We start from the raw sequence: 72,089 nt of genomic DNA, 5'->3' as shown, positions 1-72,089 counted from the left end.
ACGTGCATATATCAGACATCACGTGTCTAATATATCCCTGACTTCTCGGACACGCAGCATGAACGTGCGTATTCAGACGCCCACGACTGGGTTGAGTCGTGCGGCCCATTATCCCCCTTACCTATTGATTAGACCACACTTCATGTGTTAGGTTTTAGGAATTAATCATGAATGTCACAGAAGTGACATGATAGGTAAGAAGGTCACGGGATGACATTCTTACCAACTCCCAGGTGCCCTCTCCTATAAATATGGAGACCCTGGGAGTTGCAAAGGGTTGGATTCTATTGTGTAAAGAAATACCCTGTAAAAGAATACCAGGCATATAGCAATAATATTGGCTGATGGAGTAGAAGGATTTTAACCTTTGAACCACCTAAAAAACGTAATTGTGTCACCAGTCCATTTACAAAGATCATTCATCTATTTCGGTTGATAGTTAAGCACTAATCCCTTCCTCTTATTTTCTTAATTACCTGTTGGTGAAGAACCGCGTCAACAATAACATTGAAAGTTACATCATTGGTGCACAACTTAACCATACCATCACAAGAGTACCCATTTCCCAAAAATATTTTTATATCAAAAAATAAATTAAATTAAAAGACATTAAAAACTATAAGAAAATAAAGTTAAAGAAAATACTATAGGGTGCTTTTTTCATCAACAATTAATTTCAAGACACCAATTGAGATGTGGCTAGCAATCCAGGTAGATATAATCATTTGAAGACTTTTGGGTGTGTTGTTTATGCTCACACATGGCAAGAAAAGTTGGAAGCAAGAGCCAAAAAGTGTATTTTATTGGCTATCCAGAAGGTGTCAAAGGGTACAATATGTGGAGCATAAAGCCTAGAAATCACCATAAATACTTCATAAGTCGAGATGTGGTGTTTGAAGAAGATAAGGTCTATAAGAGAGACTTGTCTCAAACATCTGCAAATAATTCATAGCAAGAAGAAAATGGTAGCTTGTAGTTTGAGGTGGAGACTGAGAGTGAAGGTAGGGGACATGACAAATCAGATACTATCGAATAAACTGGAGAAGATATCTTGAAGATGAAGACACAGCAGGAGGTGTTGATCGAAATGCAGATATTCGGAGTTATCAATTAACAAGAGACATAGAAAGAAGATCTACTAAAGCTCCTGAGAGGTTTGGCTTTATTGATATTGTTCCTTATGCATATTACATGTTGTTGAGTGTGATAATAATGAACCAAGATCTTATGATGAAGCAATGAAGTCAATTGATAAACATAAATTAATGGTATACTACAATGGAATAAGACTTGGATTTTGGTAGATAAGTCTGCTGGTAAAAGGGTAGTTGGCTGCAAGTGGATCTACAAGTATAAAGAAGGGGTTTCTAGTATAGAAAATGCAAGACATAATGCAAGATTAGTAGGAAGAGGTTTTACACAGAAAGAGGAAGTTGATTACAATGAGATTTTCTCACTTGTAGTCAAGCAAACTTCTATTAGAATTTTACTAACTTTAGTGGTTGTTGAAGACTTAGAGCTTGAACAGATGGATATGTCAAAACGACATTTTTACACGGGAAGCTAGATGAAGAGATCCTAATGAAGCAACAAGAGGGTTTTGAAGTTAAGGGAAACGAGGACAAAGTTTGTTTGCTAAAGAGGTCGTTGTATGGATTGAAACAGTCACATCGTCATTGGTACAAAAGATTTGATGATTTTTTCACCAAATCTGATTTCAAGGGAAGTGCTTATGATAACACTAAGGCAATTGTATTATCTACTTTTATGTGTAGATGATATGTAATAGCAAGCAAATAGATGAGTATTTGATTCTATAACTTTGATTCTTGTGTATTTGAGTATTGTGTCCCGCATGGAATAAGTGTAAAAATATTGAGTCATTAATAAGAACACAGGTAACTCCACTAATCACCAATTGGTTTTTAAGATAGAACCCCATGATTCTTGTCACGATATCATGAGCCAATTTCCTAACGGGTATTCGATCCAAAGCATGAGCCAACTTTAAAAATGCTTGAGAGTTGCATAATGCAATAAGACACTTGAGATCCAAATACTGAGCTAAGTCACACGAGATCTGCATAGTGCAAAAAAGATGCTTAGGATAAAAAAAAAAAAAAAAAGCGAGCTGAAAAAATACAACTTGTGATCAAGTGATTCAAGATTAGTAAGCAAAAAATTGTCACCATCTTGAGGGGAAATATTGGAGTATGGTGTCTCACATGTAGTAAGTGTAAAAAATATTGAGTTATTAATAAGAACATGAGTAATTTCACTAATCACCAATTGGTTTTTAAGATGAAGCCGCATAATTCTTGTCATTGTGTGATAAGTCTTGTGTTGGATGATTCCAACATTTTTCAATAAAGAAAATATTACTCCATCATACCTATTTTTGTTTTGATTATATTGCAGTTACTTTTCGGTAACTTAAATATACCTAAACGAGTTTTTAAGAGTCTGATTGGTAGTAAATCCAAATTCAATTTTATGATTGTAGGGTCCACATGAATACTTGAATGGTTGCTTGTTTTCAAATTCTCAATCTAAATATTGATTCTAACTTTAAGCTAGAAAATAGAAAACGTTATTTTCACGTTTTCTCCAAATCCAAATCATTATATCCTAAAGTCCTACAAATCTATCACTTTTTTATATTTTCATATTCTCTACCAATCACATATTCAACTTTTTAAAATTCAAAAACAGTTTACGGATTCTGAACCAATCACATTTTCAAAACATGTTTTAAGATTATAAATCTAGATTTTTATTTTAGAAACACACTTTTTGAAAATACAGTTTTCTAATCATGAATCAATCAGACCCTAAGATACTTGAGCATATTATGCAGAAATTAAAGAATGGGAAATTATTTATTTATTATTTTTAAATTTTTACTTCTTATTAAAAAAAAAAAGAAGATAAGAGAGAATAGAATCCATTCCTATTTTTTATAAGAGTTCTAGAAATCATGATTAATGGGTGATAAACAGTATATAATATATATAAGTAATTATTTATGGGTAATTTTCTGAAGAAAAAAGAAATAGAATAGATTGATGGTTTGGTCTGCATAAGATTATTTATTATTGCATGGCATATTACACCAAATATACATAGTTAATATATATATTCATATATATATATATGAATATGGTTATACAATTAATATAATAGAATGAGATTTGAATATATTATTAATGCTTAGTTTCCCCGGTGTAGATATAATCTGTATGATAAGAAGCTGCCAAAGTCCTTCTGGTCAAGCACTCCTCTTCTCCAACTCCTTCACAGATCACCTCTTCCTTCTCTGCCTCACTTTCCTATATATCAAATTCATTCACATTTTAATATATAAAATGATATTTAATTATATAAATTTTATATAATATAATATTGTATCGTATAATAAATAATTAAATAAACGAAAACCGGCTTACTTTTTGTTGAGATTTGAAAAGTTCAGCCAAGTAGGGGCGAGCAGCAGAGCTGGCCGCCACGAAGCTAAGAAGAAGGGCTATTGTCAGAAACGCCATAAGCTTCGCCATTTTTTTTCTGAAAATTCTCAAATTATTAAACCAAATAAATATTAAAAAAAACACAAGGTTTGATGGTGTATATTGTAATGGATAAGAATGGAGAATGGTGTGAATTTATAGAGAATGAATATTGTAACAAAGTGATAAACAATGGCCAAAAGGATTAGATTGGATGTGATTACATATTTATTTTACTTTTGGACAAAAAATTGTGTTTAATTGACAATAAATCCAATGCTTTTTTTTTTCTTCTATTTTTGGTTCTGTCAAATCCTAAGTGAGAAACTTAAGGATTGATTTTACTAATTATAGCTCTATAAATAGCCTTTTTTATTTATTTAATAAATAAATATGATCCTAAAAATAGTCAATGAAGTCTATATATGATGCAATTTGATTCACTATCTCTTAATAAATAGTCAATGGAATATATATTTTTTAAACAACAATAAATCCCATGATTGTTTATTTTTGGTGATTTTTTTTTAATAAATATCGGATCCTAAAAATAGTCAATGAAATGAAGTATAATATTTAAAAATAATAAAATCAATCATAAACTAAAATCCATCATCCAATAAAGTAAAATCCGAAATATAATAAAATCACCAACAAAACTATATATAATACCCAAGATCACAAATTAAAAAGATTCCAAACTAGGGTCTAAAATCAAAATAATTTAAATATATGTGTATTTTCATGCCACCACATGAGGTGGCATCCTATGATTAGTTGTCATCCTATGATTAGTTAGCGATACCTCATAATACTTATTAAATTCAAATATGTAGGACTCAATATTAGATTGCACCAATAACAGTATGTCACTTCTTTGTAGTGTTGGCATATTGTTATAGATGTGCATTTTCCATTAGCATTAATGGCCTTACTCATTTGGCCATGTGATGCATGAATCACCTTTTAAAGTTCAAACAGTTTGTTGTACGTGTGACTAATTTTTTTATGCATGTGAAATACAATATGTTTGAACGTTATTTCGGCATTATAAATCATTCGGAATTTATTGAAAATTTACATGATGATATAAATAGTTACAATATATACGATCATAAAAAAATCACGTCGAAAACCGTTCCTACCGTTGGGGTCTTTTTCTAACCCCCACCATAAAAACACCCGAGATAAATTATTTTTTTCCAAAAATAAGGTGTAAACCAAAAATATATAAACAACAACAAGAAAATAAATACATAATTTTATTTATAAAATTTTAAATCAAAGAGTTTTTTTTTTTTTTAAATAAGAATAAACCGAATGGAAAGACAGTTCTGACCTCACAAGACAAGACCATCTTCGTCTCCCCAGTGGCGTGACTACTCCAACCTCGACGGCGCCGGCACCGGCGCGACTGCTCTAACTCACCGGACCCAGTCCACTTAGCTCTGGATCTCTCTCTCCTCTTGTGTTCGTTGCCATCACCCAAGGTATCTTTATTGGGTGTATCCTAGTGTATTTATTGGGTTCTTCTTTAATTTGTGATGCAAACCATGTGTTTGTGAAAATGCCTCAATGGACTACTGTTGTGAATTCAGCTCGGGACTTTGTGTTATTCTTCTATATGTTGCTGTGTAGTGCTGCTTGTTCTCTGATAACAATATGTGTCTTGTTTGGGTGCTTTGTTGCTGAATTTATTGAAAAAAGTTTATAATTTTTTTTACTTTCAGTTCCCATAGCATTGGTTACCAAACATCGTGTTACAACCTTCTCTTACCAAAAAACTGTCAAAGACTTGAAGCTCCCTTCTCCATTCAGGCAGGCAAGCTTACTTTTTGTCTTATGGGATTTTTTCAAATATCTATTATTATTACTCACCTTTCCCTTGTTTACTTTTAGGTATTCTTTTTAATTCAATTTTCAATCTCCTCCAATCTAATCTAGTATATACATATAAATGTATATGTATATGTATATGTATGTATGAATTGCTTCAATGAAATGTTAGTGAACATGGAAATGCAAAATTAAGTTGGTTTAGAAAGTGTCCTAATATGTTTGATGAAATGCCTCAACATACATGTATATGAAGTTGCAGAATCATGAGCTTAACTTGACATGTTTGATTAGCCATGTTAATGACATACTCGACGTTAGGCCTCACCAAAATAGTAGCTACCGAAATTCCTTTTTAAGCGGCTTTTTACATTGTCCTCAATTTGTTTGATGAAATGCCTCTTTGAACTGTATGTAAACTATTAGAATTAATAAGTCTGTTGTTAGGTTGTACAGTTCTGTTAGTCTTTCCCTTATGTAAACTTTACTCTCTTCTTTTCCTATATAAGGCCTCCTCTTGTATAGTCTATCGTGAGATATTAAGACCACTGATTTTCCCATTCGATCTCTGTTTTCCTAATATAAACCAGCAAAATGTTGTAGTGCTACTAAATTTGGTGTGGAAAAGACAAAACAAAAAATAAATGCTTACTGAAAAATGATAAATATATATTTCTGTATATGTATGTATATCATCATTTTTTTTGTTTCTCCTGTAATAATTTTCAGGTTTCAATTGATACACCGTACTTAATCGTGAAGTTTACCTGAAAAGCAATCATGGACGGTATGTTAAGAAGACTTATTCTTCTTTCGATATTTATGTTTGTCAAAACAATCAATGGTCATCTATGTAAGCAATCAAACTGTTTCTTTTGTTAGGAATATTCTTGTTGCAAAACTAAAGCTTATAGTGGAAGAGGTGTGTATAAATATATATGTATAAAAAAAAGTTTTCTTGTTCTAGTTTTTTCTCCAAATAATTTAATGCAATTTTCAAATTTAACTATCAGCACTACCTGAAGTTTTACTGCAATGGGAGTCAGATGTCTCTTCTCTGAATGTATGATTGTTGGGTACCTCCCAATCTTCCATTAGGTAATAAATTAAGCTGATTTGACATTGCACTTGCTATGTTTGATGAAATGCCTCAGTAGTGTATACCAACCAGCAAAGTATTGTCCATTGAATTTGGAAAAAAAGAGGCCAGGCAAGGGGAAAACAAAAGCTAGGCTTCTACAATATTTACTGGAAAGCGGTTTTTTTTTTATGTATTTATATAAACATATATGTGTATTTTCATGCCATTTGTTGTATCAAATCTTTATTTTTTTTTTCTAGTACCTAATGGCGTATTAGTTTTCTTGTTTTAGTCTAAATGTGAAGGGAACGCCTTAAATGGCAACACCGATTTCTTATGAATGCTTAAAATTTACTGATGAGTAACTCATTCAACATTTTCAGGCTTCTTGGCACTTTAGTTTAGCTTATTATAAAAGTTTAATTCAAACTTTGTATGATCTTCACATTGTTTTTTCTTAGACTACTATTATCTAGGTGTGATGAAATAGCTTTATATTTTTGGCTTTGTTATTAGCTGTCTTTTCTTCTTGAGATAAATAATTTGATAAAGAAAATTCTGTTCAGTTTGGATTAATTCTCTTTGATTGTTTTGTTTTTCTTTTAACTTTTTTAGTATTTGACAAACACTATCTCTGAATTTCATTAGAATTTAGTTAGGAAACGATAATCTTAGTGTGAGAAAATTTCATGCTTGCTAGGTGTTTGATTATATGCCTCAACAAATATGCCTTCGTTTTATTTATCTGTTTCTGGTACTATTGCTTTTACAGCATTGTGTATGGTTGATTGATCATTGATTAATCAAAAAAAAAATTCACATTTCCCATTAATTTGTTGTGTGTTTTCTAAGTATGACTAATTTTAATATTTCTTACTTTTGTTGTTAATCTTGCTGTTATTGATTCTGCAGTACATTGTCAACAGATGTCTCTACATTCTACTAGCCATGTTGCCTTAAGCATGACTCTTGATTAGTGTTCTACGAAGAAATTTTTTGAGTTTGATATGATCAGTCCACACAGAACAAATGCAATTCAAAAACTCGCTACTCTTGGAACCTTCAAAGTCCAGTCTTCTTTTAGAACATCCTTCAATGCTGACAACTTCACTGATGCCCGTATTATCAAAACCGGATTTGATCCTGACATATGTCGCTCAAACTTCAAGGTTATGGATGCTGTTCGCAGGGGTGATTTATCTCATGCACATGGCCTGTTTGATCAAATGCCTCAAAAGAATACTATCACCACTAATCTTATGCTTTCCAGTTACGTAAAACAAGGAAACATTTCTACTGCTAGACAGTTGTTTGATAGCATGCTTCAACGGACGACCGTAACATGGACAATACTAATTGGTGGATACTCGCAACGTAATGAATTTTCAGAGGCCTTTAAGCTTTTTGCTGAGATGCACAGGAGGGGAACACAACCAGATTATGTGACTTTTGCAACACTCTTATCAGGATGCACTGATCTGGAAATAGCCAGTGAGGTAGCTCAAGTTCATGCCCATATTATCAAACTTGGATTCAATTCGGTCCTCATGGTTAGCAATACATTGATCGACTTGTATTGCAAAACACATTGTCTTGATTTGGCTTATAGAGTGTTCAAGGAAATGCTTGTCAGAGATTCTGTGACGTTCAATGCATTAATAACAGGTTACTCAAAGGATGGCCTTAATGAAGAAGCAATTAAACTCTTTCTGGAAATGCAAAATTTTGGTTACAAGCCTTCAGATTTCACTTTTGCAGCTGTGTTAAGTGCTGGTATTGGTTTGGATGACTTAAAATTTGAGCAACAAGTTCACGGGTTTGTGGTGAAGACTAATTTTGTTTGGAACGTCTTTGTGGGCAATGCATTGCTTGAGTTTTATTCCAAACATGACTATCCAATTGAAGCGAGGAGACTTTTCGATGAAATGCCAGAATTGGATGGTGTTTCATATAACATAATGATCACTGGGTATGCATGGAATGGGCAGTTCAGGGAGTCTCTTGATCTATTCCAAGTGCTGCAATCTACCAAATTTGATAAAAGGCAATTTCCATTCGCAACCATGTTAAGCATAGCAGCAATTACTTCAAACTTGGAAATGGGTCGGCAACTCCATTCCCATACCATTGTGACAACAGCAGTTTCTGAAATTTTGGTTGCGAATGCCTTGGTTGACATGTATGCCAAAATTAACAAGTTTAAGGAGGCCAAAGCAATCTTTTCTAATTTGAGCCATAGAAGTAAAATCCCATGGACTGCCATGATCTCAGCTTACGTTCAGAATGGCCTGCATGTAGAAGGCCTAGAATTGTTTAATGACATGCAAAGAGCAAATGTTAGTGCTGACCAGGCCACTTTTGCTAGTGCCTTACGAGCCTGTGCAAATTTAGCATCTCTCTCTCTTGGAAGACAATTACACTCGTTTTTAATAAGATCAGGCTTCATGTCCAATGTGTTCTCTGGAAGTGCCCTCTTAGATATGTATGCAAAATGTGGATCCATGAAGGATGCACTTCAAACATTTCATGAGATGCCCACGAGGAATCCAGTCTCTTGGAATGCTTTAATATCAGCTTATGCACAAAATGGGGATGGTGAGGGCACTTTCAGATCCTTTGAACAGATGGTCCAGTCAGGTTTTGTACCAGATTCAGTTAGCTTCCTTAGCGTTCTAAGTGCCTGCAGCCACTGTGGGCTTGTAGAAGAAGGATTGAAGTATTTTAACTCCATGACTCACTTGTATGAACTTGTTCCAAAGAGAGAACACTATGCATCGATGATTGATGTGTTGTGTCGAAGTGGACTGTTTGATGAAGCAGAGAAGTTGATGGCTCAAATGCCTTTTGAGCCTGATGAGATCATCTGGTCGTCAATTCTAAATGCATGTCGAATTCATAAGAATCAAGAATTGGCGGCTAAAGCAGCAAACCAGCTTTTCAACATGGAAGAACTAAGAGATGCTGCTCCTTACGTGACCATGTCAAATATTTATGCAGCTGCAGGCGAGTGGGACAGTGTTGGGAAAATGAAAAAAGCCATGAGGGAGAGAGGGGTCAGAAAGATAACAGCACACAGCTGGGTTGAGATTAAACATAAAGTTCATGTATTCACAGCAAATGATAAGAGCCACCCACAAATGGGTGAGATTAAAAGAAAGCTTGATTCAATGGCAATTCTGATGGAAAAGGAAGGATATAAACCTGACACAAGCTGCGCTCTACACAACGAGGAAGAGGAAATCAAGGTAGAGTCCCTAAAGTATCATAGCGAACGGTTAGCGATTGCTTATGCGCTGATTAGTACGCCAGAAGGAACGCCCATTGTGGTGATGAAGAATTTAAGAGCATGCACAGACTGCCATACTGCAATTAAGTTCATCTCTAAGATTGTCCAGAGAGAGATTACAGTCAGAGATTCGAGCAGGTTTCATCATTTTAGAGATGGGTTTTGTTCTTGTGGAGACTATTGGTGATTTATTTTTTCACTTGCTCAGAGAGGTCAGTGGATCAAATTTGCATTACATATTAGAGAGTGCTCCTGTATAATTTGAAAACTTCTATCTTCATACCGAAACAATAATTTAACGTGCTTATTATCAATTTAAAAAGCAGAACAGTGAATTATTTTAAAGGAACAATGCGTTTAGCAGATAAATCTTTGAATCAAATTAAGGGAAAAGGAAGAGAAAAAGGCTACTATAAATTCAGGTCCTTTCTCATATCATTATTATGGTTTATTACATCTGCACTTATCAGTTCTCACTTATAGCAGATGCCATATCTGCACTGGAGGAGGAGCATGTTGGCTCAAGTTGTTTCTGTGAGTCATATCATTGGGATTTTCATTTATACTTATTGCTACCCTGTGCCACACATGCAAACAACTTTTGTAGCTGATCTTTCTATAAATCCATGTAATTTGTCTCAGATTTACTCTGCTGGATTTTTGTCTCCCACCCCAATTCAGAAACAAATTAAGGCAATTGCTAAACTGGTTGTGGAAAAGCATTGGAATAATCTGTTCATTTATTCTTCCGAGCCAATGTTGTAAAAGCCTTTAATTTGTTAGTAATGTTGGTTTTGGCTTCAATACAAGAACACGGTGAGGTCATTTAATCTTAATACCTCTCTTTCCCTTGATCGTTGTTTTTACTCGCATGAAATTGAATGAACTTGTGGGATTTTACTGAAATAAATGTGCTTTGATCCTCTTCATTATTGTAGCCAAGTTTTAGAAGAGAAGGACCAAGGACTTGAGACTTGTTTATATTTGGCGGTTTGAGACTTGAGAGAGACAACTCTTGTAAAATCTGGTAAGTTTTCTATTCAATATTAACTTGATCCTTTTCAAAGGCTGGTATATGAATAAAGCATGAAGTTTTGTCTAACTTTGGAAGTAACTTGCATGCTTACCATTGAAGTCTTCATTTTATGTGTTCTTTGATGCTATACATTCTCAACCATGTCTTGAAAAGGCCTAGAAGAAGAAACAAATCAAGTCTCAAACTTGACTTGATTATCTATATAAAATGTATATAAATCACATAGTCCTTGCTAGCTTTTGGTTTTAGGAACATGTATATTACATATGCAGAAAAGGAAGCTATGATGATTGCATTTTATTTTGTTTGGTATTCAATTTTCATTTTAATTTTTGGGGCTTAGCAGGCCCTTAAAGCCAGGTTCTATTCCTTCTTAACAAGTGTGGAATAGATATATTTGTATTATTCGAAAACTTTATTATTTATTTCTATTTTATTATATTTCTCATGTAGAACATAACATGGTTGAGTATAGATCCTTTTATGATACTAGAATACCATTTTATGGAAACTGTATAGTATATATAAATATATTATATACATTCATCAAACACATCAAGAACAAATTTACATGGTTGGTTCATAAAATAAAATAAATGGATATTTGCAGCATAAATACTCAATGTTTTACACTTGTTACAGTTAAATACCTAATTTTTTATTTTTACGGCAAAAATATTCAATGTTCAATATATGTTAAAGATAAATATCAAATCTTTTTTCTTTCGACAAAAATACCTAAAGTTGTTAAAACATTACTTTTTTCAATACCTCGTCTGTTGGAGCTGTTAAGTGTTGACTCACCAAATATGTATCACTATGTAATTTAGATATTTTTGTTATCAAAATATGTATTTTTTAAATTTGTATTAATTTAAAATGTATTTTTAATTCATTTTTCTAATTTAAAATATTTTTTAAGAAAATAAATATGAAATAGATAGAGGGTTAAATAGCTGCTTAATCAGTATGTTTAACAGTTCCAACACAAGTTCCACGCTTCATTGGCATAGACTCACCTTTTACTTTCACGGCAAGAAAGACCACGACTTCTGCTTGGTCTCAGACTCCAACCTCTACATCAACGCCCACTTCATCGGAAAACGAAACCCTAACATAATCGGAGACTTCACCTGAGTCCAATCCCTCGAAATTCTCTTCGACAACCACAAGCTCTTCATTGGCGCCAAGAAGACCCCAACATGGAGTGGCGCCGTGGACCGCCTCTCCCTCGCCTTCGAAGGCGAGCCCCCTCCTCCTCCATACCGGCGTGGGAGCCACTTAGTAGTGTCGGGAGTCTTCGGTGGTTGTGTCAAGAATCCAGGACTTGAATTCGGTTGAGATCGAAGTGGAAGGGAATTTCAAGATCAAAGCCACGGTGGTGCCGATCACCGAGAATGAGTCGCGGATTCACCGGTATGGGATCAATGAGGAGTGCTTTGCCCATCTTGACGTGAGCTTCAAATTCTATGCATTGAGTGGGGAAGTGAATGAAGTTCTGGGCCAGACTTACTGGAAGAACTACGTGAGCCGAGTGAAGATGGGAGTGGCCATACCAGTGCTCGGCGGCAAGCGAGTCGCTTCAAGCCTTTTCGTGGCGGATTGTGCAGCGGCGAAGTTTGATGGGAAGTTTGGGAAAGGAAAAGGTGGTTTTGAGGAGTTTGTTGGTATGGAGTGTGGTAGTTTAATGGGTGGTCACGGTGTTGTGTGCATAAAGTGATGATATGATCAATAGTGTTTGTGGAATAATTATGGGAAATGTCGTTAATTTCATTATTTGATTAAAAGTTAAAAGTACCGTTCTAAGGGTACTGTGTTTAATAAAGAAAATTATATATTTTTCAATTCTATAATCTATTTTTTAATGTTGAAGTCTATGTTATAACAACTCATTTTATTACCTATCAAGCAAAAGCTTAATAATGCTCTTAATGTGTCGAGTTTAGTAAGACTTATATGTAACTTATTACATTGTCGAGAGCTTTATGAACCCTAATTTTTCACTAAAAAAAATCTAGACAAATTCGTCACACCTATCTCCATTGTCGAGAGCTTTAACATCATTGACAATAAGCTATTTGTACATGATCTCTGTGATGAGCACTACGTAGATAGTGAGTGGTATATCAAAGCCAAAAATAGGAAAAGTTATTATGATTGTGACTGTAATTTGCTTCGATTGTTCTCTACACAGATTGACTCGGAAACCATCATCAACACCTTCTCTTGTGAGTACCCATTACACGTCCACTTTTTTCTTATGGATCATAAAACTTATATGAATTTTCCATTGTATTTTGGGTCCACTTTCCACTGAGAAAGAAACTTAATCTGCATTGTTCAATGAACTGAAACGATGAGAAAGAAACTTATTGTTTATTTCTATTTTATTATATCTAGTATATATATATTGTTCAATGAACTGAAATCACGAGTACTATAGTATAACAATTCAATGAACCCAACCCAAGTTTTCTTAACATGGGCCTCTTCGGCTTAATTCCAAAATATGGAGAGTCAGTGTTTTTATTCAATGATTCGGCTATTTGTTTTGGGAAATTTGAAAAACTATGCTTAAAGCGGCTCTTAATTAAATTCTATATATCTCACTTAATGCCAAGCTTTAAAAAACATGATAATCTTTCATTAACTTACTATTAGAAATATAGGCTTTTACTTCGTTTTTTATACAAATAATAATTAAAAACCGAAGTAAAAGCTTCTAAATAGGTTTTTACTTCGCTTGTGGGAATGGTGTTTAAAAAAAAAAGCTACTAGTTCGCTTTCATAAAAAACGAAGTAAATAGAGCAATAAGATGAGGATCGTGTTTGGTTGGTACACCGAAAGGGGGTTTCCACTTCGGTTTTTATGAAAGAACCGAAGTGGAAAAGTGCACGTACCAAACAGGGCCCTTAGTTATTTTGAGACCCTTTTACTTCAGTTTATATATAAAAACCGAAGTAGAAAGTCCACTTTCCACTTTCTACTTCAGTTTTTACATAATAACCGAATTAGGAAGTCTATATTTCACTTCGGATTTTATATAATTTTTACTTCACCCCGAACTACTGCGGTTGCGAATTTAAGCGAAAAATAGAGTAAATCCAGCATAAAAACTAAAGTAGAAGCCTTTTTTTTTCTTGTAGTGACCTCTCTCTCTCTCTCTCTCTCTCTCTCTCTCTCTCTCTCTCTCTCTCTCTCTCTCTCTCTCTCTCTCTCTCTCTCTCTCTCTCTCTCTCTCTCTCTCTCCTACACGAAAAATACCCCATGATAATTTTTAATGATTGAGAACTTAAAATTTTGGCAAGTATCAATTAAAACACTAAGTTTTGCATTTCCAAAAGTTTTGTGCATGGATTTATGTTCTTTTTTTTAGCAATTTTTTTTCTGAAGTACGTAGTTAATCTGCAGAAAGTCGATGCCACCTCGATGATCCTCTAAAAACTTGTTTTTTAAGAAAATTTCAATGAAATTAAATGTTATCTCGATGCATTTTGTGGCATGGAATGTGTAGATCTTGAAAAAAATTATGAGATTAAAAAAAAAACGGCCTCAAATGTATAATTGAGTGAAAAGTTATGACATTTCAAAGTTTTCATCAAAGTGTATTGAGGTGGCATCGAATTTCATCAAAACTTTATTCAAAAATCAAGTTTGAATGAGTCATCAGCGGCATCGAAATTCATCGATTTTAACTTCAAAAATAAGTATTTATGCAATAGTTCGATGAAATTTGATGTCACTTCTATCGTCCCTCCAAAACTTGATTTTTGAAAAAAAAAAATCTAAAATATGAGGAAATAACACCAAATATGATTTTTTTTTAAAAAACTTTGAAAAATATTGTAGTTTTTTTCTTAAGTTTTTTATGATTTTTTTTTTGTTTATAATTTTATGGGATTTTTTTCGCATATATTTGTAATATTTTGTTTTTTATAATGTTTTTGTAGCTAGTTTTAATATGTTTTGAGGTTATTTTTATAATTTTAATCTATTTGTATTATTTTTTATCATTTATATTTTATAAAATGTTTTTTTACATTATTAAAAAAAAACGGAGGCATTCATCATCATGCTTTTTATTTCTATTTCTTCTTTTTTTCTTCCATTTTTTATCTTCTCCAATCAACATTTTCTCCGCAGTGACCAGTTACCACTATCAAAACAATTTTGATTTTTTTTGTGTGGTAGTCATCGTATGCCACTATCACTTTTTTTTAGTGATGTGTTGTAATTGGTTACAACAATAAAAAAAATCAATTTTATTTTTTAAGTGATGTTGTAGTAGCTGCTACAACTATAAAAATAATTATAATTTTTTTAGTAATGTACCATTATCAAAATACAAGCTGAATTGTAACTGGTTACTTAGTGAGATTTGGAAAGAAAAAAATTGATATGAAAAAAATAAACCAAATAGATCGTGAAGGTAACTGATTACAGCTAGGTCTAACAAAAAAAAAAAGATAACGTAACTGGTTACTTAGCCAGACCTGGAAAAAAAATAGAATCTAAAAAGAAAATCTAAATTGATAATAATCGTAAGTGGTTACAGCTAAGTTTGGAAAAAAAAAAAAAAAAAAACAGATCTAAAAAAAAAAGAATCAATCATCATGGTACCTGATTACTTAGTCAGGTGTGAAAACAAAATCATATCTAAATAAAAAAATCTAAATTAATTGTTATCGTAACTGGTTACACCTAAGTCTAAAAAACGTTAGATATAAATAAAAAAAAAAGCAGGCATCATTGAAAAACAGAAATCAGAACAGATCTTTATAGTAATTGGTTACAGTTAGTTCTGGAAGAAAAAAAATCAATTATGAAATGCAAAATCATATGTGAAAAAGAAGAAGAAGAAGAAGAAGAAGAACAAAAAGAATAAGAATAAAATCAAACCAGAAGAAAGAGGAAGAAGAAGAAGAAGAAGAACCAGAGGGGTTTTGGTACATCGTCGTCAGGGGCGGGGGCGAAGGTGGCATCGATTGTCGGGAGAGGGCTGAGATGAGGGAACCAAATGAGGGAGAAAAGAAAAAGGAGAAATGAGAAAGAGAGAGAGAGAGAGAGAGAGGAGAAAGTAAGAGAGAGTTTCGTGTATTTATGATTATGTTAATCTATTTTTTATATTTTATGGAATTTTCATATTTTAAAAACTTATTATATTTTGTATAATTTTTTTTCCCATAAATATAAAAACTATATTTATTTTTTTCATATTTATGTAAACTCCTCCTAAAATATTCAACCAAGCTTAAATAGACTAAAATATCACTATTGCTCCGATATGTCAAAATTACCACATAATTCTTAATTAGTACATTTACTATGCTTCTTTAAATTACCAATAAAATGAGTAGGTATTTGCCTTGTAATATTAAAGATGAATCGAAAACTTGGGTTATTCTTGTTACAGTAGTAACCCAGTTTAATTACTTTAATGACTTGAGTAATTTCAAACATTACATATATTTGTGGAAGTTTGCAAAAATACCACAATATTGGAATGAATTTTAAAAATATCGTCATGTGTTTTCCATTGTTATAGATATTTTTTAAATTCAGATTCTCTTTTTTTTTTTTTGTGACCACACACATGCATGTGATTCAACAACTGAGAATCGAAATGTGTTCAACTTAATATATAAATTCCACACGTGAATAATATGACTGGTCAACTTTTTCTAATGTAGATAGAAAGTGAAATTTGAATAATTCAAATATGAAAAAAGCTGTAAGAATCTTACTCAATTATTATTATTATTTTTAAAATAAATATATATGTAACTCATGTGATATATATGTGATTAATTTTATTAGTAATACATTAAAACATGAGGTGATATTAGAAATGTGGAATTCGGATTCCTATTCTCATATTTTCATCCATGCAAATTTTTAAATTAGAAAATAATTAATTATTTAATTGTATCCAAAAGGGTACTCATCAAATTAAAAATATATATATATATATATTAATGAATAAAGAAATGTGTGCTTTCAAGCCTTTCACCTAACACAATATTCCCAACCCACTCTCAACCCTTTTCGAACATTTTAAATTAAGAACATCTTATATATATCATATTACTTTCATGCTCCCTTTCATGTACTCGACAACAAGTAATTCATCTTATATATTATATTACAGTCACATCAGTTGATTCAGTTTGAGTGGTTTCAGCAATAAAGCTCTAATTTTTTTCATTTCATTGAAATATTAATAAAAATCTTTCAAATTATCACCAACAACAGTAGAGAATCTATATATATATATATATATATAAAAGAGAGCTTCAAATAATTGATGTGGCACTCTAAAATTACTCAAAACTATTTTTTCTATTTTTTCCTTAAATCTAATTTTTTTTTTATTCATTTTTATTAATAAGGAGATAATGTGTCATTCTAAAATTACTCCAAACTAATTTTTCTATTTTCTCCTTTAATAAAATTACTCCACACTATTTTTTCTATTTTCTCCTTTAATCTAATTTTTTATTTATTTTTATTAATAATTATTTAAACTTTATTTTTTTAGATATTTAAATAAGATATTTTTTTTAATTAAATACCTAATAAACTAACAAAAAATAAAATAAAACAAAAACTACATTAAACGTTAATTTTTTAGATATTTAAATAAGATATTTTTGAATTAAATACCTAATAAACTAACAAAAAATAAAATAATAAAAAAAACTACAAATATATACTACATAATATACTAATAAAATAACATCTTTGAAGCGGTATATAAAAAATTATCCAAACGAGTAATCAACATTTTGATAAAACACAAGGTCCACGAGTTAATTTTAAAAAATAAAGGGTCCAAACGGGTAATCGGCTAAAATACAAAGTCCAAAATGGTGTGTATATATAGTTTATTTTCTATAAAGAATTTTTAACACTTTGAATAAATACATAGTCCAAAGGTTAATTTTTAAAAATAAAGAGTCAAAACAAGTAATCGGTCAAAGTATAGTGTTCAGATAACCAATCTATCTATTCCTATTTTTATCATCTTGACAAAACTTGAGGTCCACAAGTTAATTTTTAAAAATAAAGACTCCAACAAGTAATCGGCTAAAATACAATGTTCAAAATGATGTGAACCCTTACAAAAAATCATAAATTATATATAATTTAATTTTTATAAAGAATTTTTAACCTTTTGAATAAATATATGGTCCAAATGTTAATTTATAAAAATAAAGGGTCAAAACAGGTAATCGGCTAAAATACAATGTTCAAATAATCGATCTATCCAATCCTATATTTAACCTTTTGACAAAACACGAGTTCTAAAAGTTAATTTTTAAAAATAAAAGATTCAAACGGGTAATCGCCCAAAATAAGTCTTATACAAAACATAAATTTCCATATACATAATTTAGACTTTTTTATAAAAAAAAAAATCACGCAAAGCGTATAATAATGATAATAATAATAAAAAATAAATGCACACGTACAACAAATTTTTTGAACTTTGTTTTCGGTACTTTAATTATTCAGAATTTTACAAAAACTTGCAAGAGATTTTATATACAATGGACACCATTATGAAGAAAAAAAAATGTATTCAATACGCCCTCACGTATCCATATAAGGAACATGTTGTACGAGTAAGGTGAAAAAGAATTCATGTCGTAGCATTCTCCTAAAAGTATTTTAAAATATGTATATTTTTTAATAATTACAAAAGACTGCGCGAAGCGCGATTATGTTTTCTAGTTTCATAATAGTTTGAGTTCTCATGTTATAAACACGATAAGCTCTATTATTAGTGGAATATCCAATAAATACTCCCACATCACTTTTGGTATCAAATTATATAATATTTTTCACGATCTCTAAATATATAACAAATGCACCCAAAAATATGAAAATAACTTACATTGGATTTTTTACCTTTCTGGATTTCGTAAAAAGTTTTGGTAGTGCCTAGTCGTAAAAACACTGAATTGATTGTGTAACGGCAGTATAGATTGCCTCTGCCCACAACCGTTTTGAGAGTTTTTTAATGTTCAACATCATTCTTGTCATTTCCTACAGGGTTTTATTTTTTCTTTCAATGACCCCATTTTGCTCAGGAGTTTTGGGAGATGAAAACTCATGAGAAATACCTAGAGATTTACAAAAATCATCATAAATAGTATTCTCAAATTTCTTACCATGATCACTACTGATTCTCACAATCTTACCTATATTGCAATCTTTTTCACCTCTTAAATTCATGCAAAGAGTTTTAAAAGCAGCAAAAGTATCTGACTTTCCCTCAAAAAATCAACCAAAGTAAAGCGAGAAAAGTCATCAACACACACAAAATTGTACATTTTACCATTAATATTTTCAACTTATATAGAACCCATGAGATCCATATGCAAAAAATCAAGAACTTTCGAAGTATTAGTTCCTGTAACACCTTTGTGTGAATTTTTTAATTGTTTCCCCAACTGGCAGGGTTCACATTTGCCTACAGATTATTTACCCAATTTGGATAACCTACGAACAAGTCCTGCACTTGCAATTCTTTTCAAATTTTTGAAATTAATGTGACCAAGCTTTTTGTGCCATAAATCAGTAGTATTACCTATGGACGAATGACATGTGAGTGTCTGTGAAAGTATATACAATTATCAAGAGATCTATATCATTTCAAAACACTCGTACCATTTTGATCAACAACATTGCAATCATCACAAGAAAAATTTACTTTGAAGCCTTGATCATAAATTTGATTTATGCTAATTAAACTAACTTTAAGTCCTTCAAAAAGTAAAATATTTTTCAATTTTGGCAGCCCATCAAGATTTGGGATTCCTTTTCCAACAATATTTACTATCATACCATCATCAAAGATTACAGCACCACATGTCAAAGATTTGAAATTGGTGACTATACTTGCATCACCCGTCATATGCTTAGAACATCCACTATCAAAGTACCAAGAATTAGAAGCACGAATTTTATGACAATAGTAAAAGCAGCAAGGCACTTTGATTCTTTTTTCTTTACCCAAATCTTTTTGGGTATTTTTCCCACAACCTGTCTTGTTTTACTATAGTGATTAAGATAATTGTTTTTTAAAAAATTCATCATAGTAAAATACCTAGGTCAAATGTGCCCTTTTACACCACAAAAATGAAAAGTTGGAACAAAATGACTGGTTTTTTTTTTATGAAAAAACTTGGTTTGTTTTGCTATGTTGTAATAAACTGAACATTTGTAGCACCAGGCACCTGAGATGTACCTGCAGAAGCGTTAGTTGTTGAAACAGAAGCAAAAATTCAAGATTTTACAAAAGTGATTTTGCTTTTGGAGTTTGATTTATCTGATCCTAATCGAGTAAGATTACCAGCCTTTTGTCCTGCACAAATTACATCATTCGAAATCATAGAATTTGGATTAAGCATTTTCACACCTTTAACCATGTGATTAATTTCTTTAGATAATCACTTACTTTCACAATCTTTGGCAATAATATCATTTTCAAGATTTTTCACAACGCATTCAAGTTTTTCATTCTTTTTCCTAAAGATTTGTTATTACTTTCCATTGAGCGATTATTCGAACATACCTTTAACCACTGATCATACATGTCTTTGTAAGACTCTTTCAAGGAATCCTCATCTAGATCGAATCCATTGGATTCGCAATCAGAAATATCCTCTTCTTGAATTGTGTTGTTCAGACAAACAAAATTTTTGATAACCTGCAATTTTTGGGTTAATCCAGAAAAAATAAAAGTCAAGGCAATATTTGAGTTATCTTCTTCATAACTACTTTCAGAGCCCTGATCACTCCAAGAAGCTTCCATTTCTTTCTTATTTTTCTTCAACGTATTAGCACATTCAAATTGAATATGACCAAACCTTTCACATTTCCAGCATTGCACACCTCTTTTATTGCTATTATCAAAAGATTTAAAGAAATTGTTACCTTTGGATGACTTGAACATGGGTTTCTTGTTACCAATATTTTTCATGTATTTTTTAAAAAAATTGGTTAATAAGGTCAACTCATCTTCACCATCATCTTCATCCAAGTTTTTCTCTTTTGAAGTTTTTAGAGCAATTGATTACTCTTTAGGAGCACTCGGTTTCTCCTTTAAAAAAAATTGTTGATTGAGTTCAAATGTTCGAAGTGAGCCCTTCAACTCCTCTATTTTCATCGTGTCAAGATTTGTTGCTTCCTCAATTACCGTGAGTTTGGTTTGAAACATGTCAGGAAGAACTCTAACAATTTTCCGAACTAACACATTATTTTCCAATTTTCACCTAAGGCAAAATATTCATTAGCATTATCAGATAATCTTTCATAGAATTCAATGAGAGACTCAGTTTCAGTCATTCTAAGATTTTCGAATCTTGTGGTTAACATCATAAGCCTGGAGTGCTTGACATAGCAGTTCCTTCAAATTGAGTTTGAAGGATTTTTCAAGCCTCTTTGATAGACTCAAAAGATTAAATTAATTTTATGCATCCTTCACCAAATCCATTAAAGATAGCATGCAAGGCTTTGTTATTGTAGCTAGACAGTTTGTCTTCAGCATCAGTCCAGTTGAGTTCAGATTTTACCTTTGTTAAGTCATCAGTCTCATTAGGTGGTGTCCAAGCAGTTAAGATTGATCTCCATGCATTTTCATCTAGTGATTTGATGAAGGCTTTCATTCTAACTTTTCAATAAGGATAGTTAGAGTCATTCAGTAAGGGAGGACGTGTAATTGAACCACCTTCCACAAAGAAAGATATTTCACAAAGAACAAACAGACAAAATACCACAAGATCACACTAAAATTTTAGTGACCATCTCTGATACCAATTAAAATTCTGTATTTTATGATTACTAAGTGATTAGAATTAAAAAACTTAATTAAATGCAGAATAGTGATTAAGTTGTTTAAACTGATTCTTGTGTTGTTAACACAATTATTATGAATGTCAAGACAGAAACAAAAAAATAAGTAAAAATCAACACAAGGAATTTTTACATGGTTCAGTAATCATTTCAGATAGCCTACATCCACGAGGCCACGCCTAGAGAATAATACAATTATTAAGGAAACAATGCGTACAACAACAACATTGACTTAAACAATGTAACACTCCCTCTTAAACTATTGCTGCAATCTTATTGTACTCTTCTTTACAAATCTGATTTTGATGTAACGTTGATTCTCTTGAAATCCCTGCAAAGAATAGCGAGTGCTCTCTTCCTCCCGAAGTGAGACTTGATGAAATCTTCTCCCGAAAATCCTTAGGAATGCGCTCACAGGAGATACCACCTGTTACACAAAGAACAAGATAGATATATAGACAAGTGCACTTGGCACAAACAAAGTTTAAGGTGAACAGCTTAATCTTTACAAAAAAAATACTCCTAAAAAATAACAACTAGTGTTTTCATAATTCAAAATGGAAGAGGTGATTTTTCCAAAGGCTTTGACAAGGTATTTATAGCTGAGAAAAAACGTCCAAGGCCAACTCTTCTAAAATCTTGCAATTTAATACAAGAATATTTGCAAACTTCTTTGATTGGAAAAATATGTCAACCAGGTTGATTCTGTTTCGACATAATAGGAAACTGCTGAGTCAACATGATCATCAATCTTGAGTGGCTCTAATGAATTTGGTCATTTCTCTTGACCATGTTTATTTTCGAATTATGTTTATCCTGAAATACTCAATCCCTGAAAATATTCATTTAGAATAAGTCAAATATATTACTCTACCAAGAAAGTCTATTTTGTGATAAAAATGGTAAGAATAATATATTCACACTAATAAAGATTTTCACATGAACACTACAAGAAAATGACTCTACAGCGACGACATCTATTGCGACGACGCTAAAGACCGTCGTCGTTGTAAGCAGTCGAAATCCACGACCTACAGCGACTACATGTGGTCACACTAGGAGTTTTGAAATTCAAAATTTCAAATTCTGCAAACACGTACAGCAATGATATGTCGTCGCAATATCCCAGTTCAACCAAAAAATGGATTACCTACTACGACCGACATGTCGTCGTTGTGGCCAAACCCTACAGCGACGACTGCGTTTTGTCGTCGCTGTAGGTCTCTACTATAGGTCTCTACACATACGGACCTACAACGACTAGGTTTTTGCGACGACATGTCGTCGCTATAGACCTCTTTTCCTATAGTGTAAGGACAACTATCTAAATTGACAATCTTAATCAAAATTTTCAAGAATCAATTCAAAAATCAAACAAGATATTCCACCCGATTTTCTTCATGAGTTGTAAAAATTATTTTTTCTAAATTGAGTTAGCTAATCAAGGGTTTTACAAGTATTATACCCAATTTTCAAGGTGACTAATATTAGCTTGGGAATCGGTATATTCAGCTCGGAAAATATTCAATTCGAATTTCAGCCAGATAAGCTCGAGAGCGCGTTAAAATTATCAGAAGAATATCAATAGGAGATTGTTTAGATATTTTTTGGCATAACCAATTTTGTATTTCAAATTTGAATTAGATATTTTGCAACTTCCCCTATTAATTGTGGGAAGATAATCAAATATCAGTTCTATAAAGACTGGTTGAGTTCATTTATTTTCTTTCACACACATATTATTATACTCAAAACTTTGGGAAATTGATTTCGAAGCTTTAATAAAAGTGTTGACGCCGTTTTTCGTCAGCAGATAAAAGAAGAGAGCACGTAAACAATTTAAGACAATGGCCAAAAATAAACAAACGAATCAAACACGGTTTTTTACGTGGTTCAGCAGTTAAATCTGCCTAGTCCACGAGTCTCTGTTATTAACCTCAAGATTATCTCTAAACAATTCTTTAGCAAGAATTCTCCAGAGTTTTCTCTCAAGGATCAGAATTTCGGTCCTTTACAATGGTGCATGCCTTCTCTATTTATAGAGAAGGATGCAGAATACTATCCCACATATTTTGGGTAGTTACTCTTTTGTGAATAAATATAAATGGCTTTAAATGCCAATAATCTGATATTAAAGGAAACGTCCCCCAAAGATCAGGGGGTGTATAACTGTATTAAATAATATCCCACAATTCTCGGGGATTTACATCAACTAATGAGGACTACATCTCATAGTTATTACACTTGTAGATACTCAAGGTGGTTGTAGCGTATCTTCAAGGCTCCAGCATTTCTGGTCTCATGTCATTGTGCGAGCCACTGACATCTCCCGAGCTAACGTTTCTTTCGAGATGGGATATCGAGCTCAAGAACCATGCTCCGAAGTTCCTGAAGATGAAGGTGTTCTCGGAGCTACCTTTCGAGATCGAGGTCATTTCGAGATCACCGCACTCGAGATCATACATCATACTTTGCAGGCTCGACTTACAATCCTAGATCACTCTAATCCTCACGAGACCATTTGTTGCGAACTCAGCTTTCGAGGTCATATTTACTATGGCTCGAAATCTGGGTATAACATTTTGCCCCCTCAAAAGTATTTGTTCGAATTCTAAGAGAAGGAAACTTTTGAACTACTCTTTTCGGGAACCATACCGTCACACTCTTGAAAATGGACACGTGCCAGATGGGTATTGCTCACTTTAGGTACTTGAGTACCTTGGGAACACGCCCACGATCGTTCGTCTGACAACTTTTCGGCGCCATCTATTCACCGATTCTCATCCATTCGATCTGTTGAGGAATTTAATCAACGCTCCTGATTAATTCAGTTTTCCCACCTATATATACAAGACTCCCTCTTCGTCTTCTTCACATTTGTTCATCACAAACCAGAAAAAAGAAAAACACTCCCTAAACTTCTTATCACAGTTTACACTCAGTACATGTTTTCTAGGCCGAAGAAACAAAGGAATCCTGGTTTGTACGAGTCAGTGAGTTCTTTCTTGCAACCTCTTCTCCACTCGACGATTTCGCTGCAATCACCATCACTGTGTAAGTACGCCATTTTTTCTGTTCTTTTTATACTGTGTTTGCTGTGTATGTTAGTTTACGTTCTTAGCATGATGCGATAGGAGGTTTTGAACTGATAGGTTTTTAGGCTTTCTGGATTTTCACCCTGGATGTTTGTCTCTGGTTTATACCCAGTTTCGACGTTTGAATGTGGTTCCCATTTTCTGGGTTTTGAAATTCTTAGGCAGCGTTTCTTGTACATTAAGCTTTCGGATAAAAATATGGGTTTTGACAAATACACGAAACCCAAAAACGCTTTTCCTGGCTAACCGCCACTCTCCTTTCCCTTGAATTTCGGGACTTTAAAAAAAAAATCATCCACGCTCCTTTTCCTTTCCTGTGGAACACACGCTCTGACTCTTTAGTAAGGGTCTTAATTCTTAGTTTCTTGTCCTTAAATCTCCGAGCTCATCCTGTCGAGCTCGTGATTCTTGCATGCATGGCCCTCACCATTTTTTCTTTCTCGTTAGATGTCACAGAATCCGGAAAGACGGTGGGGGTCATTACGAGCAATTCCTTACGAGCCCAAATCTCCGAGCCCGGAATCGATCTTTGCCCGGAACCAGCGTCGGATTAAAGAATACGAGATCGCACACGAGCAAGAAGACATTCGAGCCCACTATCGTCGCCAGATCGACGAGGTCATCGAAAAGAAGAGAAGGGTTCTTCGTGAAGCCATCTATCCGGAGCCTAACCCAGGACCTAGGACAGTTCCCCTCGACCCTGCGTTAAAAGTCACGGTAGCATACCACCCGGGGGAACTCCAGTTTTCCTTAATGGCGGAGCCTTCGTCTTCGCAGCCTAGGAGGGAGATGTTTGAAGCCGAATTCTATCAGAGCTCGGTTACCACCTCCGACCAAATAACTGATATCTTGGCCATCCATGGCCTTAGCTCGTTGGACACACTGAAGTGTCGAGCTCCATCAAGGCATGAATGGAGCTGTTTCGCTCCTGGGGGCCGCGATTCCAGTGTGAAATACGCGGCCTGGAGCCAGGAACATATAAGGGCAGGAGCTTTGCTGCCCCTGAAGTCCTTTTTCAGAGACTTCATCGATTTCGTTGGGTTGACTCCATTCCAACTCAACACCAACTCATACAGGGTGATGTCTGCCCTGAGGTCCTTATTCCACGAGCTGGGGTGGATAGGACCTTCACCCCAAGAGATTTTATATCTCTTTTGTTTGAAGAGTAATCCCTCCCGAGCTCGGGGAGGAGATGGTTTCTACTATCTTTCGAGCTACCCCAAAGAGACGAAGATCTTTGAAGATCTTCCGAACCACCCCCCTGACTTCAAGAAGGCTTTTTTCTGGATAGACGGTCTGTTCCCGTCTCGACATCGTTCGTTTAGGCGGATTCGTAAGTATTCTCGTTACTTTCTATTTTTGAGCTCGAATTTTTAGCCCTTGAATCCATGTTTAGTTGAAGTGTATCTCGCCTTTCAGCTAACTTTCAGCGTCCCACCCCTGACGAGACAATGAAGGAGCACAGAGAGAGCCTGCTCCGACTCCCTTACGGCAGGAGATCTCTCTCATTTCTGCTACATGAGGACAAGCTGCGAGCTTGTGGGTTATTGGGACAGGGCCAGTCAACCTCTGACTGGTCCAGTAAAAAATATGAACGCTGGGAGGAAGTGCCACTGCCCACAGGCATCCTTCCTCCGAGGAGAGAAAGGAAAGCATCTCTCCCAATTCGCTCGAGAAGTCCGCGGTCGGGAAATGAGGCCAATGACGAAGCCTCGAGCTCGGACTCCGGAGGAGGTAAAACCCTTCCTACTTCGCGAATGTGGTCCCCCACTCTGTTAAAACACAGGCCCAATAGACTAGTCTCGTGCCCACAGGATAGATACCACTTCTACATATGGAGTTGGGTAGATGACTGTGTCCATAGGTTTGATAGTGGGCTCGGGAAATATGATACCATGTACACCACGGACGAGGTGTGGAATGGGATAGCGGTGCAGTATGGGACCAATGTCTATAGGGACCTCTCGAGGTTGTCACCAACTTATAGGGAAGGCACTCCCCCCGCCTCTTCTGAAGACGGGGGAATTTCATGGTCCCCAAGCTCGAGCTCGAGGAAGAGTCCCAGTTAGGTTTTTTCTTCAACTGGTTTACATCTTTTCCCAAAGTTATTATCATTGTTTAACTTACTGTCATTATGCAGGTGCCATGAATCCCGACCTCGACGCCGTGCTCTTTAGTGATGGGGGAGCTGGCGCCCAGAAGAGCAAACGCCCGAGGATACCAAAGAGGCCCGACCGTCAGTCCAAGGTGCCTAAACGTCACGAGACGACTCCCACGGCCCAGATCACTGCGGACACCTCCAAGGAGCCGACTGCCCAGGTTGATGGCTCAGGCTCTACTGCATCCATCTCGCAGCTTCCCACCGAGACCCGGTTAATAGTTGCTCGGCCTCCGAAGAAACCTTCTACCTCAACGGTTCAGCTGCCAACGGCCCGAACTCATACTGAGGAATATGTACTTGATGGCGCCGCTGGGGCAGAAGGGGCGCTTCTCAGCTCGGACGTCCTTTCTCGGGTGGGTCAGAGCTTTTCTGGCTTTGGTGCCGACCACTGGGACCTCGTGCACAAGGCCTCGGACTGCAACACTCTTTATGAGAAGAGTATCGAGCTCTCCGCCGCGGTAGCCTTCTCAATTCTGTTTAGAGTATTTATGTCTTAGAGTATTTATGTCTCTGATTATAATTCTGATTCATTCTTTGTGTTTCAGGCCCTTGTTGTTTCAGCGCAACTCAACTACAAGCTGACCAACGAGGTGCAAACGAGCTTATCTCTGGCTCAAAAGTCGAAGGATCTCGAGCTGAAGATGGTTGACGAGCTCAAAGACTCGAAGTCTGAAATTGAAAAATTGAAGACCCGTCTATAGGAGCTTGAAAAGTCAAACGCTGAGCTCGAGAAGGCCAAAGCCAAGCTCGAAGAGGAGAAGTCTGCCACCTTCGATTTCATGGAGAGCGAGAAGACCCGCCTCCTAAATGAGTCTAAGGAGCAGAGGGAGAAAGAGGTCGACCAGGCCATGTACAAACTTTGGGCCGACAATGCCGATCTTGACACCAGCTTCCTGGGTCCTCTCGAAGCCACATATGTTGAGCGGTGGAATGCCCGTCTTTTGGCAAGTACAGCTGCTCGAGAGGTGGCCCAGCAGGATAGTCATGCTATTCATCCTGGAGGGTCTGGTGATATTGATGCTGAGAAGGCCAAGGATACTCTTCTTCCTTAAATCCGATCTCGGAGAGATCAGTTATCGGGGATGCGTCCCCTCATTCTTGTAACTATTTAAATTTGTGCCCACGGGGCTGACACAATTTCTTCAACTTTTTCTATTATATGCTTTACATTTCTTGGCTCGAAATATTTTGCATTTTTCCTCTTATATGCTTTACATTTCTTGGCTCGAAATATTTTGCATTTTTCTTGCATTGATGAGTTATGTTTATTTAATTCATACAAACATAGTTTAGATTTAGGCTCGAAATTCGATGCATTCATGCATAGTTTATTCGAATTATCCGCTTCCAACCTCGTTATTTATCAAGGTCGGACATTACTTTAACCATGAACTGAAAAGTACTTATATGGCATGTAATATGAATGATTTGGTTATATCTCTTTGTCACTTTTCCTCATCCTCAGTATCTTGGCTCCGAGGTTATGATTTCGAAACTATTTTTCTAAGATATTCCAGCCTCGATTTCGACATATTTCGCAATAGGTCTAGGCTCCCATTTATCATTGATCGATAATTCGGCTGGTTTGTTCCAAATCTGTTGTTTGCACATCTGGTTAACTCCAAATATTTAGGTTTTTTAATGGTTCGGTTATGTCCGAACTATCTAAGCTCGCGTATTTGGCCATGTCCAAATACTTAATGTTTTTGATGGTTCGGTTATGTCCGAACTATCTAAGATCGCGTACTTAGTTATGTCCAAATACTTTATATTTTTGATAATTCGGTTATGTCTGAACTATCTAAGATCGCGTACTTGGTTATGTCCAAATACTTTGTATTTTTGATAATTCGGTTATGTCCGAACTATCTAAGATCGCGTACTTGGTTATGTCCAAATACTTTGTACGTTTTTGATAACTCGGTTAAGTCCGAACTATCTAAGCTCGCGTATTTGGTTATATCCAAATACTTCATGTTTTATTTATTACTTTTTATTTTTTAAGCTGGTGGTATGTATACCAATGATGCCCCATTAATATCCTATGAGTGTGACCATAGGTTATTAACTTAAGAGAGATTGCAAAAATAAAAAATAAATTACATGCGGAACAAAGTAGACATGTTATTCAAAAACAAAGAAACATATATAGAAAATCATGGTTACAGGCAACACTTTTCCTATACTATTGATAATAAGGTCGAAGGTGTTCGCCATTCCATGCTCGTGGTATCAGGCTCCCATCTAATCTTGCCAGTTTGTATACGCCAGGTCGGATGACTGATTCTATCTGGTACGGTCCTTCCCAGTTTGGCCCGAGTACTCCAGCCGATTGATCTCGGGTTGCTAAGAATACGCATCTCAATATCAGATCTCCCACTCCAAACTTTTGATCTCGAACCCTTTTATTGAAATATCTTGTGGTTCGTTGCTGGTAAGCAGCATTTCTTAGCTGAGCCTCTTCCCTTTTTTCTTCGATCAAGTCTAGGGTTTCTCCGAGCTGAGCGTGGTTTGAATCCTGATTGTAAATTTGAGTTCGAATTGTTGGGATTTTGACCTCGATGGGCAACATTGCCTCGCAGCCGTACGCTAGAGAGAACGGGGTATGTCCCGTCGATGTCCGAGCTGTAGTTCTATATCCCCAAAGGACTTGAGGTAATTCCTCAGGCCATCGTCCCTTTGCTTCTTCCAACTTTTTCTTCAAAGAACTTTTGAGAGTTTTATTAACGGCTTCGACCTGACCATTCGCCTGAGGGTGAGCTACTGACGAAAAACTCTTTATTATACCGTTCTTGTTACAAAAGTTCGTAAATAAGTCGCAATCAAACTGGGTTCCGTTGTTAGACGCAATCTTTCTTGGCACTCAATATCGGCATACGATGTTTTTTATCACGAAATCTAGGATCTTCTTCGAAGTTATGGTCGCCAATGGTTCAGCCTCCGTCCATTTTGTGAAGTAATCAACCGCGACCACAGCATACTTTACTCCTCCTTTGCCAGTTGGGAGCGAGCCTATGAGGTCGATCCCCCACACCGCAAAAGGCCATGGGGATGTCAACATGGTCAGTTCAGAAGGTGGAGCTCGGGGTATCGTGGCGAATCTCTGGCATTTGTCGCACTTTTTCACGTACTCGAAAGAGTCCGTTTTAATGGTTGGCCAGAAATATCCTTGGCGTATAATCTTCTTGGATAGGCTATGCCCCCCGGTATGGTCTCCGCAGAACCCTTCATGAATTTCTTCAATAATCTTCTTTGCCTCGGGGGGAGTCACACATCTGAGCAATGGCATGGAATACCCTCTTCTGTATAGCCTTCCGTCCAGGATGGTGTAACGAGGAAGTTGATACATTAGTTTCCGAGCCTGATTTCGATCTTTTGGAAGAATTCCATTTTCGAGGTACTCAACGATCGGGCTCATCCAGGTCGGTTCTGTCTCGATCATACACACATCTTCCCCGTCTGGCTCAGTAATGCTGGGAGCTGACAGGTGTTCTACGGGTACAACATTCAGCTCCTCATTTTCGGCGGAAGTGGCGAGCCGAGCTAAGGCATCTGCATTTAAGTTTTGTTCTCGGGGAACCTGTTCGATCGCATAAAACTCGAAAAACTCCAATGCGGATTTTGCCTTCTCCAGATAAGCTGCCATTTTTGTGCCACGAGCCTGGTATTCTCCCAAGATTTGATTTACCACGAGCTGGGAGTCGCTGTAACAATGTATAGCTTTGGCCTTGAGCTCTTTTGCTATTCGCAGTCCCGCAAGTAAAGCCTCATACTCAGCTTCATTATTAGATGCTTTAAAGCCGAACCTTAAAGCAGAATGAAATTTGCTCCCTGCAGGAGTGATCAGAATAACTCCTGCCCCCGCTCCATTTTCATTTGACGACCCGTCGACGTAAAGTTTCCACAGCTCGTGGGCCGTGGTTGTTACCTCGTCGTCGGCTGTACCGGTGCACTCCACTATAAAATCCGCCAACGCTTGTGCCTTAATGGTTGTTCTCGGATGGTAGGTGATCTCGAACTGTCCGAGCTCAACAGCCCATTTAAGGAGTCGACCAGACGCCTCTGGTTTGGACAAGACTTGCCTTAGTGGTTGATCTGTTAGTACACGGATAGGATGCACTTGAAAGTAAGGGCGGAGCTTACGAGATGAGTGGATTAGGCTGAGGGTGAGCTTCTCCATCAGTGGATATCTTGACTCTGCCCCCAGTAATCTTTTACTGATGTAGTAGACGGGTTTCTGTATTCTCTCTTCTTCTCGAACTAGCACCGCGCTTATCGCGTGTTCAGTTGTTGAGAGGTATAGGAACAGTACTTCTCCCGTCTCAGGCTTCGATAGGATGGGTGGTTCGGCTAAGTGCCTTTTGAGCTCCTGAAAGGCTAGTTCGCACTCATCTGTCCATTCGAACTTCTTACTTCCTTTCAATAAGTTGAAGAATGGGAGACCGCGGTCCGTTGACTTCGAAATGAACCTGCTCAGAGCTGCCATCCTGCCAGTCAAGCTTTGAACATCTTTATGCTTCCGAGGTGAAGGCATATCGATCAGGGCCTTTATTTTATCGGGATTAGCCTCGATTCCACGAGAGTTGACAATGAAATCCAAAAATTTCCCTGAAGACACCCCAAAAGTGCACTTCTGAGGATTCAACTTCATGTTGTACTTTCTGAGCACGCCAAAGCACTCTTCGAGGTCATCAACATGGTTCTTGTTAAGTTGAGACTTTACAAGCATGTCGTCAACATAAACTTCCATGTTGTTCCCTATTTGCTCTGAGAACATCATGTTTACGAGCCGCTGGTACGTGGCTCCGGCATTCTTGAGTCCGAATGGCATGACATTGTAGCAGTAGAGCCCTTTATCGGTGATGAAGCTCGTATGCTCTTGGTCGGGGGCATGCATGGGAATCTGGTTATATCCAGAATAGGCATCCATGAACGACATCAGACCATGTCCCGCCGTGGCGTCTACGAGCTGGTCAATTCTCGGCAGGGGAAAACAGTCTTTCGGGCAGGCCTTGTTGAGGTCTGAGTAGTCAATGCACGTTCTCCACGTCCCATTGGGTTTTGGGACCAACACTGGATTGGCCACCCAGTCCGGGTAAAAAGCGTCCCTTATGAAATTATTTGCTTTCAGCATGTCTACCTCCTCCTTTAGTGCTTTCTTTCTGTCTTCATCCAGCTGCCTTCGCTTTTGCTGCTTCGGGGGAAAGCTTTTGTCTATATTCAATGTGTGGCTCGCTACATTAGGGCTTATTCCCACCATGTCAGAGTGTGACCACGCGAAGACATCCTGGTTTTTCTTCAGAAAGCAAATTAATTGCTATTTTGATTCGTCTTGGAGGTGTTTCCCGACCTTCACTTTCTTTGAGGGGTCAGCTTCCTCGAGCTGAACCTCTTCGAGCTCTTCCAAAGGTTGGAGGTCAACCTTCTCCTCAATCCTCGGATCGATCTCCTCATCAATTTCTAAAACTGTCCCATCTTTATTCTGTATGACAACGAGCGCTGGAGCGCTCGTTTGTTTCTTTCCCCTCAAGGAAATGCTGTAGCACTCCCTTCCCGCCAATTGATCTCCTTTCAATGTTCCGACTCCGCTTGGAGTTGGGAACTTAAGGGCTAGATGCCTTACAGATGAAACTGCCCCCAGCCCGACCAGGGCGGGTCTCCCGAGCAATACATTGTAGGCAGATGGTAACTCCACTACCACGAACTCCATCATCTTGGTCACCGAGACTGGATAGTCTCCCAAGGTCACAGGGAGTTCGATGGACCCCATACAGGCGGTTCCTTCTCCAGAAAAGCCGTACAACGTGGTTGCACAAGCCTTCAGGTCGCGAAGGGAGAGTCCCATTTTTTCTAGCGTTGCTTTATAAAGAATGTTAACTGAGCTCCCATTGTCTATGAGAACTCGGCGCACTCTTTTGTTGGCAAGCTGTAGGGTGATGACAAGTGGATCATGATGAGGAAACTGGACATGGGAGGCATCCTCCTCGGTGAAGGTTATAGGCTGAGTTTCAACCCTTTGTCTTTTTGGTGCCCTTGGTTCGGGTTCATAAGGAGACCCGTCCCCTGTCTTCAGCTCATTCACATATCGCTTTTGAGCATTTCTGCCCCCTCCTGCGAGATGAGGACCTCCCGAGATGGTTATTACGTCCTCTCCATCTATCGGCGGAGGCCTGTCTTCATCCCGAGATCGGGAGTTATTATTCTGTGCTGCCGGAAGCGCGGCTACTCTCTGGCTGGCAGTAGCCTGTCCAGTATTCTGGTTTTTGACATACTGCCGGAAATAACCTCTCGAGATCAACCCTTCGATCTCGTCCTTCAGCTGTCGGCACTCATCAGTTGTGTGTCCGGTGTCCCTATGAAACCGACAATACTTGCTGGAATCCCTCTTGGACTTTTGATTCCTCATAGGGTCCGGACGCCTGAAGGGGACCTGGTTTTCATTAGCCAGGTATATGTTTTCCCGAGACTCGTTGAGCTCGGTGTGCACTTTATATACGGAGAAATACCTTTCTCCTTTTTTCTTCTTTCCTCCATCAGCCTCGGGGTTATTTTCCTCGCTCTTTTTCCTCTTGGAGGGATTCTCCGAGGTAGGCTGTGGAGCTGCTGGGTCAGCCGAGGTTGAGGCGGAGTTAATGTTTATCGTTGTAGTTTCGGTCTGCGAGGTCGCCTTGAGCGTTGACCTCGCCTCCTCTACATTGACAAATCTCTGCGCCCGTCTGTTAAACTCGGTTATCGTCCTCACCGGTTTCCCTTGCATGTCATCCCAAAGGGCACTCTCGGGTAAAACACCAGCTCGGATAGCCATTAGGTGCCCACTGTCATCCACATCTCGAGCTCGGGCGACCTCAAGATTAAATCTTGTTAGATAGCTTTTCAGTGTTTCGCCCGGCTGTTGTCGGACGTTGGTCAAAGTGGATGCCTCTGGTCTGACTCCCATCATAGCCCGGAACTGCTTCTTGAAGTCCCTAGACAACTGATCCCATGAGGTTATCGAGTGTCTCTTGTACTTCTCGAACCAACTCTTGGCAGGTCCGGCTAACGACGTTGGAAACAACATGCATCTGAGTTCGTAACCCACGTTACTAGCTCTCATGATAGTGTTGAATGTACTCAGGTGGCTACATGGGTCGGTTTTTCCTTCAAACGCTGGGACGTGAGGAATCCGGAACCCTTGAGGAAACTGAGTGTTAGAAATATTGGGAGCAAACGGCTCGAGCTCCTCATCAGAGTCCTCGTATCGACCACTCGCTCGTTCATTCTTCAAAAGCCTAAAGGCTTTTTCGAGCTGATCAATCCTTTCTTGGACTGGGTCCTTAGGGGGTGTCTGGAATTGCCGGTCATTAATCGCGATCCCAGGCTCGCGTCTCCGTGGGGGATCTCTACGCCCATTCAGATGATTCCTTAGGTCTGGATTTATCTGATCTCCTTTCCCCCTACTCTGATTCAGATGATTCCGCAGGTCGGGATGGGTCTTGCGGCTTCCAGTATTTTTACGACCTCGGTCGCGTTTACTGACGGACCTGGTTTCTCCGGACTCGTCACTGGTGAAACTTACTGATCGGTCGTTTCGTGGTGAACCTTTTCTATGTCGCCTTGTCTCCGCAGTGCGAGACCGGGACGTCTGACTTCTCTCAGATTGTGCGCCTCTCCGCTCCTGAAAAGTCTCCCTGTGTCCTTGCCTATCCCCCGTACGCCCTTGACCCTGATTTTGAACAGGTTGAGCGTTTCTACGGGGAGGTGAAGGATATCTTATGGGAGACGGAGGGAACCGTATAGGTGACGGTGGTTGTCGTCCTTGCTTCGGCCTAGAGGGCCCAGAATTTGCCCGAGATGGACCAGTTGCGTTCGGTGCACTACCAGGAACCTGAGTCCGAGCCTCGGTAGGAGCTCGGTTATTCTCAGTTCCTGCAGGTGCTTCCGCAGGTGTATTAGGCGGGACCCGAGCCCGGGTACTCCTCTGAGGCCTAGAAGGGGCGGATGGCTCTGCTGGTGTTGGAGGTTGTGCCGGCCTCCTTGTGGCAGCATTTTTTCGTGGACGTCCACGGGGCCTCCGGGGGGGAACGTGCACGTCCCTTGGAGGAGGGACTTGGTCTTCGCGCGGAGGCGGGGGCTGAGCCACCTGCGCCTCTGCGGCTATCCTAGTCAACTCCTCGTTACGTTTGTTGGCTTCTGCCAACAACTGTTTCAGCTGCCGATTCTCCAATTCTACAATAGGGACATAACGTTCAGGGTTATAGTACATGTCCTCATCCCTTGATTGTGGAGGTGGCCCCCGGGAATCGGAGGACCTACTCCTTTCATCAGCGTCCGGGTTCTCCATTGGCTGTTTTCCAGGACGCCTTGTGTAATTTTCTTCAGGAGTGTTCTGATTGTTTGCAGCCATGAATCTCTCAGGGATGAATGCTTAAGGCTCTCAATGAAAGCACCAAATTGTTGACGCCGTTTTTCGTCAGCAGATAAAAGAAGAGAGCACGTAAACAATTTAAGACAATGGCCAAAAATAAACAAACGAATCAAACACGGTTTTTTACGTGGTTCAGCAGTTAAATCTGCCTAGTCCATGAGTCTCTGTTATTAACCTCAAGATTATCTCTAAACAATTCTTTAGCAAGAATTCTCCAGAGTTTTCTCTCAAGGATCAGAATTTCGGTCATTTACAATGGTGCATGCCTTCTCTATTTATAGAGAAGGATGCAGAATACTATCCCACATATTTTGGGTAGTTATGCTTTTGTGAATAAATATAAATGGCTTTAAATGCCAATAATCTGATATTAAAGGAAACGTCCCCCAAAGATCAGGGGGTGTATAACTGTATTAAATAATATCCCACAATTCTCGGGGATTTACATCAACTAATGAGGACTACATCTCATAGTTATTACACTTGTAGATACTCAAGGTGGTTGTAGCGTATCTTCAAGGCTCCAGCATTTCTGGTCTCATGTCATTGTGCGAGCCACTGACATCTCCCGAGCTAACGTTTCTTTCGAGATGGGATATCGAGCTCAAGAACCATGCTCCGAAGTTCCTGAAGATGAAGGTGTTCTCGGAGCTACCTTTCGAGATCGAGGTCATTTCGAGATCACCGCACTCGAGATCATACATCATACTTTGCAGGCTCGACTTACAATCCTAGATCACTCTAATCCTCACGAGACCATTTGTTGCGAACTCAGCTTTCGAGGTCATATTTACTATGGCTCGAAATCTGGGTATAACAAAAAGTGATTCGTGAACGTAGGTAAATTTTAACTACTGAACCACATAAAAGAGACATGGTGTTCATCTTTGAAATAGATTAATTTTCTTTATTTTTAGTTGACAAAAAACTGTGTTAACAAAGAGTATGAGGATAAAATTTGCTCCACATAATCTTTTTTATTTTTTTAGAAAAAAAATTAATTAATAAAATACAATATGCTTAGGAATTTGGATCACATTATTTTAGAAGGGTAGGAAGATAAGATAACCACTATTAGTATTCACTTAATATAGTCATCAATATTTTGTAACCATTATTTATGTAATCGATATAGATATGCTATAATTAGTATATTAAGTGGATTCAATCAATCAAAATAATACTGCCAAATATAATATATATAAATATAAAATAATGTTCTTGATTCTCAATACAAAATAATAATAAATGATGTAAAAGAGATCATGATAATGATATTATTTGTTTTGGATGTGAGAGAGATACCAAGTTGACTGTCTAAGACGTTAAAGAGTGTTATACCAACATTTTCAAGGTGAAAAATATTAGTTCGGGAATTGGTATAATCAGCTCGAAAAAATGATGATAAATTTAATTTGAATTTCAACCAGATAAGCTCGAAAGGGCGTTAAAATCATCAGAAGAATATCAATAGGAGATTGTTTAGATATTTTTTGGCTAACCAATTTTGTATTTCAAATTTGAATTAGATATTTTGTAACCTCCCCCTATAATTGTGGGAAGAAAATCAAATGCATGTTTTATAAATACTAGTTCACTATTACAAAATCACCATTTTATGATTTTTTTTTAGGACATTCACTTGGATACAAGCCTAAAAAACAGCTCCTGGACTTTTTAGGACATTCATTGTGAGTCCTTAAAGAATTTTTTTAGGACACGCTGTGCAAGCCCTAAAATCTTATGTATGTTGTTTACCCAAAAAAGGTCATTGATGACGTGGCAAAGATTACTTACACATGGATTGACACGTGGCGGAATTAAAAGGCAAAGGTGTTGTTCGGCTATCGACCAGAGGCGCGCCTCCTCGTCGGTGTTAATTTTTGTCAGGACCAGGCTAGTCGTGAAGCCCGATTTATTTCCTTCTTAGGTTGTAATCTAATATTAACTGCATTTGAATATTTCTTCATAATTATCCTTGATACGCAGTTATTAAGGATAAAATATGACACGTTATCATATGTAACCCTCCTTGAGCCTATAAATATGCATGAAATAGCTCAATGAATGGACTTTTTGATTCATTAGCTTTTTTGCTTAAGATTGAGAGAAAAAGAGCAAAGGTGAGTGGTTGCCATCTGATTTTATTACGCCTAAGTTTGGTGAAACTCAAGAACCCTAGTTCTTTGATCACGACTTTAGGATTCTATAATAACAATATCACAAAGTGGACGTAGGACATTACCAATCACTGGGGCCGAACCACTATAATTCTTGGTGTTTTTCCTTTCCATTAGATCATATTTTCAAGTGTCGTTTATACATCCTATCATATATACTTGACTCCGTGTCGTTGGCTAATTTGAGGGTCAACATATGTCATAAAAGTATGAATTTTAAAAAATCACAAATTCCCTTAAATCCCTTAAATCACTCAATAATATAAAAAAAAACACAAAAATCACTCAAATCACTCACTCTCTCTCCTCGATTCTCTCTCTCCCGAAGCTCCCTCTCTCTCTAGCTCATCTCTGCCAAGGCCAAACGACTGCCTTGCCGTCGCCGAAAATCGCCACGCGCCATCCCACTCGACGCACCGCCCCCTGAAACCCCCAACCCTCGGAGCTCAGCCCCTCACACGCGGCCTAAGGCCCTCAAAGGGATTGTCAAAGTTTCTGGGATTTTGGGGTTTCCCAAACTTTCCTGCCACCTCGAGCCACGACGAGATGAACCACCACCACCACCATATTCCTTAGATCTTGGGTTTCAAAACCCACTAAAGAATCAGACACAATGGTCACCGGAGTTGGAAGTCAATGTTCGCGTGGAATCCATGGTGATTTCCGAACCTTCAAGCGTACATCTACGCTTTTCCGAGCCATTTCAAACTAAACCACTGCCACCACAACATTTTCCATGGCTTGGGCTTTAAAACCCAATAGTTAGTTTTCCGAACCACCAACGTGGAGTGGTGGCGCCGCCACTTATTCCGGCCATTCTTTTAGGGCTCGCGTCAATTCTTTTAGGGCTTGCGTTGTAAGTCCTTAAAACACTCTTTTAGGACTCTCAAATAGAGACTCGCACCCCGCAAGCCCTAAAAAGCTTTTTTTGTAGTAGTGTGAGTTCATTTATTTTCTTTCGTGCACATATTATTATACTAGGTAGAAATAACGTGCAATGCACGTTTGCTTAATTTTAAAGTTGTAAACATGCTTATTCAAACATGTATTTATTTTTATTATATTTTTTAATTATCATATACATTTTAAATAAATAAAAAATATCATAAAAATAAACAAAAGATGTTTAATATAAAAATTAGGGTAAAATATTGTCTATAATTTTAATAAAAATTCATTTATTTTAAAAATATATATAATAGAATGAATTATAGTTCTATAGTATATATCAATAATCTCTACATATATGACATCTAAATACAACATTGACATATATATATATATATTTACATGGCTACATGACATATGTATATAAATTACAATAATATTTAAAAAGAAATTAATGATAGAAATAAAATAAGAATAAAAAAAATCATAGTGTAGAGTAGTATACACATGCATTAAATATTTTGATTAACTAATCAATTTTTATTTAAGTTTATGTTTGTTCTAGTTTTTTAATCTGGCAGTGACAATAAGAGATTATATATTATATATTTAATATAATATTAATATTACACGTGGTTTTTAAAGTTAAATTTGTTGTTAGTTAATAGGAGATTATATTATATTATATGTTTAATATGATATTATTATAATATGTGAAGTTTAAATTTAAGTTTAATTAAATTTTATTTAAGTTATACAACATATGGTTTTATTATTTTTAAATAATTATCATTGTAAAATATCTCAAAAATATCATATTTTAATTTGTTTATTTATTTAAGTTTAAGTTAAGCTTAAGTCATGTTAAAGTTAACGGAAAAAAAATTATTAAAACTAAGAATTCCCGTTATCTACACACTTTTTATATGGAAGAGATATACTCAGAACTCTAAAAATTAATTTCTAAGCCTTAACTCAAAATATTTAATAAAATTGAAACACATAAAAGAGTTGGTGCTCATTTTTTTAAATCGATTATTATCTTTCCACGTATTATTTTAGTGAGGAAAAAATAATAAATTAATTAATAAAATACAATATCCCTAGGAATTTTGATCACATCATTTTAGAAGGGTAGGTAGATAACATAACCACTATTAGTATTCACTTAATATAGTCATCAATAATTTGTACCCATTATTTATGTAATCGATATAGATATGCTATAATTAGTATATTAAGTGGATTTATAGAATCAATCATAACAATATTAATAATAATACTTTTGATTCTCAATACAAAATAATAATAAATCATGTAAAAGAGATCAAGATCAAGATCATGATATTATTTGTTTTGGATGTGAGAGTGATACCAAGTTGATACTCAAGAATCTTGTAAGAGAAAAAAGTAAAATAGGCAAGTTGATACACATATACATATATACTGTGGGCTATAAGTATAAATATATATATATTTATAGGTATAGCAAACAATAATAATAGGATCTGACATTTGATTTGATTGTGCAGGTTTTGATAGACTCCTTCTACGGCCGCCCACTATTTTGTTTTTTTAGAAATAATAAAGTTATGATTAATTTCACAATAGGATCAAAATTCAATTTGTTCTAAGATTTTTTAATTGACTTTTTATCCTATTTAAGAAAAAAATATATAAAACAAAACAAGGATTTATATATATTTTTTACCTTATATTTTATCTCGTTACTTTTTTTTGACTTAGTTTTTTAACAAATTGTTTCTTGAACTCTATATTTTATAAAATAGTTCAAATAGAACCATAAACTCGATTTTACTCAAAATTCTCTCAACCAAAATCACAAATAATTCACCAAACTAATAATTCAGAACAAAAATAAAATTATTCTGCTTAAAAACTGTGTTGTTATATTCAATTCTTTCTTCATCGATTATGTTTTGTCTCATTATTTTTTTAGACCCTGTATTTTAACAAATTACTTTTTGGACCCTATATTTTGTAAAATAGATCAAATAGAACCATAAATCCGATTTTAGTCAAAGTTTTCTCAACTAAAATCACAAATAATTCATCAAACTAACAATTCAGAACAAAAATAAAACTATTCTGCTTAAAAAATGTGTTGTTATATTAAATTTTTTCTTCATCGAAATTGTGTTTAGGGGCCTATTTGAAATATATTACAAAATATAGGGTCCAAAAATGAATTCTTTAAAATACAAAGTCCAAACAGGTAATCAGAAAAAATACAGAATCCAAAAAAGTATAAACCCAAAAAATAAAAACCAACTTTTAAAAATCCCTAATAAAGGGTAGTAATAGTACTCTTAGAGCACTCCCAATGAATGAGGTAAAATGTTTTATTCTTTGTAAACTTATAGTCTTCCAATAGGTGATGCAAACTTATATTTTTTTTACTTAAATAAATAGTAATTCTCTATATGTAGTGAAACATTATTCATCAAGCTATAAATATTTTATTATTTTTTTTATAAACTTTTGTATATATATGAGTGTGATACTATTATATTTTATTATTTTATTTTTTAAAATATTAAAAAAACATATAATATTTAAATGATGTAGAGAAAAAAATAGAAAAGTTGATGTATGATATAATATAAAAATTTGAGGTAAATTACAAAAAAAAATATTTTGGTGATGTATTTTGTAATATAGAATAGATCACACATTATGAGTTTTGTGACTCTTTTAAAATAATTAAAGGTAAAATAGATAAAATAATATTTTTACTAGATATTTAAAAAAATGAAGAAAATCATGTATTGAGAGTGCTTTAAGTAAATCGCTATCTATAGTTACTTATAACGACAATTTAGAATAATAAAGTATACCAATTATAATAAACTTTCTATCTCGTTAATATTATTAATGGTAGTGGTTAAGAACGTTAATCAACGAATTCCAATGTCATTTATAATCTTTAACAATAATTCTTTTTTTAATAATGGGCGTTAGTTCTAAGAACATATTTGTATCAAAATAATAAATGTAGAGACACCCATTTGCAAAAAGAAATATAGAGAGAGAGAGAATAATTTGGTAAGACAAATAATTTAAGAACTATCTATACAAATAAACATAAAAAATTATTTATATAAAATGGTATTAGTTTAGTAATTAAAAAAACTATTTATTGAAGTAAATAGATATTAATTTTCACTAATTACTCAAATATATATATATAAAAAATTTATGATAAGGATTTCAAAAATAGCCGCACCAGTAGAATTTTTTTGTATTTTCAACCTTGAACGATTTAATTTTTGTGTATAATAATTGTTTGTAAATATTTTATATTTTATATAGGTATTAATCACAATATATGTGTATAATAATTGCTTGTAAATATTTTATATTTTAGTTTTTTTTTATTTTGTAATTGATTTTATCTCGAAGGGTGAAGAAGGAGAAACATAAATAAAGCATCATAAATAATAATAATAATAATAATAATAATAGAGCACATAATGTATCTACATAAACATTGTTCTCTCTCTTCTCTTTTTATTTTTTCAAAGATTCGATTTTTCGTACTCTTACAATTTCTTTTAATAATTTCTATATAAACATTATTTTTTACTATAAATATTACTATTTTTCTTCTCTTGATATTTTTGGTTACAGTTCACATTTAACATGTATATAAATTAGACTGCGTCTTATTACACCTATTTTCTTACACTCAATTAAATGCGAATTATTATTATTATTATTAATCACAATTTTACTCAATAATTTTTTATTTATATATCGCAAACTAATGAGTAAGAAAGAGAAGAAAATTTATGAATTATCTTTGGGAAACATAAACTTATATAATTTTTTCTTATATATATACTGACTTAAAAATTAAAAAATATGAATGTTTAGTATGTGTATATATATATATATATACAAGGTTTCGGTCGAAAAATTATTCAAAACTTGTAATTTTACTTCTTGAAAAATTAAAATTAATTAAACTAAAATACTATTTGCATATGATATATAAAAGTTTAAAAATTTAAAAATTTTATTTCAAATTATTAATTTATAATAATATTTAGGTTAAATCAATTTTTTTCTCCATATGTGTGTAATTTTTGGACCTTTGTATTTATTTTCCCTGACCATATATTAATTGCAACAAAAATTAATATTAATTGTGGTCAAATATTTTATGTTTGTTTTTTTCGAAAGTACATTTTCGAGTATGAGATGATGTTGAAAGTTTTGAAAAAACTTACACAAAGAAAATAATAACTACATTTCAACCACACATGTTTTTACTCTTTCATGGTTTCTTGTTGCCTTTTTTTTTTTTTTTTGATTAATTATTTTGATGGTTAATTTCTTGTCTAATTGAACGAATAATTTATTTGTAGTTTGAATATTTTTTTTTAAATGTATCTAAACGATCCTAATCTATATATCTGAATGTTCGATTCATGTTTGAGTGTATATTTAAAGTGCACATATTATCTACTCTTAATAAAAAAATATATTTTTTATAAAATTATTTTATACTCTAACCTAGAGAGCTAGTCAAAAATCGGTGTTGTATAAAAATTTGGACAAATGATCGAAAAATTCAAACAGTTAATCGAAAATTTTAAACAACTAATTGAAAAATTTAGACAACTAATCAAATTTTTAAAAAATTATCAAAAATAAATCAGATTATTTTCACGCTTATTAATTATAATAATAAAAAAGTTGGATGAAACTAAAGAGAAAGATATATTGAAATTGTATCATCATAATTATAAGTCACAACATTATTTTATAAATACACATGATCGACAAGTGTTGTTGTGTACAATTGTTATATCTATTTATATATATATATATATATATATAGTAACCTATATATATACATCCATATTACTTAAGGTGACTAAAGTACAAAATACTAGTAACCCTTTTTGACCATTTTGATTTGTGCCATGAATTTATTTTTATCCAATATCTAAAACTTGTGTTAGTGCTAGTTATTATAAGACATATATAGTTATATGTGTATATATATATATATGTATACGTGGGCTAATAATATTATAAATAGTCTATATTATATGTAAGTTCTAGCTAGCTCCTCTTTAGTACATGAACCGGAAGACCACCTCTAACGGTGGCGGTTAGACCCGGACTAAACCGGGGCTCCGAATTGGGGCCGGAGACCCGAATATCGAACTGGCGGATTAGACTTAGGGCAACCGATTTAATCTCCATTATGGCCATTTCTCTACCCAAACAAACCCTAAGCCCGGCTTGGAAAACCGGGTACTTGTACGGACAGGCTTGTACGAAGGAGCCTTCTTTGCTAAGCCATCTCTCGGGTTTGAACTCGAGGCAGTCGGGGCCCCATATCCGCTCCATCCGACCCATTGCGTACGGGTGGTACGTCACTCTCGTCCCTTTCCGTACGAACGTACCGTCGGGGAGTACGTCGTCCTCTTGGCAGAACTTGGAGTCGAACTGAATCGGCGGGAACAGCCTCATGCTCTCGTGCACCGCCGCATGCAAGTAGTGCATGTCTCGCATTTTCCCGTAACTCGCCACGACTTCTTCGGACCCGGACATGACCCGATCCGACTCGTCTCGGATCGCCTGCTCCACTTCTGGGTGCTCCGATATCAGGTAGAAGAAGCTGGTCAAGGCTGACGCAACCGTGTCCCGTCCGGCTAACAGGAAGCTCACGACTATGTCACGGAGATAGTTGTCGTCGTCGATGGATGCCATGAATCGGGAAAGAAGGTCTCTTTGATCGGAGAATCCTATTCTCCGGCGATGCGCTATCATCTCCATTGCTAAGCTATCCACCATTTTCACCGCTTCCTTCAGCTTCTTCTCCGACCCGATGTTGAACAGTCTCTTCGCTCTCCATATCATCGGCGAAGCCGTCATGGCTCGTTCGGCCGAAATTTTCGAGGCGAGGTCGAAGGCGGCGGCGAACTCAGATATCGGCATCGATAAGCTGAGACAACCCGGGTCCAATCCGAACGAGAACAAGCAAATATTGTCGAACGAGAATCTTCTGAACACATCTTGCAAGTCCAAAACGGCGCCGTTTCCATTCCCGGCAAGAATCGGAATCAACCTGTTCTTGATCTCCGACGCCACAATCTCAAAAGCATAGCTCTTGACCGTAGTACTGCCGAGCTCCAAGCTGGCCATCTTCCTCTGAAAGCGCCACGAATCGCCGTCGACATTGAAAATCCCCCGGCCAAGAAGATCGCCGAGGATCGTCGAGAAAGGCTTCCCTTTGGGGTAGTTATCGAACCTGGTCTTGAGAATATACTCAACGTTTTCCGGATTGGCTGTTATGATGTTTCCGAGGACGTGAACATGAATCGTTCCGGTCAATGATTTTCTGAGAAGGTGGGTGTACCAATCGCAGAGGTTGCCGAAGTCGGCGGACCAGCTGGCCGCCAGAAAAGTCCGGCAGACGTGGCAGTTACACCAGGGCTTGAGGCGGAAGAGGAAGACCAAGAAGGAGAAGAGAGAGAAGAGGAAAGTGAAGGAGAAGAACAAGAGACCCAAAGTGGTAGCCATGGAGTAGTTGAATCCGAAGGAAGCTTCGTCGAAGTAAGAGGAAGAAGAAGAAGAACCCATGAAAAAGCAAAGGTTACAAAACGACTGCGTTTCGAGGAGTTTGTTTGAGGATTTGGTAGAGGAAGCGAGAAGTGGGTTTCGTTATATATATAAGAATTTTGGAATTTTAATTTTCAATTTTTTTTTAATGTAATTACTGTAGATTAAGTGCATGAGAAACACGTGGGGAAAAAGAGTGAGTGTGATGATGACGTCAGCAGTTGGTGTAATGGAGCACGTGGGATGTAAGAAATGTCTGCCCTCAAAAGCTTGCTGTTTCCTGTCTGTCTGGCTGTGCTGCCACGTCACCACCACTGTCTAGTCTTGTCAATTTCTTTTTCTTTTTATTTTTTCAAAATCAAACCATTTTTCTTTATTTAAAAAAAATGAAATCATCGTATTTATTTGACTCATTAGCTATTGATGTTGTCGTTTGGTGATAAAATATGGGCAACACACTTCGTCACCGCTTCCTATATAAATAATATGTAAATTTTTTTAAATGGCATCTAAATATTTTTTTTGTACCTTTTTTGAGATGAAGAAAGAGTTTTCTATGAGAAGAATGATGCACACATTTTGATCCATTCAAATTTCAAAGTATTCTTACTAATAATGTTAACAAGTCTTGTTTTCAATTCAATAAGAATTTACTTTTTTTTTTTTTTTTATAAATAATAATAGGGAAATATTTTAAAGAATCTATTTTATAAGTAGATATTTTATACATATTTTGGTGTTGATTTTTTTTTTGTTTTTTCTGAATATGTAATATGAGCTCCGATTTTGTTTGAAATATTTTTAATTATAAAATCGTAATTAATAAAATTTTGTAAAAAAATTTATGCTGATCTTTGGAGTAGATTAAGTGTTCCTAAGCATAGAATTTTTATCTGGCTGTATATTTTTCGAAGATTGAAAACTAAAGATCGTCTGAAGAAATTTGGGCTGAATATTGATTCTTGTTGTAGCATTTGTTGTGTTGAAGAGGAAACTCATAGACATCTTTTCTTTGGCTGTTCCTTCAGTGCTCATTGTGCTCATATTTTGTTGGGATGGCTGGAAATTAGAACCAGAATCTTCTCTGTGGAAGGAATTTTCAAATGGATAAAAAGATCCAAGTTTAGTAGATTCAAGAAGTTAGTGAGTTGGTCTATCCTTTCTAGTCTCATCTATCATGTTCGGAAAGTTCGTAACATAGCCTATTGGGATAGTGTGGTTTGGTCTGTTCAGTATACTATCAGAAGGATTAATTAAGTGGGCTGTATATAATAGATTTCTTTTCACTGGTTCTTTAGGAAGGAATGTAGATGAGTTGATTTGGTTTCACAAGTTGTTTGAGTTGTAATTAACGTTGTCTAGCTGTTCATTGCAGCTTTTGTTTTCTTGGTTTTGCAATATAATTGACTTGCTTACCAAAAAAAAAAAATTTTGTAAAAAATAATAACTTACTTGTTAACTTATACACTTGTATAGAAATCTATTAGCCATATAATATTTATAGTACTACAAAATAGGTTTTTTAGGGCTCGCAATTAAAAATTTTTTAGGGCACGTTCCTTGCAAGTTCTCTATTTGAGAGCCTTAAAAAGTGAGATTTTTTAGGCATCACGTTGGGAGCCCTAAAAGAATGGACAGCATCGGCAGTGGCACCACCACTCAACGGTAGTGGTTTGGGAATACAACGACTGGGCTTCGAAGCCCAAGTCTCAGGGAGTGTCGGTTCTTCTTGGAATGGCCTAGACTGGCCGGATTTGCCCTTTGATTTCTCGGACCTCCATGGATTCTAGTGAACGTCGACTTCTAATTCTGATGACTGCTGAGTCTAATTCTTTAGTGGGTTTTGAAGTCCAAAGTACAAGGCATATAGTGGTGGTGGTCATTTGGGTCGGGGTGGCTCGAGGCAGTCAGAAAACACTCAGAAGTATTTGGGAAACATAGAGCCACTTCGACTTCAAACGACTCTATGCAATGGACGAGGGCGCATGAGGGGTCGGCCTCGCGGAGGTCGAAGGTCGGCGACCTTCTGCGTCTCCTGGTTCGGCATGTGTCGACGGTGGATGGTGACAGGGCGGTGGTCGGGCCTCGCAGTGACGCAGGCGGGAGAGAGAGAGGGAAAGAGAATCGAGGGAAGAGAGAGGGAATCCGAGAAAGAGAGAGGGAAAAGTGAGGGTTGGGTGTTTATTTTCTTTTTCTTGTTTAATTAATAATAACTTTTGCTAAAAATATTATTAAAACTTTTACGACCCACATTAGTAATTAGAGCTTGCCCTGCGAGTCCTAAAATGTCTAAGATATGTTTTTAAGGCTCGCATCCAGTTGAGTGCCCTAAAAAAAGTATTAAAAGCCTGTGTTGTGTAGTAGTGTTAAAACTTAAAAAAAATCATGAAACATTACCAAATAAAAATTTCCACACAAATAGTTAAGGGCGTGTTTGGAAACAATTGTGTAATTAGTAGATCGTGTAATTATTAGAGTAGTAATTACACTATATTTTATAATACAAGGCGTGTTTGGTTGTGAAATGATAATTACTTATGAAATCATATAGTTATGTTTGACAAAACAGTAATCCCACGAAAAATAATATTATGTACTAAATACTATATGAAATTGATTGTAATTAGTAATTACACAATGTAATTACACCCGATTCTCATGGGGCTATAAAAATTGGAGAGTGTAATTAATTGAGACCCCTCAATTACCTTAAATTACATAATTTGTGTGAAATTACAATGTCAAATAAACACGCTAAATTAATTAATTACTCCGAATTACACCTAATTCCAATTATAAGGTGAGTTTCCAAACCCACATGCAAAAAAAACCATATATTATATAATTTTCACATGGATGATGATATTGTTGGTGTAAAAATATAATAAATAAGTGATTGTATTTATATAGTCCTAATCAAATGAAATGAACAAGCAATATAGCTAGTCAAATGTAAAAGGTTGAATTTAATTATTATATAATATAAAAAAGCTAAACTATAATAATGTTATTAACTAGTCTAGAAGGCACATAATTATATAATACCGAACGCAAGCACTTTGACTACACTATATACATATATATATATATATATATTTATATATGTAATATAGGTCAAACAAACTTTGTAATAAGATCGATAAATCTTTTTCATGATGAATAGTAACTTTGAATAACGTTTTTTTAGTGGATCCCCAAATATATTGCACATATTATTATTATTATTTATTTTTAATATCTTAATTAATATATGAAGCCAATAATATTGCAGGTAAATGGGAAGAATGGGAGTCTTAATATATTAAAACATGAAGGAAAATATCTCTCACTTTGGAATATAATATACATAGAAAATAGTTTTGTGTGTGTATATATATATATCTTATTCGGATTATTTCCAAGTCAAATGTACAGATAATTTTAGAATATATATATAGTGAAGAAATAATAATATTTGGTTTGTACACGGCATTAAGATACGATCGACAACTCAAGTATTTCTGTCTTAGTTATATATTAATTGATTATGATGTAGAAAAGAAATTTGTACCTTATTACTAAAAGTTATTCCACACATAGAATTGACACTTACCCAGGCCTGCGTTTTAGGGATGTACACATGTTGGATTTTTGGGTTTCGAGTGTATCGAGTTCGGGTTGAATTTAATTCGAATCTGACGGATTTTTCCAAAAAAATGGATTTTTATGTTGCGGATCGGGCAGGTTTTTCGGTCAAATGTTCACCTCTACTATATTTAGGCCCCGCACAATAAGGTCTCAATTTTTTGAAAAATACCATTTTTTTACATACACAAAAATTTCTAAAATTTTAAAAAAATGTCATTTTATATATAATTTTTTTTTAAAATAACATTTTGTATAGGGTCTCCCGCGACTCAGGACGTACAAGAAATAAAGTGCCCCATATAATAGTTTACTCAATACCAAATCCAAAAATGATAAAGGGTGATATTTACACCCAAATAATCTATGTGAGCCATCCCATTTTTTAAGGGGAAATCAATTTTATTCTTAATATTTTTCTCAATTTTTTTATATTCTTTAATTCTTAATTTCTTTTTTGTTTTAATTTTGATCATTTAATTTTATCTTGTTTTCATCATTTTTTAAAATTTTTTTTACTTTAATTCATATATTTTTTTGTTTTGTTTTTTTATGTCTAAATATGTAAATGATATTTTATTTATATGTATTTTTTAGAATATAAAAAAGGGAAAAATTAAAATAAGAACATAAATATATTTTATATTAATTTTTAATAAAAATAGGGTGTCTTAGTCAAATCTTTGGGTGTTAATATAATGTTACTATATGAGCATTTGCAAATATTTAAGTGGACACTTTTATTCTTTAACACTTTTTATACATACTAGCTAGTTAGAAAATTTATACTTGACATAATTTTAGTCAATTTTTTTTATTAATATTAATATGATCAAAATATCTATATTTTAATTACATAATATATTAATATAAAAAAATTAACTTTGATATTAATTTTTATTAAATTAAATTCAAGTTTGATGTAATAAATATTTAAAGAATTTTAATTAGCTAAAAATCTTAAACTTTTACCAAATTAATAATTTTATTTTTTTCTTTAATTTTTAATTGATTGAAATTGTGATAGTATATATTTGATTTTTCTAAATTATTTTTAGAAAATATTTCGTGGCGTCTCATGAATTAATTGACATTAATAATGTTTTTTTTTCTTCTTTGACATTTAAAAATTATTAGATGTAATAATTAAATGAAAACCTAAAATTGAAAATAATTACTATCATTTCAATTATTACAAACCTAAGAAGAAAATAGTCACCGAATAATTAATTAATGTTTTTAAAATTTAGGTTTGCAATTTATTAAAGTTACTTAAAAACAATTAATGTTGGATTCAAGATTTTAGAAAACTCATATTTAATTCGTTTTAATATATTAGATATATTATATAATTAATATAAAGAAATCTTAATAATATTGAAAATAAATTTGACTAAAATTTGTAATTGATGGTATGTTTATATATTGAGTTGTCCAATATAATATAGTATTTTTATATTTATTAAACAAAAGATGTAAATTTATATTGAAACAAACAATTAAGTAGTTAAGTGGTATAATTCATATATAATATAATTTACTTTTATAGGTATGATACATAATATAATATCATACAATATAATAAAACTTCAATATAAGAATAGTTTTGGGACCAAACTAATTTTATTTTATATTGAGAGGTTATTACTGAATAGAGGTAGTGATACAAAAAAAATTCAAAACACCCAAAAGTATAAATTTTAACAGCAATAACAACAAAACTTCCTAATAACTATTACATATTTAAAAATAACTTAAGTAATTCAAATATAAAATAAATCATTGATTTTCTCATTTAAGTACAAATAAATTACATAATATATATAATTATTACTATATAAATGTATATTTTCTCAACGCGGGACTTAAAAAACGTATAATTAATTATATTTTATATATTATTCTTATTTATACCCAAATTAGGACCAAATTTTTTTTTATAATAAAATAAAAGTTATTATTATGGTGTTGTTTGGTAATACTTAAAAAAATAGTTTTTTATTTATTTAATTAAAAATTTAACAATTAAATAGAAAATAATGTTTGGTAACTCTATATTTATTTATTATTTTTAAAAATTATAATTAAAATTCATTAAATTTTGAAAATATAATTTTTTCACTTTAAATTTTTTTTTAAACTGTTTTTCGACTTTTCATTTTTTGTTTATTCTTCAAATCAACACCTCATTTTATATTGTTAAACAAAAAATAAAAAATAAAAATAAAAATAATATTTCTACAAAAATTTTACCAACACAACCTATATAAATATTTTACTGTAATAAATTATATTATATATATATATCCCAATTCTTGATGCATTATGTGCCAATCATTATGTGCCACGTTAGCTATTTAGCATGTGCTAAATATTACTCTAGAAAAATAACACGTGGCTTCTCTATGTCATTTTCCACATAGGATGACACATCAATAACCACGTCATGATATTTTTGTTTTAAAAATATATAATAAGCTAAAGATGGTACAAATCAAAATTCGAAGAGATATAGAATGTGAGAAAATATGAATAATAGTTAATCGACTAAGTGAGAATACATTTTGGTTGTATTGAAAAATTATTAAGCTAAATATAATATTAAGTTAAAATTATTGATAAGAGAATGTTAAAACAAATATTTAGTTTAAATAATGAGAAACCAAATATTATAATAATCCTAATTTTTAGTCACTTAGTAAAAGATAGTAAGAAGTTTAATGTTTTTAATTAGAAAGAATCTATTTTAAATTGTATTTATTGATTCACTTAATTGTTAAATACAAAATTAAAAAAAACATAAAAATTTGCAGCATAATTAGATTTTTAATTAGTAAGAATCTATTTTAAATTGTATTTATTGACTCACTTAATTGTTAAATAAAAAATAATTAAAAATATAAAAATTTGCAGCATAATTAGATTTTTAATTAGTAAGAATCTATTTTAAATTGTATTTATTGACTCACTTAATTGTTAAATAAAAAATAATTAAAAATATAAAAATTTGCAACATAATTAGATTTTTAATTAGTAAGAATCTATTTTAAATTGTATTTATTGACTCACTTAATTGTTAAATAAAAAATAATTAAAAATATAAAAATTTGCAACATAATTAGATTTTTAATTAGTAAGAATCTATTTTAAATTGTATTTATGTAAAGATGTATTAAAAATATAATTTTACACATAGTGATGTAACACTTAAATCTAGTCAATCACGTACATCAAAACCGTGACTTATTATCAGATAATTATGTGTAATATTTAAATGCATATATATATATATATTTTTTGTATATATCATTGCTCTTAATATTTATATATAATTTTTTTTTTATATAAAACATAAAAATAAAAATTATGTTGCTGAGATAGTCTCTTATCTCAGCATACATACACACGGCCCACCGAAATAGGAAAAGTTGACAAATTGTCTAGTTTTTTTTAGTGATATATTAATTAATCTAATACAAATGACTTTGTATACTGTTCTAATTATAGAAAGTGATTAATTTTGGCGGATGCACGTGTGAATATGGAGTTTAGACAAACAGACAAAATATAAACCACGCCCAATATTTATGTCGATCAAGATTATATATTCATACAACTTATTTTTTTTTAATATAAGATTAAAAACGAGAGTAATTAATTAAGAAGAGAAATTGATCGACATGATGTGTTTGGTTGAAAATTTTGAAGTGTTTTTGTGTAGAACTAGAAACTATATAGCTTTGATTTCCTTTTCAAGTCGGCCCAATAAAAAACAAATCATAAATATCTCTCTGTATGAACGTAAATTAAGGCCTTTATTGTGAATAAAAATAACATAAGACAAAATTATCCCAATGGAGAATTTGAATGGGGGATTCCACTCTAGTGGGGTTATTTTGTATTCCCGAACTGTGAATAGTTTTCGGCGCAATTTATTTTTTTATGAATTGTAGTTATTTAGAGTACGTTTTCCACGCGTAGGAATGCACATTTTCCCTATAGGGACGGGGATAACTTTCAATCCTCAAATGTTAAATGGGTGGGGACGGGGATAGCACTCCCCGCCACGATGGGGCCCCGTTTAAATTTTTATATATTTTTGTAATATTTTATATGTATTTTATATCTTTCTTTATGTGTTTTTGTAAGATAGTAGTAACTTTTTAAAAGTTAAAATTTTTATTTAGGATAGTGTTTAATATTTTAAATAATGAATATTGTGCAATATTTTAATTTATATATAATTTATGATTTTTATTTTAAAATTTATTTTTTAAATAAATGGGTTCCCCGTGTGGATTCCCCACTCTATCCCCGACGAGGAATAAGCAGGGATGGGATGGGGACAGGGACTAGAAATATAAATGGGAACGGGGACGGGGGGAGCACTCCCCGCTAATTCCCCGCCCCGTGTGCATCACTATCCACGCACATAAAAAAATTAGTCACGTGTGCAACAACCTGTTTTGAATCTAGTTTTCAGTACTGTAAATTATTGGAGTTTTTAAAAAAAAAATTGTAGAATGGTCTAAATAACTACAATATAGATAATCATAAAATAAAATCGTACTGAAAGCTGTTCACAGACCAAGAATACACAAGAGTCCACCTGTGGAGAATTTTTGTTGCTTTGTGTTTGGGTTCTTCCACTCGATCTTTTCTTGTATATATTTATAGATATATGCATAGTCCATAGTTTTATTGGAATTTTGTTTATAGAATATAATTAAGGAAATAATGAACGTGTGACAAATTTAAGGATTCATTCTTATTATTAATTTTATATATATATATATATTGTGATAACAGTTTATTGAAAAAAGCAAAGTATTTAACCAAGAAGATAACTTTGATGTACATATATTAGAGCCCTTTATTGGAAAAAACAATTAGACAAAAATTCTATTATTAAATATTCAAGCCAACAATGCACGCTTACTTTAAATATATGAACCAGTGAAAATAAAATAAAATAAATAAATAAATAAAGTGTGGTTAATTTAATGATATGACATATTCTATAATCATCTCAATAATTTTATTTATATTTATAAAGGACTAGAGTAAACTAAAAAAAATGTGCTTTAGCTAAAAACATATATATAAAGGGACCAAGGCCTTTTTTATTAATGAAAATTTTCTATAAAATTGTAATTCTATGAGTTTTGATACTTGATAATAACTTATTAAAGAAATTTTATTTAATGAATTATTTTTTATTAAAAATAGTTAAAAGAAAAATCAATAACTAAAAAATTATTAAAAGAGAAACGAATTTATTATAAAAAGTTAATATGATAAAAAAAATATTTATTTACTATTTTCAATAAATAAAATAATTATTTAATTTTAGAATTAATTTGAGCTATTTTTTATATTTTTATATAATTTTAATGATATTTTACAACTTTAAATATATTTGTATTAATTTTTTTTTTAACTATTTGAGGAATAGAAGTGCAACGTTTGAGCAACTTTATGTATTTTTGCCGCTAAAATAAAATTTTGGGTATTAATTATATTATTTTTAATGATTGATGTTTTTGATTCAAATAAAATATTTACAAGAAAATGATAAATTATTAAAAAAAATATAACAACATTTTTAAGTAAATAAAATGATAGTATTATTGTCTTATTAAAATTAATTTTTACAAATTTTTTTTGGTAATAATTGGTAAAATATGAGAGAATATTTTGATATTATTGATAAAACTACAAGTGAAAATGATATTTAAGCAAAATATGTGAATTGCTACAAATAAATCTTATTTTCAGTCACAACAAATTTGTGACTAAAACTGAAAATGTTATGAATAGAAAAATGTAATTATATCTATGCCAAAAACGATTTTTGTCAAAAAAAAAAAAAAATTCAAAATATGTAGAAAATCACTATATAATTGAAGGGAAAAACCTATTATTATATATTATCAAAATTGTTTGGTTGGAAAAATCAAAATGCGTAGTAGATCTACTTTTCAAAACATCATTTTGATCTAATCTGACAGCAAAAAAAGTTGGAAAAACATAAGAAAAGTACCTAAAGCCGCAACTTTTTCCCATTCTTTATATATATTTAAATTCAGCATTTATACATTGTATTTATATATATTGGGATATATATCATTGACAATTTTCATATATTCAGACTTATCGGTTGAATTCTTTATTATTCTCGATCTATTGATAGTTTTTTATATGATTTTTTTATGACGGTTTATATTGTAATTATTTAGAATATTTTGTAAATTTTTAGAAAATTTTAAACAGTTTACAGTACCGAAAACTATATTCAAACATATTTTCCGCGCGAATAAACAAAATTAGTGTAGTATGCAATAACATGTTTGAACTTAGTTTTTGATACTGTAAATTATTAGAAATTTTCTGAAAATTTACAAGATACTCTAATATAGCTACAATATATATACACGCTCATTAAAAAAAATCGCACTGAAAAATATTCATGGGTCAAAAACTTCGAGAGCCCCACTAGTAGGACTTGAAGCTCCTATAATAAAATTTTCATATATATATAAAAATACAAAATATAAATTTGTCACTCGTGCAATAATTTATTTTAAATCTAATTTTTAATACGATAAATTATTCAAAATACTACAATATACACGATCATAAAAATAAATTATCCTAAAAATAATTCACGGGTCGAAAATACACGTCGGTGAAATAAGAGCGATATCTCAACCGCATACATTAAGGATAAGTGAGAAGAATTTGAGATACAAGAATTATGATTTGATTTGATTTGACTTGATGAAGCTGTCCCTCCCAACTGTCCAAGTGGGGATTTCTGTAAATTCCATCATATAATATTTTCAGTCTTATCATATGTGTGGGCCATCTTTTTTGTCTATATAATATGAATATATACACACATTTATGTTCATGTGTAGGGTTGTGACCACCAATTTGTTGATATTATTATAGTAAACGCGTACTCATTCATGCACTCACAATCAAACCCCACTTCTCTAGCAAGAGAGCAATTTGCGCCCACCAAAATACTTGTGTTTGGGTGTCAAGAAAGTGGCCAAGAAAATCACATGGGAATTTTCAATATATCTAGAGAAAAAAGCTTTGACAAGTATATATATATATATATTTAGGAAAATTTTATAGTAGAGAAGGTACCTCTTTTACCCCTATCACTTTCAGTAGGAACGTTTCTGTTTTCGGAGAAATTATGATAATTTTATATATATATATATGAATGTATATTTTGTAATTATAATATGCATTCCATTAATTTTTTATTTTTTTAAATGATTTACGATGTTGAAAATTTGGTTCAAACTATTAGTTACACTCACGCATGGATGTTTTTTTTATTTGATTGCAACTGATTATTTTGAATTCTATTTTTCGGTATCGTAAATTATTCGATTTTTTTTTATAAAACTAGTGGATATCAGCTATAACTACAATACACATCGTCATATAAAAAAAATGATAAGTTATATTCGACATGCCGAAAATAGAGACACCCCTACTAGTATGGTTAAAAGTTGCACCCATAAAATCCCCGTATAGGAAAAGTTTTGGGTAGTGATTGTTCTTAATCACTACCGATAGGAAGTTTTAGTGTTTTCGATATATGAATTTTTGTACATAACGGTGTATAATATAATTATAGGGGACTTCTCACAAATTTTTAAGAAATTTCGAATAATTTAAGATGCTAAAATAAGAATTTAAATAGCCTATTGCACTCGTGTATAAAATATTGAAACAAATACAAGTGTAACAAAGTGCTTAAATATTGATTTCGACATTCTAAATTATTTAGAGTTTCCTGAAAATAAATTTGTGGGAGGTCCTATATCTACATTATACATCGTAGTATAGAAAAATCAAAGTTGAAGTTGATTTATGTACAAAAAATACTCAAAATAGCTTTTCATATATATATATATATATATAGATAGTGATTGAAAATAATTAATATTATAGTGGTACCATATATATAATGCATTGTAGGTAGGTAGCTAGCTTAGTCCCCACTTGTTGTTTCCATCACAATTTATGTATTGTCCATAGGTGGAACCCTAGCTACCATTCTATATATTTATATAAATATATACATATCCAAAACTATATATATACACGTACATCTTTTTAAAAATATGATTCTTTACTAAATCCCAAAAATTAATTTTAATTAGGACAAATCAACTATTATAGTTTATTTTGGTTTTGTACTTTGATCTTTGTTATTTGTATTAAATTAATTATTTGGTCATTGAAATCAGTCACTATAATAATATTGTTATCAAATTTGTTCATTTTTTTATTATCAAATGTATGGGGCTAGGTAAACAATTATTTTTTACTTTTATATTATTTAATTAATAATGTATAATGAATGTGATCAGATCTAATCTTGATGTGATCTCTCTTATGGAGGTATTATATTTTATAAATATATATATTTTTGGGAAAATTAAAACTATATATTTAGCCCAAAGAAATGGAAATTTTATTGGTAATTAATTAACAAAAAGATTTTCCATTGTTGCAAGTAGGAATAACTTTTTTTTCCTTGTCCAAAGGATATATTTGTTTTACCATTCTAACTTTTTTTTATTGGTAATTAGTGATCTTATATATTTGTATAAAATTGTGTTTAAGCTATATTTTTATTCTTAATAAAGTATTTTACATAATTAGGAGGCTAGTTTTGTAAATTCCAATGTATTTTTTTGCCTATTTTTTTTAATCTATTTGTTTTCTTTAATATTCATTTGATATTATATGACGTTTTTATTATTATTTTATAATGTACTATGAATAGTTTTTATTAGTTTTTCTTTTATTTACTGTACATATTTTTAGAATTACTCTTTACCATATATTTATTTATTTATTTTCAGATAATCAATTACTTGATAAAATACCTTTTTATGTTTTCAAATCTAATTTTTGTTTGAATAAATCTAGGTTAAATAATAGGTTATCACGAGGGGTAACAATAATCCTCATATGGGCAACCAGTTATCATAATAAAATGGGTAATCAGTTACCTATATATACAGTAATATGAGTAACTAGTTACCTAAAAAATCTAAAAATATACATATATTATAACGTGATTGTAATTTTTGAAGATAACGGGTTACCTATCTCAAATTTAAAAGAAAAATCAAATTTCAAAAAATAAAGACTGATCTAAAAAAAAAAATATCAAAAACTCTAAAAAAATCTATTGAAGAAAAAGAAGAAGAAGAGAAGAAAAATTAAAAGCTATAGTTACAGTAGTATAGGTAATAGTTTACCCAAAAAAAACTCATAAACATACATAAATATTAGAATGTGATGGTAATTGGTTACCTAATCCAGATCTCTGAAAGAAAAAAAAAAGATTAGATTTGAAATTGAAAAAATTATTGAAGAAGAAGAAGAAAATTGCGTAAAACATCAAAGAAGAAGAAGATATCGGAGAGGACGAAGATCGTCCAAGATGTTGTCGAAGCTGTGGATGTAGATCTTGGTAGTTTCGGCTTGAAGTAGAAGATTATTTCAAAAGAATATTGGAGAAGAACAGCAAGTTTTGTGATCTATTTCAGTTTTGTTTTCTTTGTTTCCTATTTTATTTTATTTGTTGGAAAATTTTATTAGTTACCAGTTTTCCCATAAATTTTCAAAATTTTTTTTTGAATTTTTCCCATAAAATTTGGATAATTTTTTGTAAACTTTTGATGTAAAAGGTATAAAAATGAAAATTTCCCCAAAAAAATATCAAGTGTCATACCTTAAAATAGTTGTTTTCCTATTTAAAATACTTCTGCTTCTATAAGGACCATTTAAATATAATTAAAATGAAAAATCAAAATACTTTAAAATAAAATTTAAATTCAGGCATAATTGATATACTAAAAATTTAATTAATATTATATCAAACAAAAGAAAGATAATTTAACTATTAACGGCAAAATACATTCTCATGAAATAATATATTATTTATTACAACATAAAAACTAATCCATTAATTAGTTTACCTAATAAAAATTAACGAGCAATAGTTGTTTTCAATAAAGTAATTTTTGTAGCACACACTTTAGTTAGCCTAACTTATTTTTATACAAACTAGTCAATAAAGGGATTCACTTTCTTTTTTTTTTTTTTTTTTTTTTAAGGAAATCACTTTCAATATTAAAATATTTTTTTATGATAACTATTAATTAAACACGTGAAAAAATGACTTTTACAGCTATATTAATCTAATAATTATTAAATTGAAGTTTAATTATTTTTGTCCCTAAACATAAAAAAAAAGTTATAAATAACTTTCATTTTTTTCATGTTTCATTAATTATTAAAAAAAATAGATTTTTTTAACATAAATACCCCTTAATTAGTTGCTATTATTCTTATTAATTTTTTTTAATGGTAATATGGGTAAAATTCTAAGTTTTTAATGCTCAAAATGGGTTTTTATTCTATATATATATATATATTATATACTCATTTTTTGAAAGATCATAGAGCATGGTTAAATTTTTATTATTATTTAAAAAAAATCACTAAGAATTGGTAAAAAAAAACAAAAATAAACATTATAAACCCTAGAATAACTTGATTGTTATTTTTTTTAGAGACCCAATTATCAAATATTACCCAAAACTTAAGAATTATCTTATATATACTAAAATTCTTAAAAAAATGAGTGAGAAAATATTATTTCTCTAATGTAGGAGATAATGACAATTAAGTAAATAAGGGTCTGATTGGTTCGCGATTAGAAAACTGTATTTTTGAAAAGTGGATTCTGAAATGAAAATCTGAATTTAGTGACTGAAAACATGTTTATGAAAATGTGATTGGTTCAATGTGAGTAAACTGTTTTTGAGTTTTAAAAAATAGAATATATGATTGGTAGAAAATCTGAAAATACAACATAAACAAAATAAGTGATTGGTAGATTTTGTATGCTATATCAGCAACATGAATAAAATTTGATTAAGATCAATGATCCATATTTATAGTTGTTAATTAATATTTCTAAAAATAAAATTTGATTTTTTCAAAATTTTGGATGGGTTACCTAATGAAAAATGTGTATTTATTATGAAAATATAATGTTGTAAACTTTTCATTTTTCAAATGCATGTCGATTTCTAAATATAGCTATGGTGTCTCATTGGTTAGAAACAACATTAATTATGACAAAAAAATAATAACTATATTCAAAATTAATGTAGAAAAAAAATATTTACCTTTGACTTGCTATACCAAGTTACTATGTTGCCACAGCATCATAATTTTTAGTACCCATCTATGGGTGGTAACCATTAAGAAGTCTTCCACATATATATATATATAAATTAGTCTAACTACCCAACCAAACATATCCACCATCTTACTCATTAATCAGTATTATTATCTTGTCATTTTTTGTTGTTATATATATATATATATAGATGGGAGTGGAGTGGAACAGTTAAAAAGAAAAAAATGGCTTTAGTTCACAAAATGGAGAAAACGATATTTTCTTGTTTTTCATTTGGCAGTGTAAAGTTTGAATATTGATTTGGATTCCATTTTACAAAATAACTTACCATTCACTTATTTTGATGGGACCCACAAACTCTAAATTTTCAAAACTATAAAATTGAACCCAAAATACATACCAATCACACCCTAAATAATTATATTGACATCATTGTAACCATATACGGATGAGATAATTCAAAAGATGACTTGAAATTGAATAATTAGTCAATTATGATAATTAGTTGAATAATTATCATTCATACACCAAATTAAATTAAAAGAACTGATATGGCTGACAGTGATATATATATATATATATTCACACACATGTGTCGCAGTCATTTTTTGCCGACTTAATAAGAAAATTAAGAACACATGTTATGTTATGCACGTTTAAAATATTGGTTTAGAAAAAAGATATCATATTATATATATATATATATAATTATAATAATAATATATAGATGCTGGCTAGAAGAAAATAACAGCCCTAGAAGACAAAAGAAAACCAATGGCTAAAATCATGAAGAAAAAAAAAAAAACTTGTAGCTGTAGTTGTATTGATCACAACTTGATTTGATCGTACTATAGCTAATAATAATAATATACTAACACAGTACGAATTAATAATGGAGCAATAGTTGGACCACATATTTATATATATATATATATATATTTGTATATAGAGAGGGCCTGGCTAGCTAGGGTTTATGTGATTGGGACATGACCTAACCCCAAAAAGCAAATATTAAAAGGTTTTTTGATTTGTTTGCCAAGCTCTGTGTGTGTTTCAATGTCATGTGTGGTCTCATTTGCTTCCACATGATGATGATGTTCACTCATCACACACTCTTAATTAAGTCTTAACCACACACACATCTCAACCTCTCGAGCTCTCGAGCGACGTATTTATATGTACTAACTACAAACGACGTAAATATAATATTATATATAAAAAAATGACATAAATATATTAAAAATTTTGATTAAAATATTGTTTATGATTTATTTAAAATAATAATAATATGATAAATTTTTTACATCACAAACTACGTATGGTATTCAATATTTATGATAAAAGGGAAATTTGCTTATTATTGATAAAAGATAAATATTATTTTAATTTCTTATGTAGTTACACAGTCATATATACTCTCATCATTTGCTTCCACATGATGAAGTTCACTCTCATCTCAATTCAATAATCACACACTCTTAGATCTTAACCACACACACATCTCTTCCTCTCGAGCTCTCGAGCGACGTATTTATATATGTACTAAGTGCAAGCAACGTTCAATTTATATTTATAAAAAATATTATATATAAAAGAATGATATAGATATATTAAAATTTTTGACTAAAATGTTGTTTATGATTTATTTATAATAATAATAATAATAATAATAATAATAATAATATGATAAATTTTTATATCACAAACTACGTACGGTACACAATTTTTATGATAAAAAAGAAACTTGCTTATTATTGATAAAAGAGAAATGTTATTTTAATTTCTTATGTAGTTAGACAGTCATATATAAACTCTCATCATGTGTGGTCTTATTTGCTTCCACATGATGAAGTTCACTCTCAAGTCTTAACCACACACACAACTCTCCCTCTCGAGCTCTCGAGCGACGTATTTATATGTATTAAGTGCAAGCAACATGCAATTTATATTTGTAAACAATATCATATATAAAAGAACGACATAAGCATATTAAAAAAATTGACTAAAATTTTGTTTATGATTTATTTAAAATAATAATAATAATAATATGATAAATTTTTTTATCACAAACTACGTATGGTACGCAATATTTATGATATCATTCAAATAACTTATTAATGATTGGAGAATAAACTTGCTTATTATTAATAAAAGAGAAATGCTATTATAATTTCTTATGTAGTTACATAGTCATATATTTTATTTGTACACACACGACGCTTACGTATAATGCATTTATAATGTTTGTTGTTATTTAATATGAATATATATTTATATGAGTTAGATTAAGTAATAAAAATATAACATGTTTTTTTTTAAATACAAATGATAAATTTTTAATAAAAATTAAGATTATGTATTATCTATTATCTATTATTATTATAATGATATTGTATAATATTTCAATTTAAATTAATATAATTATTAAATATCTAGTTTTGTATTAAATATTATTATAATAATAATATTTTATAATATTTGAATTTATATTAATATAATTAATAAAAAATTATTTTAATTGATTTTAAAAGTATATTCTGTTAAATATTTAAAATATTTCGTTAAAATTAACTAAGAAAAATCGTTAAATAAATATTTTTTTATATATAGAGGTATGTATATGTAGTAACTTTATTTAAGATAATAATTCATTAGTTAGTTTATAAAAAATAAATTATCATATTAGAGCACTCACAATGAGTACTCTACTTCATCATTCAAAATACCTCACCAAAAACCCCACTTTTTATTTTTTACCTCAAATTTTTATATTACACCATACATCAAATTCTCTATAGTTTTTCTTAACATCATTTAAATATTATTTATTTATTTAAATATAAAAAAGATGAGAGAGAAAGAGAGACCAAAAAGCAAAGTACAAAAAAAAAAAAATATTTGAAGAATGCTTTAACTTGTCTCTAAATGTGGAGATGTACTATAGCATAGTTAAATTATAGAGTTATTATACAATTGTGAATTGTGAAGATGTGCCTCTAGCTCTCTTTTTATTTGTCAATTGTGAATTAATTATGTCAAAATCATTATCATTAAATAATGAAAACACCATATATAGTAGAAAGGAAATAATTAGTAATTAATTAATTTTATTATTAACACAATATTTGTTAAATAATTTATAATAATTTATTTAAATTTTCCAGTAAGTGAATGAAAATATTATTTAGGAAGTAATTTAGTAAAATGAATAAAATATTAAAATAAAATAAGTACATGAATAAAAAATAATAAAATTATCAAGGTAAGTAAATAATTAATAAAATTATTAAGTTATTATTTAATTAATCCTAATTAAGACATCAATAAAGTCTTTACTTATTAAATATAAATAAGAAATCTTAATATATATAAATTAATAAGCAATTTAGGAAAATGAGATGCAAATTTTTCTTGTTGAAATGACATTAATCACAAAAAATACACAACATCTTATTTTTTATTCTAGAACATGAGTATTTAATTCTTTCACGAAAAACCCTAAAAACTCCCAATAGCATAGAAAATAATATAAGCGGAAATATACCTTATAATCTATAGTTGAAAACACAAAAATAATTAGAAACATATTTTGTTTACTTTAAAAAAAAAATTATTAGAATACAAAACTTAAAAAAAATGTGTTTTTAATGGCCTTATGTATAAAGTTTTATTTTAATAATTAATGAGCAAAATAATGGAGATTTAAAGCATTTATAAAATAAGATCAGAAGTTATCTTATTATTATTGTACTATAATGTTTTTGTAATTAATGATATTAAAATGCATTTTTCTTTTACTGACAAAACAATGCCTCTTATTATTATTATTGTACTATAATGTTTTTGTATTTATTTTTACTATAAGAACATTTAAATTTACATAAAAAAATAAAAATCCACTATATATAGTCAACATCATGGCCGACAATATTATGAAACCTAATATTGGAAGCTTATTAATTTGGCCAAAATAATTATCTTTTCTTTTATTAAATGCCTTCTTTTGAATATGTGTGGATTTCATGGTAGGAGTTTAATTTGTGGGGAGAAATAAGAGGGTCATAATAAATAAAAGAAGAAGTAGAAAAAAAAAAACCATTTACAGTGAGCAAAATTAATTATTGGTACCAAAGATTCTCCAATGAAATCATTTACAATTTGATGGAATACATGTCATATTTAAAATTATCTTGATTGAATTCGAGTTAGTAAATTATTTTTAACAATTTGACAAAGTACGATATGAATTCGAGTTAGTCCAATAATGACAACCAAATTCAAAATTAGGAAATGACTAATCTAGAGTTCAATAAGAAGAAGTAATTGATAAGTGAATAGTTGCAACACTAAATTATGGTACATTCTGTCTATGATGGATTAATGTTGTTTGTTATCGATAAATAGATAAGCTTCAAAGCGTTTGATGAAATTCAATTAAGTGCATATCAAACATTTTAAAGTATGAAAAGATGCCGTCTCTTATGAGAGTTCGGAAGTTTCTCTTGGGATAGTTTATGAATGGATGAACACACAATGCCATAATATAATACTAAAGTGAATATTTAAATGTGGATATATATATATATATATAAACTTGGTTAATCAAAGTAGAAATGTGTTAAGTATAAGAAATAACATGTTCTATGTCATACGCAACCTTAGATTTCCAAGGACGCTTTGTAATATTTTCACTAAGACTATCTCCAACTACATCATCAAATTATGCATGCATCTATACTATGTGAGTGTTAGAGATTGAAACTTATATTCAACCCAATATGGAAAATGTAGATTTGCTTAAATATATGAAAATTACACAAGTAGGTGTATTTGTGAGATTTTTTTTATATATTAGCTTCAAATTGTGTAAAAAATATGGTTTTTTTTAGTAATGAACAATTCATTAAGAATAATAATAAGACTGGAATACATCGAGAGAACAAAAGAAATGAAAAATCCTTTAGGAATACAAGTTTTTCATCCACCCTAAGAGCATGCACAGCTTAACCCATGTGTAATCACATTGAGGTTAAAAAAATAGTTAAATAATCACATTGAGGTGTTTATAATCATCAAATAAGTTTGGAAGCAATTGGTATCAAAACTTGTAAAAAATGGGCACAATACTCTTTTCAGACAATGAGTGTGGTTTGAGTCGACATGTTGCATGTACGAGACAACATGTCGTCTCTCGAAAAAGTTGCATTCCTTCGAGTTTTAATTAATTTGAATACTCTCCAAAATTACACTTTCTTCAACACTCAAAGATCAACCTTGTATCATTTTTTTTTTTATTGAAGTTGCTTGCTAGCTTGATAGAAATTAAAGGCTTGATAAGCTAGTGTGTGTGAGAAATATATAATTTTGACAAAGCTCTAGTCAACTTGTTTAAGCCTTATTTTTGTTCTTTTGATTATTTTTTGTCAATCAGAAAAGTATATTCCACAATCAAAATTTTATATCTCAGCAGCACCAATTATCATAGGCTTGCTATATTTTTACAATTGCTCAAACCATGCTAAATCCTGTTTTGACACTTTCTTAAGCATAATACTTTTGATTGTACTCTTTACACCATATTTGATTTTTGGTTCTATTGTTTCTTCTTTGGGTTTATATTTGTTAAGAATACTTGTAATTATATATTTTACACAATAACATGACAAGCTATAAATCTCTCTCTCTCTCTTTTTTTTTTAAAAGACAAGTAATAATAAATAGTTTTGGTTATAGTAGTCCACTTCAGGAGCTGGTATTATTTAAATAATTTTAGACAAAGTAATATAATTATGGAGTAGTTCATGAAAATATTTTTTTTTTTTACTACATACGTTTTAATAGTTTTTTTTTAATGATATTTCAATATTTTCATCATTTTTTTAGCATTTGTTACAAAGGATCATAAGGTATTCAAAACCTTAGAATACGATGAATCGTTATTAGTATAATTTAGTGTCGAATTTACATATTTTAATTTTAATTAAAATATGTGAGATCTAATATTAATTGGTATATGGTGTTGGATACTCTCAAATATTTTTTTAGCATTTTTTTAGATTGAATATTTTCATCATTATTCCATCATTATGACTATATAAATCATTTTGGACCATATTTCTAAATAATAAATATTTGACTATAAAATTGATCTAAGTGCAGCCGAATTTTACTAATTTGTGTGTGCTTTATTATGTTTTCATGTTAAGCTAGTTTTATCTTTTTTTTTTTCCCTCAAATTTCTGATTTCATATCTACTTTTTTGACATTATTCGTACAAATAAACAAATGTTGAAAATTAAAAATATAGCCGTATTATTATTTTCTAAATAGTATGTGTGTGTACAAATCTACATGTATATTTTTCTTTATTGGTTTTGCTAAATGACTTTATTAAAACTTACCCTTTGAATCATTAGGATTTTGACTTAAACTTTTTAATGTCATTCTTTAATTTTGTACGAATGTTTGAAAATTGAATAATTAGGTTGAGTGATCGAATAATGCTTTAGTTTTTTTAATGATTTTATGTAATCAATAAGTGTTATGTGAGAATGAAAGTGCAACTAATCTTAACTTAACACTTAACAGCCACTTAGGTGGACTTCTTTTCTTAATTAATTAATTAATTAATTAATAATATATATTTAACATTTTCAAAAGTCAATGTAACACGTTTAAAATTGTTTTAAATGAGCTTTTTAACTATGGTCCTCACTTCCTACTTTGAGCCCAAAAAAATATGGTCTTTACTTCCTACAAGCTATATATTTATTTATTTATTTATTATATAGCATGGTCCTAAAATTGTTGGACCCAAAATAGTATCTTTACTATGGAGCCAAATAATAAAAAATGGGAGAGTTTTTCTTTTTTCACTTTCTTTTTGTTTGGAATTCGAAGAAAAATGTGATTTGATGTTTTATCAGACAAACCAGAATAAAAATTTAATTAATATACAAATGGAAGGTTTGAAACTATAATAAATAGATCGTGAAACTTAATAATAATGATTGTGGTTGGTAAAATTTTTGTTTTTGAATTTTTTTAAACACAAAAATGGAAATATTATTTTTATTTGTGTTTTTTTATTTTAAAAAATAAAAATATGTTTGATAATTATTTGTGTATTTTGTTTTTAAAAACAAAATATAATAAATGTGTTTGATAACTTTTATTTTTATTTTTTGTTTAACAATATAAAATAAAATGCTGATTTGAAGAAAAGAAGAAAAAAAAAAACTAAAAGTCGAGAACGATTTAAAAAAATTTTGAAAGTGAAATTTTTTTATTTTTAAAATTTAATAAATTTTATTCAAAATTTAAAAATTAATAAATAAAAATAGAGTTACTAAATACTATTTTAAGTTTAATTGTCAAATTTTTAATTAATTAAATAAAAAATTATTTTTTTAAGTGTTACCAAACAGCACTATAATTTATTTTTTGTGTGTAATGAGAAATTTAATTTTTTCAAATTTTTTTTCATTATGTATTTTTTCCCCTAAGCAAAATCTAACAACACAATTTTTATAGATGAAATTTATGATAAGAAGATGTGGCCCAATAGAGAAGCCCAAATTAATTGTTTATGTTAAAATGGGTTAGTGACCCAATAGAGAAGCCCAAATTAATTGTTTTATGCCCAGTAGTCTGTCCAGGCAAAAAAAAAGCCCAGTAGTGTGTACTACCAATTTCTAGAAAGCCTTATTTTATTTTAGAAATAGCCTTATTCTAATCAAGATCAGAAATACACAAGACGAAGATTGGGTATTAACCTTTTCAAAGAAAATATCTCAAAAGCCTAAAGCTTAAATTTTTTAGCTCTAAAATCACCAATTTAAAACATTTTTTTTTATACTAACAAGTTGTTTTAGCAAAAGAAGAGAGAAAGATAAAAGTGCCATTTTTGAAAGAATATTGCTAAGGACCACTCTATGGTACCCAACATCATTTGATATGGCATATTGTCATTAAAATAATTTAATATCGGATCTAACATATTTTAATTTAAAATAAAATATGTGAGACCCAATATTAAATTCTATGAATTATATAGGGTGTTTGTCGAAATATGATGCCAAATAACTATGCTCTTTTTGAAACAAGGGATAAAAACCTAAAAATGGTGCGAAGCAATCCGAGTCTTACATGTGTCGACGAGTGGATGGTTGAGACTAACTGTATAATTTAGTGCATATTAAAATAGATTAAGCAAATTTCAACGAGTTTCAAAGAAAAGTATGATTTAAATAGTATAAAATTACTTTTAATTATAGAGGGAAAATTGTTTAACCAAAACTAAATACATCAAAAATTTAATCCTCTTAAAATTTTGAAAATGAAAACTTAATTAATCATACTTAGTGAAATTTGATAAATAATGGTCTATATAGAAAACATATTTACTCAAAATGATCATCTCTCATTGTCTAAAATCAACTTAAAGTATCAAATTTAATTATACTTATGAGATTTTTACACATATAAATTAGACCTTATATTATATATGGAAAATTGTCTCACGGACATGAAAATATACCAAGGTCTTACTTTCTCCGTAGGCAGCAACGTTACCAATTTAGAAATCATTATTGTCTTTTACTATAAAAAAATTTCAAATTATTTGTTACTTAAACCAAATATATAAAATATTATTTACTTTGTGTATATGACCTCCTTAATATATAAAATTTCAAATTATTATTTACTTAAACCAATTTAGAAATCATTATTATTTTTTACTTTAAAAAAATTGGAAGTATAACATCTATTTTTCAATAATCATGATGAAGAACTTGTTGTAAATAGTTGCATTTATACACCAATTTTTTTAGTAAGTTTACCAACTTGTTTGCTTATTTTTCGAGCTAGCATCTCGAGTGAGTGCGAGTAGGGAATTAGCTCGATAACTATTACTGATAGGCTAATGTAATAGCATACTAAATTAGGCGCATAATAATTCTAGAGTAAATGTACCTGCTCGAGAATATTAGGTCGGGAGAGTCAGCAAAATAAACTGTTTAGTTGATGACCTGATTATTGAAGAGTTTGGTAATCAACAACTCGACACTACCTCACCAAGGAATTAGCTCGGTAGTCACTGGTCGAGTGAAAAAAGAAACATGTACAATTATATGTATGAAGATTCTTGAATGAGTAGATCTGCTCGGATATCTCAGCTCGATAATGCCAAGAAGGTGAAGTGCTTAATCGAGGACTTGTAATTATGATGCTCGAGGTGACTACATCTCATTGCTATCTTATGAGGTCTTATGAGGTTGAATGCGAGATACTCAGATATTAGTTTTATTTAAACATAAGATTAGTTCCACATTTTAAGGAACAATTCAGATATTTATTATTAAATGATTATCCATAATTGCATTTCAAAATTAAATATGTAATTTGTCACGACCCAAACCTTAGGCAGTGACAGATGTATAATATTCATAATTTGGGTGGTCAACAATTAAACTTTGATAAATGGAGAAATATTTTTAATTTCATATAATTGTTTCAAAGCTCAAAACTCCTATGGTGCATTTACTTGCACACAATCATAATGATTTACAATCGGAATGACTAGTAATCAGATTAATGAATCAGAGTTAGACTAAATTATTTACTTGATTAGCAAGAATTGAAATCGGAATCGATAATATTCACATCGATGTATTTACTTTACTTTGGAATTTGAATAAATTATTTTGTAAGTCAAATAAAACTGATTAAAATTTTATATGTATATAGATCTTTTATCTTATACATTTATTTAACAAAAATTACAATAAAATATGTGTCGGTAAAAGTCGACTTATTGGAGACGTGTAAAAGTACCAATAAAAGTCGACGCGACAACATCACTCGTTAAAGTTTTTGTTGGCACTTTGGACTTTCCCCAATGCTTTAACCTTCGGTGATAGTCACCTTTCTTGTCACTATTTATTTTCACCACTAAAGGTTCCTTTTTAGTAGGAAAACTTTGGCATCGGTCTTTCTTGGCACGAAACAGAAAAAGCCTTCAGACACATGTTTTTTATATACTTTTGTCGGCGCGTAAAATGAATAAAAATTACATGTTGTTAGAACATCTTAGCCCTTGTATTTGATTGTCCTAGTCTCATTCTTGGATTGCCATATCATCTTTACTTATTTTTAATTCTGTTTTGTCTTTAAATATTGCTTTAGTTTTAGGTCGATTCTTGATTATTGTAAATCGATACTAATTACATTTCTCTTATATAAAAGCCTTGCTCTAGCTCACATTTAAGTGAGCTGTGATTTCTTCATTTTACTTTTTCACATGGTATCACAAGCTTCTTGTATTTTTCTTCATCATTCTATGTCATGTCCTCTCCTCAGGACATGCCCTCAATCTTCAATCTCTGCTCTCCCATTGCGCAACTTCCTCTTCACCAACAATAGTTTGTCATTTTGTCTCAGATGGAGAATGTAATTTTTGTTATGGCATTGACGACTTCTCGGATGGTTTTGTTTCTACTCATGCTCAACACCTTGAAGGTCAATAAGAGCATCTACAACGGGAGTAACATTAAAAGTGGCTTAAGTGGTCCCATCATAATTTTTTTAATAAATCTAACCAATAAAAAAAAGAAAAAAAAAATGAAAGCAACGTTGCCTTTGCTGGGCAACATTGCCAATCTTCTTTTAAAAAAATCTCCTCCACCTCATTCACCTACCCCACCACTAACAAGCAATTCTCCAAGTAACTCCCATTGGAGTTGCTCTAAGCTCTCAACTTTGAGTTAATTTGTGACTAACCTAAAAGATAAATTATTTAATATTTTTTGTAAGTTTGAAGTGTAGTTGTGCATAATATATAATTTAAATTATAATTTTTTTATTTATATATTATAAGTGGGGTTATAAGCTTGAATTTGATAAAGCATAATAATTTTTTTAAAACTACCAAGCTTCTTTATTATTATTATTTTTTTACATTTTCCAAAAAAAAGCTTAAATTTTTTCATATGACTAAATTTTAATTAATTTTCTTAAAGTATACGACTCAGTTAATTATTTTTAGTAATTAAAATAATTGGTGAAAAATAAGACCCAACCAAATTAAACTTATCTAATATCATATATTGAAAGATCATACCAATAATTTCCAAAAAAGACTTATTGGTTCGTAGTCACTCCAAAAAAAAAGTAACTTTTAGTGACAATTTTTTAGTCATAACATATATTTTGTGTGATTAAATGTCACTTTTAGTAACAACAAAAAATTACCTGTGACTAAAAAGTCATACTTAATCACAAGTTGTCACTAATGTAGTTTTAGTCACAACTTATTATTTTTAGTGAAAAAGTTTGTTGTGACTAAAAATACATTTAGTGACAACAAATTGTGATTTTTGTGGCTAATACTTTTAACCACAGACTTTTTAGTAATAACATAAGTAAGATGCTTTTTTTTAGTCACAAATTTTTTGTTTTTAGTCACAAAATTTATTGTGACTAAAACTAAGATTTTTTGTAGTGTATATACTAAGGATATGTATATAACTTTACAAAATTTAGCAAAATAGTGGGCACCAACTACCAAGGAATTAGAACATCAAAAGTTATATTATATTATGAGTTTGTTTATACGTATGCAACTAGGTTTTAGTGAAAGGACTTATGATATAAATATAATTAACTTGTGTGGAGAATTAGTGAAAGGACTTATACATGCACGAGGCAGCCTTTTCAAATTAGTGGTGGCACCTATAGTTCCACAAAAACTGCATCTTCAATTATAAGGCATTTATATTACCTACCATTACTTTGATCGGTGCAATTTAGTAACAAGTCTCATATATTATATATTAAATTAAAGTATGTGATTCGTAATACTAAATTACACTAATAACGGTTTGCCATACACTAAGCATATTTTTGATAAAATGCCATTCACTCTTATTATTATTATTTTTAATCAAATGTCATTAAAATCTTATATTATTATTATTACTATTATTATAACATTTTTAATTAAGTAGTGCTAAGTCAACAGTTAGATTTAACACTTTTTGTTTTTGTTTTTTTTAACACGGTTAGTTTTAAAGTTATAAAACTAAGGTAACTAATTTTTTTTTTAAAAAAATATAAAAAATTCATCTAAATAAGGTAAATAAAGAGCCATAATAATTTCTCATCATATATTTTAAAATTTTATATTAAAGTATTTAAATTACTTTATCAATTATGTTTCAAAACTATAGCCAATTATGTGCTTAAATTTATTCTTTTATTTCTTTATTAATTATTTATT

General features: G+C 31.8%; 2 protein-coding genes across 9 annotated transcripts; one reads left to right on the top strand and one right to left on the bottom strand.

Moving 5' to 3' along the window:
* Positions 1-4,778: 4,778 nt before the first annotated feature.
* LOC133789315 (putative pentatricopeptide repeat-containing protein At2g01510) lies at positions 4,779-12,587 on the top strand. Of its 8 annotated transcripts, XM_062227126.1 has the most exons (9): positions 4,779-4,993; positions 6,069-6,126; positions 6,222-6,261; positions 6,353-6,437; positions 7,333-9,918; positions 10,193-10,240; positions 10,349-10,522; positions 10,645-10,733; positions 11,711-12,587. In XM_062227126.1, the coding sequence occupies exon 5, from the start codon at positions 7,428-7,430 to the stop codon at positions 9,891-9,893; it is 2,466 nt and encodes an 821-aa protein (XP_062083110.1). In that variant the 5' UTR covers positions 4,779-4,993; positions 6,069-6,126; positions 6,222-6,261; positions 6,353-6,437; positions 7,333-7,427; the 3' UTR covers positions 9,894-9,918; positions 10,193-10,240; positions 10,349-10,522; positions 10,645-10,733; positions 11,711-12,587. The 8 variants fall into 8 exon arrangements, with proteins under 8 accessions (XP_062083110.1, XP_062083115.1, XP_062083111.1 ...); XM_062227131.1 differs by having other exon boundaries at positions 7,347-10,240; XM_062227127.1 differs by having other exon boundaries at positions 7,333-10,240; positions 11,723-12,587.
* Positions 12,588-43,100: 30,513 nt separating this feature from the next.
* LOC133789313 (cytochrome P450 94C1-like) lies at positions 43,101-45,007 on the bottom strand. Its single transcript, XM_062227124.1, has one exon. It carries the CDS (start codon positions 44,950-44,952, stop codon positions 43,426-43,428), a length of 1,527 nt encoding a protein of 508 aa, XP_062083108.1. The 5' UTR covers positions 44,953-45,007; the 3' UTR covers positions 43,101-43,425.
* Positions 45,008-72,089: the final 27,082 nt, after the last annotated feature.

This window comes from Humulus lupulus, chromosome 7, assembly GCF_963169125.1.
Source record: "Humulus lupulus chromosome 7, drHumLupu1.1, whole genome shotgun sequence".
Lineage (NCBI taxonomy): Eukaryota > Viridiplantae > Streptophyta > Magnoliopsida > Rosales > Cannabaceae > Humulus > Humulus lupulus.
This window is presented reverse-complemented; position numbering and strand designations above follow the sequence as displayed.

What these genes read in the sequence shown, in the direction of transcription:
- LOC133789313 (XM_062227124.1), bottom strand. Translation starts at nt 44,952, where the DNA reads ATGGGTTCTTCTTCTTCTTCCTCTTACTTCGACGAAGCTTCCTTCGGA.
- LOC133789315 (XM_062227132.1), top strand. Translation starts at nt 7,428, where the DNA reads ATGATCAGTCCACACAGAACAAATGCAATTCAAAAACTCGCTACTCTT.